Source organism: Cryptomeria japonica, chromosome 6 (genome assembly GCF_030272615.1).
Source record: "Cryptomeria japonica chromosome 6, Sugi_1.0, whole genome shotgun sequence".
NCBI lineage: Eukaryota > Viridiplantae > Streptophyta > Pinopsida > Cupressales > Cupressaceae > Cryptomeria > Cryptomeria japonica.
In genome coordinates this window covers 653,775,577-653,836,524 of record NC_081410.1, presented here as the reverse complement: position 1 = coordinate 653,836,524, position 60,948 = coordinate 653,775,577, and the positions used below count along the sequence as shown (strand labels likewise).

General features: G+C 35.5%; 1 protein-coding gene across 1 annotated transcript; it reads left to right on the top strand.

Moving 5' to 3' along the window:
* Positions 1-5,390: 5,390 nt before the first annotated feature.
* LOC131033205 (U-box domain-containing protein 43) lies at positions 5,391-36,721 on the top strand. Its single transcript, XM_057964365.2, has 3 exons — positions 5,391-6,968; positions 17,301-17,595; positions 34,360-36,721. The coding sequence occupies exons 1-3, from the start codon at positions 5,724-5,726 to the stop codon at positions 35,871-35,873; spliced, it is 3,054 nt and encodes a 1,017-aa protein (XP_057820348.2). The 5' UTR covers positions 5,391-5,723; the 3' UTR covers positions 35,874-36,721.
* The last annotated feature ends 24,227 nt before the right edge of the window (positions 36,722-60,948 follow it).

Here is a 60,948-nt window from a genome sequence, read left to right as displayed (position 1 = left end):
TTTACTCTTGTAAGAAAGAAGTGTAATTCTTTTTAGAGCCCAAATGAAATGTGAAGTTCTTTTTATGTGCATTGAATAACAATGAGGTTCTTTTTTAATTTGCAAAAATGAAAGGTGAATTATTTTTAACCAACTTTTAAAGAAAGTAAGTAAAAAGAATTAACTAGTCTCCTTCAAATCTTACAAAACCACTGTTAAGACCTGCAAGGAAAAATCAGTCAGCAACTTGTAAAATCTCGGTGGGCTAGACATGCCTAAATTTCAAAAACCATGTTACAAATTTCCTGTTCTGTTGAATATGCACCAGAACAGAGAATAAATGTGCTACAAAACAACACTTATGCGTTATAGGACAACACAAAAGCGCTAGAAGAAAGTGTATATGCACTAGAACAGAGTGCGTATGTGGTACATAAGAGTATGAATGCGCTAGAATAGTGTATGTATGTGCTACAAAATATGAGGTATGCACTACATAAGAGTATGCATGTGCTAGAACAGGGTATGTATGCGCTACATAAGAGTATGAATGCGCTAGAACAATGTATGTGTGCGCTACAGAATATGAGGTATGCGCTAAACCAAGGAAATGCATGTTAAAAAATTCCTGTAGATCATCTTGCATAAAAAAAGTTAGACATGTCTAAAAAATGGGGTTGAGCCCCATGATGAATACAAAAAATGTATGCCAAGAAGTGTGGTACCTGCAAGAGAGACACAAAACACTCAAAATTTATGTTATAGATCAAAATCATTAAAACAAGCAAATGAAATAAAGATCTTAAGCTCGTCTCATTGTTTTCTATCTCCAAGGATCCCTTAGATTCAAGGTGACTCTCAGCTTGGAAGAGCACTTGATCTTGGGATGACTACTCAACGAACGAGAGATAGTGTATGATCTAAGATCTAAATGAATGTAACTAAGATCCTAGTGATGATTTTGATAATGAATATGAAACTGTGATATTGATATGGTGCAAGATGATGAGATTGATATGAAGCTAAACTAACATGAAAATGATATTGATATGATATTAAGCTAGCATGGAAATGAAACTAACATGATATATTACTAGCATGATATGCAAAACATGATAAATCTAGGCTATGATGCTACTAAATGATATAATTACTTTTTATCAAAGAGAGGCTAAAATGCTAAATACTATGTGACTATAGTGTAGATGCATAAAACTTGGATATGGATTATGAAGAAAGTGATTCCTATTTATAGAGAAAATAGGGAAATGTATGGCTAAGATTGAATTGGCTTGAGAAGGGTTAGAATTGAAAGTTATCAATCCATGTGGGGTTTTCAACCCAATCTCATGTTGACAAGTGTCACTAGGAGGAGGATTGAGAGGATGTTAAGTAAGCATTAGATGCTTATTAAGTTTGAGGGTTAACCTTAAGAGGATAAACCATTGGATAAAGCTATAAAGTTGGAAACACGTCATAAATTAAATAGTTTAAAATCATCATAGTTGTAAGTAATTTTGTCAATATGATTCCAATATGCCTCAAACATCACCTCTCTCTCAAGCATGTGCTTCATTTGTTGTTGGGGTTTTCTTATTTTATTTTTATGAAATGGTGGGCCCAAAAGAATTTGACAATAAGATTTTTTTTATTTGGTTGGACAAAATGAAATAATTTTGAGTATTTCTATTCTCTAATATTTTGAAATAAAAGAGTGTAACTTTTATGTCATTAACTATATATAAAATATAATTGTATATTAAACATATAGTTGAATTAAATAACTAAATATATTAATAATGAACTTTTTTATTTTTTCATTTCAATTTACTTTATTTTAATCTTTAATAACTCATTTAAAATTAAAATTAAAATTAATTTTTAAATTTAATTTATTTAAGAAATTAGTTATATTTATGTTCATTTTTATAATTTTTTTATTTGTTGATATTGAATTTATCTCCCATTCAATTAATGTTAATGTTATTGGCAATATATTAATTATAGTATTTAATTACATATATTTCAATTTTCATAACTTAAAAAATAAGTTGTATTTTTATTTATTTTTTATTCTTAATTATTATTTTTATTTTATGTTATTTTAATTTTAAATCTACATTTAAACTTTAATTTAATTTCAGCTATTTATCTTGTTAAGATTAATTTGTTTGATGTGTGCAATTTAAATTTACAAATTATAGTTATATTTTATATTAAGTTATAAGAAATATAATATATAATATATAATATATTATAATAATTTAATAAATATAAATATAAAATTATATTATTGAGAAATAATTTATTTTAATATAATACATATCAAATTAACATATACTTATTAGTATTTTACAATAAAAATGATCAATTATAAATATTAAGTTATTGTTGTAATTATTTTTAATGTTCAATTATAGTTGTACATATATACAATTTAAATTATATGCATTGTAAATTTAATAGCTTTATCTCCTATCTATCTTCATTTCCATCTCTCTCTCTCTCTCTCTCTCTCTCTCTCTCTCTCTCTCTCTCTCTCTCTCTCTCTCTCTCTCGCACACACACACACACACTCACACTCCCTATTTATCCATCTCTATCTCTATTTTTATCTTTTTGTCTCTCCTCCCTCTCTTGATCCCTATCTATTACTTGTCCACGCCAACTTCTTTATCTCTCACTCTTGTCCTTTTAGATCTTTATCTTTGCATTTCTTCCAATCCCTCTCCATCTATATGTCATTGACTCAATCTCTCTTATTTACTCCATTTATATCTCATTATCTCTATCTCTCTCTTTCTCTTTTTTCCTCTCTCCATCTCTCCCCATCTACCTATCTCTCTACCTCTCCCCATCTCTCCCTCGCTTGCTCCCTATTTCTTACCCATCTCTCTATGTCTACCTTTTTACCCCTCTCTCTCTCTCTCTCTCTCTCTCTCTCTCTCTCTCTCTCTCTCTCTCTCTCTCTCTCTCTCTCTCTCTCTCTCTCTCTCTCTCTCTCTCTCTCTCTCTCTCTCTCTCTCTCTATTTACATGTCTCTCTATATCTCTCCCTCTATATCTCTTCCTCTCTATTTACATGTCTCTCTATATCTTTATCTTTATCTCTTTCTCTACCTCTTTCTATCTCTCTATCCATTTATCTCCTCTATCTTCTTCTCTAGCTCTATCTTCCTCTTTACATCTTTCTCCTTCTCCTCCATCTCAATCTCCATCTTGATCCCCCAACTCCTTGACCCTCTCTCACTCTCGTGGATACTAATTGTCTTCCTAATTCAAAGATTTTGAATCACTCGTGTTTGGATCCTTGTAAATTGATGCATAGTTCATGTGAAGCTATCACTTCTCCATTAAGATCTATGTTGCACAAACAAAACTTTCTAAATGGCCTACCAATTGATCTCATGTAATTCACAAATGTATTTTTGGTTGGTCCTCGGCCTAATTTTGTTTTCATAATTATATTGGCTATTTATGCACTCTTTCATATAAAATAATAATATTATATTGGATTTGATTATGTCTAGCAAAAGGATAACAATACAAAATTGCATTTAACATTCCCCACAAGTCCACATTTCTATATATAATATATTTTATTACAATATATGCTTAATCTTTAATTATGTTATTAAATTGCATAGATATTATACTTATTTGTATATATTATATTTTGTTAAATATAAATAATAATATATATTTTTTTATCTCTATGCCCTTACTCCTCTCTCTCTCTCACACTCTTCCCTTCCTCTTTTCATCCCTAACTTCCCCCCTCTCTCCCTCTCCCTCTCTCTATCATCCCTATTACAAAATAATATGAATCTTTCAGTCATAAAACCTACTTATCATTTTGATTTGTAGGTTTAGTTTCACTCACGTTCAAATCCTCCTAATTGGAAGTATAATTGATTTGAAGCTATAACTTCTTCATTGAGACTCTTGTTGCATAAATAACATCAATCACTTAATGTCCTGCTAATTGACCTCATGTGATGCAGAAATGTATTTGAAAAATAGACCATTTTTTTTTCCCTAGTGCCTTTCCACACATTTTCAATGTACCCATTGCACACCAAAGTGCAATTGCTAGTTTACTTTATTTGATGTCCCTTCACTTTTTTTTGCATTTCCTACTATTTATGAATTGACAATATTTATAAATATATTTTCAAGGTCTATATATATCACAAAGAGACATATTCTCTTAAGTCAACCTATGTAAATGCACATGACTAATATAAAAACAACAATGTTTGCTTATGCATATGCTCCTATGACATTTTTATAGAATTAGATTCCTTTAATGCACCAATTAAAATATGTAAAGTAAATGGTAATCAAATAATTTATTTCAAATATAAATGCCTAATAGGTGAATTGAATGCCTTTACATACAAAGGCAAAATAATAAATTACACAAAATTGTATTCAATTGGCTCATAGAGAGAAATGTCCAAATTAGATTTTTCAAATTAAAAAATGTGAATGGGTATATAATATGGACATTGATAAGAAGAATGTATAGGGGTGCACAAGCATAGGGTAAAATAAGAGGTAGATGTATAGTAATGTGAATCATACTAATATAGGATGAAGGCAAATCTTAAAATAAACTGAATAAGATAGATGTGTGTGGGATAGTGTAAGATATAATGTATAGATATATATGTATCCAAATGATGGAAGTCTAGGAAAAAGGATCTATAATATGAAATGACACTATCTGTCATTATATATATCTCAATTTTTTGTGAATAATTGTTCATATTATCATATATATATAATAATATTACACATTAAAAAAAAGGTGGGTGGATATAAAATACAATTTCTATGCAGCACTCACGATGTAACTTTAACCATGTTTATTAATTAATTAAAAATAATTTTTTTATTGTATTCTAGTTTTCAATTAGTTAATAAACATAGTCAAAGGTACATCCTTGGTGTGCATAAACAATGGTGATATAACACCATCCAAAAGTCCATACAAAGCTAAGGTTTGGATCATAAAACATTAAAAAGACAAGCCATTAAATGGCAACGACTAAGAGAGTTGGGAGGAGGTGGAGCCAGACCACTCAACTTACCCCATACATGGGAGGAAGTGGAACCCTACCACCCAACTTACCCCATACATTAACGGATTCCAAAAAATCCAGGTAAAGATTCCAACCCTTATCATCTTACTTCCTCTGGATCCCCTATAGGTGACTGCTTAACTGAAAGAGGCTTATAGTTTAGATGTAAATGTTATAATCTACCATATAAAGACCGAGATACAGACATCTATGTTTGCTGACTTGTTTCTATCGAAAATAAACATAAATCAAATAATAAAAATGACCTGCCAAACAGTAAATAAAAAATAACAAAAAAATAACGCGTACTGTTTGACATCTCTTCATCCATCTTCATAGAGCCAAGTCGCATCCACAAGATTTGACGAAAGTAGTCGATATTTTTGATTTAGCATTGAATAATGGGTATTGTGGGGTGCTTGACTCCTATTCACCGCCTGCAGTCAATGCCATCCAAATCAACAGTTAGTAGGAACCTACCCAAATTATTCAATCAACCCATGTTCGTGTCAAGAGCCATTGGCGGATGAGGCACAGACCAGGTTCAAGTGACGACCCCAATGAACAGGAGGCGGCTGGTGGTTAAGAGGTGGTTCTGTTTTTAGTCATACAGTACAGTTTTCCTGAAACTTTGGGAACAATAGTTCTGCCAAATTCCATGGAGGAAACTGCAAATTTTTCGTCTTCTGCCAATACTGTAAAAATGGCAAAGACCATGAATAAAAATCTCTGCAGATTAGCCAAAGTTGCAGAAGAAGTTTGCCCCAAGAAAGAGCATGTTGTAAATCGGATTCTTCTCCAGTTTGCAGGGTTTCTGAGGAGTTTAGCCCAGGTTATGAGGGAGCTTCAGAAAGATTTAGAAACAATGCCCGTTGAGTACACTGCCTTGGAGATGACTCAACTGGAAGCCGAGGTTAAGAATTCCGAAATCCTGCTCCATGACATATTGGGTAGGTCTTCGTTATATCTATTAACTTGTTGCTCAACCCTAATAGATCAAGTAAAAAATTGTGCGGCGATATCTGGGGTTTTTTTAGATAACGTGGTACTGGAAGGCTCTTCAGATGCCTTAAGACTCCATGTTTCGGAGGCTAAAGAATTGTTAGAGAAGGGGATGCCAAAACTGGATCCCAAGGATCGGATTCTCTGCAATTCGTTTGATGACGGGGCTCTTGATTCAATTGTGTCTGATTATTCTCTCAGCAACAAGCTTGCAGAACAAATTGCTGATAGTTTAAGGATTGCATTGGACAGTGATGCTTTTTCCACTGAACTGGCTAAGTTGAAGGTGGAGAGGACCGAGGCAGTAGAATTGAGGGGAAAGGTGCACTCGTTATATTTGGAACAGTTCATTGTTCTTCTAGAGAAGGCGATTGCATCGAAGCGTAAGCCTGTTCGAATTGATTCTTATGAGAAGGTTGATAATATCCATAGAGACATTCCTATGCTTCCTTTACAATCATTTATTTGCCCCATTACCAAGGATGTCATGAGGGATCCAGTGCAGATTGCTTCTGGTCAGACCTATGAACGTTCTGCAATTGAGAGATGGTTTGGAGAGGGTCATACCAGGTGTCCGACAGGGGTCGAGTTGAAGAACTGTAAGATGAAACCAAATTTTGCTCTGAAGCAATCAATTGCAGAATGGAGAGAGAGAAATTACAATATCAGGTTGGAAAATGCAAACGAGCTTCTCAACAATGTGGAGAGTAATGAAGAAGAACAGTTAAAGGCAGTGCAAGACTTGCAAGCCTTGTGTGAAGAGGAATCCTTGAATAAGTATAAAGTAGCCAATAAGAATCTCATACCTAGGCTTGTGAAATTGACAAAATCTTCCAGCATGTTGGCTGTCAAAGCATTCTCTACTCTAGCAGTCCTTGCAAAAGAGAACAGCGAAAGCCAGGTACTTTAATCAAAATGCTTCCGGATCATGTAATTGTTTCTATAGAATAGGAAAGCTAAAGATCTGAAGACAAGTTAGAATAGATTTTGGCTGGAAACTTCACTGCATTAGAAAATCATTGTGAACGTGTATTCAGACATATGATTTGCGGGGAGAGTTGAAAATTTTCATCGAATGATTTGCCTTTTTATCTCTTAGATCACTATTTCTAAACACACATCTTTTCCTTCTTCATTTGTTTCTAGTAGTCACCTTATATTTTGTTAGAAAAGGTACCTTTTTTAACTCAATCATTTGAAAATACTATGGAAAACAATCTTGCATCATCAAGTAGACTATTTTGATATAGATAAAATAATACAGGAGATTCTGATCTCTACTGATATCTGGATTTAAGTGAGCATAACTATAATTCTCTGCTCGTTCCTTGATTTCTTATCTGTTTGAAATTCAGAAACATCGTGGTGTTGATAACCGTTGTTTAGCCATCTCGTATGGAGCTTTCCTTGCAAAGTAACTTAAGGTATGTGGTTTGGCTAAGGCACCAAATGTTAGCTGGTTATTTTCACTTGGTGTCTTTTCTCCAGTAATTATACCCATATTCTGGTCTAATAGTTATTCTTAATATGATTCATGAAGCAATTCTCAAATAATATAAGATCAATTGGTTAACCAATAATATATAAGAGGGATAAAAGCTTTAGATTCTCTGGGGACAGGGGAAAGGTTGCCCACTAGCTCCAATATATTTGGATCCTAAACATATTTATCATACATGGAAATGATAGCCCTGATAGGATTGTTGGAAACACCACATATTTTGGTTCTCAACATGGTTATTTGCATGGAAATGATATCCCTAATAGGATTGTTGGAAACTTGTTGAAGAGCACATTAAAAGGAATTAGCTGGTTCTATGGTTGGTTTGGGTATCTATTAGATTGGAAGGTAGGTGTCTAGTATCCTTGATTGTCCTGGGGAGGTCTGCGTCATTGATTATTTTGGTGATTGTTCTGTTGGAATGGAGGCTTTTGATTACTCTGATATGGGGCCCTTTGAGCATTTTGTTGCCTCCTTAGAACTATTGCCTCATTAGAAATTGTTGAAGCAATCTTTTCATCTCATCAAGCTTCTTAGACGAGTGAGGAGTTGTAAAATGTTATTTTGGGGTAGAGTTATGTGCTGGGGTCATGATTGGATTTACAACAGGAGATTGAAAGACTCTAGGTTGAATAATTAAAGGTTGAACAGGTGCATGTATGTTTGGAAACAGAGGCATAGGTGGCCTAGGGGCTAATCTTTCTATCTGAATGAGATAATTTTCAGTGTCAATGGCTATTCCATAAGCGGCAGTTAGAGAGTTTTATCCCCTAGACTTGATCAACGTGGCAATTTTGGAGTTAAATGCCTTAAAATATTAAATGTATGCTAGACCTGGAGGAGGATGAACTTCAATTGGAAGCTTATGTTGAAACAATCAAGGTTCTCCATGAGTGTCCTTTTGCTGGTTGTTAATTGCTCTAGAATGGATGCACTATCCCCTTCCCCTTAAATTTGTTGAATAAAGTATCTCCCAAATCATGTCAATAATGCATTGAATGAGGAGCATGGCTTCTGTACCAGGCTAGTGCCTTGCCTTTGAATGATGTAGCTGATAGTCTTAAGGCTAAACTTTTCTCTTCGATATTATGCATAGCACAATAGTTGACTATATTATGGAGATGCTCAGTTGATGTGGGCAAATCCTCTCCAGTGAAGTGGGGAAGAGATTTCAATGCTGCATCTAGAATTTGGTCCCATATTATACAGGAGCTAAAGGAAATACCAAAGGACCTCTAGTATTCTAAACTAGGAAATTTCTTGGAGCTCGAGGCATATTTTGCATAGTTGGAATATGCAATGAATGCTGGGGTTTCTTGGAGCAAAGTTTAAAGGTTGGAGTTTTAGGATTTTCAATGAGCTCTCACTAAATCACTTGTAGAGAAAAGAGAAAGGAGATAAAAACATGAAATAAAATCCTAGCTAACTGAGGGTGATGTCCCAAGATTAAGATCTTTTCTCTTATCCATCACTGAAGTATAATAACACATGAATCAATAGTCTGCAGACAACAGATTGAGCACATTACCGGTAATGTTCAAGGTAAATATTCATACATAAAATAATAGTAGTAGGACAGAATAAGATTGTCACGGCTTCATATATTAAACTTCAACTTGATACAAATTTGCAAATACTGAAAAAGGCTTGAAGCCTGAGACACATGAATCAAGGTTTGAGTTCAGATTTAACAAGTAGAGAAAATGCTGAGAAAAGTTTAATAGACAAGACTTGGTATTAACCTCAAGCTTGCAACGTTGGGTCTAACCTAAACAGTGAGCCAGAAGCTCTTATTTATACAACTTTAACAGAAACCTAAAAAATAGAGGCCAATTAGTGCGTTAAAATCACTAAGATTCCATTCCTCTAGTTTGGGCAGTAAGTGGAAGTCAACCATCTGCATTGATTTCTCCAATAAACACATGAAATTGCCACCATTAAGACTGTAGTGGAGTGAGGATTAGATGCCTAATGACATCTTTAATGCTGGCGCATGTTTGTTGATGTTTTAATTCAAAATTACCTGGCAGCTGAATCTGCATTGGATTATTACCATTTTGACCCTAGAATTCTGTGGGCTGTTGACTTAATTTTGGACTCTCTTTTCATAATTGCCATGGTGTCCAATACATCCATTTTCTTATTTACTGTAGATGGATGTGGGCCCTTGATTTGAAACTATGAACAACCATGATAATACTATTGCAATTGTTGATTAGGGTGATTGGACGGGATGTGAGTGCTTTCACCATTTTCTCTTCATGCTTCCCTTTGGCTTCCCCTAGCGATTAGTTTGAATATACAACGGTTGGTTGAGAGTTTCTAAAACAATGCCTCATGTTACTATTGCCTTTTGTGAGCCAATGGTTATGCCATGTGGTCACTTGCTCAACAGCTAAATATTTTGTTAGTATGTGCCTTGCACACCAATACGATTATTGAAGGACCCCAACCCTGAGAAACAGCCAATAGTAGGGGCTGGTTCTTGTTAGGAAAAAGGGTGTTGTAAACCTTGCACAAGAAAATAATTATTTTAAGTATGAAAAATTAATATTCATTTATGGTGCATCTTTAGAGATGTTTAGCAACATTAAATATTTATTTGGGTCCACTTGTAAAGTTGAATGGGACATTGGTTAGATATTTTATGTGGGTTACACATTGAAAAAATATTTAATACTGGAAAGACTTAATACCATAAAGTAATGTTGGGTCAATGGTTTTGTGCTCCTATGGTTTTGAGACATGGTTCAGTCAATATCACTCAGTGATTTTGCATGAGCTTGATTCTATAAAAGTATGGCATGGGATGTGTGATTGCATGGTTATCCATTATGCTTTGACACATGGAGGATGCATTGGAGGAGCTTGATATTTGAAAAGTATTCATGGAGACTTTGTAAGTGTATTTTAATGTTTCATTGTTGAATAATATATTGAGTGTGAATGTTTTGGGAGATTGAATTTTTTCTTCATGAGGGTGATCCCAAGGTATATATTATGTAATCTTGTGGTATGTCTTTGATCTTTGCATTATGGTTATTTTATAAGCTTGTTTACATGCTTTTTTCTCATAGGGTTATATTAAAAAGATCAACTTGGTAATTTCCTAACAAGTGCTTTTAGAGCTATGGTTGTGTTTGAGGAAGGTGAGAGCTCCTTATTTTTGTTTAATCTTTGTTTGAGCAAATTTGGTAAAATTTTGAAGCCATGGTAATGCTGGAGAGATTTTATATATTTCAAAGTGTAAAGCGTGTTGTGTAGGTTTTGAGAGTTGTAGAGTGGTGGTTATTGTTGTAGATTTGAGGGTTTATTTGCTATTGGAAAAATATTTTTTACCAGGTATTCATTGAAGGGGTTTTAAGGAAAAGTTGTAGAAATGACCTTTTGGACCAAAATAGACCTCACTATTGGATTTAGAAGGCTTGAGGCAATAAGGGTTCATATAAAATTTGCAAGATTTTGTCATCAGGAATGATGCAAAAAAATTGCCCCTCCCTTGTATGTGGTCGTACGATTGTATTGTGTAGAAATCTTTTGAAAAAATATAAAAAAATGAAAGATTTCTGCACAATAGAAAAAATATTTTAAAATGGGGGGTGGTATGGGGTCCATAGACCCTTGTACCCTTGGTCCTTGTGGATAACATGATGTTGATAGTTGTGATAGGGTTTTTCAACCAATGGTCGATTCTGCTAGTAGTTAGTAGGCCTATAGGGCCTTAAGCTCCATGTCTCTCCCCTTAGTTAGATTGGCCAACGCATAGCTCCCATAGGCTTTTCACACAATTAAAGTTTGAATTTTTTTTAAATTGTTTTGATAAACTTGTCGGTTTTGCCACTAACCTCAAATTTGTGCATCACCCCTACATGCTACTATTGCTCGATAGTCACCCTTGCATCACTATTGATGTGAGTTGTATAGACATGGCCCAATTTGGCTCTGTACAACACTTAAAGGGTGTTTTACTTCCATGGTGCATACCTTTTAGTCACAGTACTAATCTTTTGACTTCATATAGATGTAATTACCTTTGAACACTACACAATGGTACAGGTTTGGGCATCATATTTTGGTGGTTGAAGCTAACATTTCTCCAAAATGATTAACATGTGATATCTTGAGCATACAAAATTAGATTATGAATTTCGGATAAGCGATGAAGAACATTTGTAGTGCACTACACAATGGATCATTTAGTTTTTCACTTGGATGAACAAAGAGAGGTTAATACTTGTTTGAACATTTGTAGGAGCTTGAGATTTGAGGTGTAATTGCATGAGCATCCAAACAAATTTGTGGGTGAAACTTGAGGGTGTGCATGTTTTTATGAAACCAATAGGATGGTATAGTAAGTTATTAAATTTGATGTTCTTTGATACAAATTTACAATTTTTTTAGAATATGGACTTTGGTGGAGATGTGTGTTTAGATTGTCTTTTGGTTTGAGGACATGGTTGCTATGCATGTGAGACTAGGAGTTAGTTTATTGAGAGTTGAGTACATGTGCAACAATGGTGATGATTATGGGGCCATGTACAATCATGCATTTAGTTGATAGGATTGGATTGTGATATTTGATTGATTCATGATTATAGGTTGTGGCGTGTTCCAATTTTAGGAGGTTGTTCTTATCTTCTGAATGCTTGTTTGTTTTCTTGATTACTTGTTTATGTGGCAAATTGATTCTAAAGTTGATTTGGTGTTTGAGTCACGAGAGGTCTATAGGTTATCATTTTTGTTATTTCAATTCACAAGTTATTGATGTGATGGTGAGTTTGCATGTTGCATTCGTTTGGGATCTATGAGTTATGTCATTTTGTGGGTTGGCCAACCATTGGTTGCAATGATGACTCACATGTGAATTGTCTATATTTATGACTCAGATGTGAATTGTCTATATTCACAGATCCTTTTCAATGTTGATGTAGACTTATTTAGTTGACATTGCCTATGGTCATTTGTACACTGCTATATTGTACGGGAATGGAAGATGAATGATTATAGTGCTTGGATAGCTGGTTATTGGGACTAGTAGTATGGTTGTTTATCACAATGTTTTAGTGTGAGATTTTGAGAAGTGATGTTTTAGTGGTGGTTTATCTTCTTGGCTTGGAGATCTTAGTTCTACTCTATTTTTTGGATCTTTTAGTATTGTTTTTTAGAGTTTCTAGACCATGGGTGAGTTTCATTTAGGAGTTGATCATCATGATGCCATGGATAGCTTGAAATCATAGTTCAATGGAAGCTTTGGCAGTGACATGTTTCATCACTTGGTGATGGACGATCTTTCGCACTCGTTGTTGGTGTCATAGAAAAACTCTTGGATCATGATTCTTGTATATAGTTAGAGTACTTTGACATCTCAAGGTCCACTGCCAAGAGATGGTCATATTCATATGATTGGAGATGTTGACATCTTTGCTAGCGATGGAGGGCTCTTGGAGTCTTTGATTGAGGTGTTAGTTAATGACTTGCTGATTTTGAAAGGGGATCCTTGGTTGAGAGGATATTTGGTATTGTGCCTTGGTGGACTCTTGATTATGTGTTAAGAGTATTGGCATAATACAACTGCTCTTGGGAGCAGAATATGTTCATTGGATTGCAGAGGAAATGATAGATCTTGATGTCATGATGTGTTCTTGGATTGCAGTGGGAGCTTTGACAATGATTTGGTTAGTTATCTTGGTATTGACTACATTGATCTTTTTCTTGGGAGCTTTGTGATAGGGCAGTGTTGCATTTGGGTTTTAGTGCGGGTTGATTAATTGTATGCACTCATGGATACTTGGAGACCAAGGTGAGAATGAAGTTCTCTTGAGTTTAGAGACATTTGTTTAGACAATTACTCTTTGGAGATTTTAGTAGAAAGACCAAGGAGCCTTCACCTGGATATGAATGTAAATTCATGATGGACGCAAGAGAAGATTCTTTGTGGGGAGAGTCATTGTGGCTTGATGTATCTTGGAGGAGCAATCTCATTCCCCACTCTTGGTCTACTTGGGAGATATCTATCTAATAGATATTTCCCACTTTGTTTGAGATGCATTATGTTTTATGCTTTGTCCACTTTGTTTGAGATGCATTATGTTTTATGCTTTGTCTTCTTATGTGTATGGATCTTGAGCTATGTTGGTTAGTTTTGGAGGGTTCATTTTAGGAGTGTTTGACATGTTTATCTCCTTGTGCATATGAGTTTGTTTTATGATGTCATTTATGAGGAGTTTAGGAGATGTTATTGGGCTGATTTTCTAGTTTTGGGATTGGATTTGAGTTTGATCTTCCTTGTTTATAAAGGTTTACATCCTTGTTAGTTATATGAGAAGCATATGCTTTGTTTGATCTATGAGATTGAATGGTTTGGTGTTAAGGCTTTTTAGTAGTGATTTTGTGAAGGAGATCTTACTCGGCACAACTTATCACTTTGATGTGTTAGTAGGACACATTATGTGATATGATTTGTAGGTATTCTTTCTTTGTTTTATGGCTACTTCTTGGAGGTTCATTTTCACATGCTTTGCATGTGGAAAGCTTGAGAGATTATGGTGACTGGTTGTGAGGGAGTATGCAATGGTTTTTCGTTGCATGTGTATATGATTGTGATTGTTCTTTCTTACCACATGGTTTTGATTACTAGCCACACCTTGGTTTGAGTGTTGATTGGTAGGCTTGGTATGCCTTGATCTATTTTTCAGATCTGACATTACCATGCAGTGGGAGTTACTAGATTTGTGTGTGTTTCACTAACATGTTTTATAGAGGGAGCTTTTGATTGCAATTTATAGGTTGGATATGTTGTTGGCATGAGTTTTACTAATGGTTTTGGATACCTTTGGAGGTGAATGATTGAGTGTATTAGCATTTGCAATGGTTGCTATTTCTAGTCATGTGGGTTTTTTCCTTGGTGGCAGCTCGGAGCCTTTGTTATCATTTGGATTTGATGCTTGTGCTCTTTGGATTGATGCATGTTCCCTTTGGCTTGTTCCTCTTCTTCTATATGTGGCATGTTGGAGGATGAGAGGAGTTCTTGCTTGAGATGGTGGTCACCTTGGATGTTATTGTAGGTATCTTGATGGAGCATGAGAGCATGCTAGAGACACATGTGGTTACATGGTTGGCTATGATGATTCATTTAATCGATTGGCCATTATGCAATGTATATAACAAGTGGAAGAATGTTAGGAGAAAGGGTGTTGTGCACCTCGCACAAGAAAATAAACTTTATAGTTATGTAAAATAAATATTTATTTGTGGTGTATCTTTGGAGATGTGTTCAGCCACATTAAATATTTATTTGGGTTCACTTTTAAATTTGTATGGGACATTCCTTAAATATTTCATGTGTGGGTTGTATATTGAAAAAATATTTAATATTGGAAAAACTTAGTATCAAAAAGTAAATGTTGGGGTCGATGGTTTTGTGCTTTAATGGTTTTGAGACACATAGTTTAGCCAATACCAATTAGTGCTTTTGTGTGAGTTTGATTTTATATAAGCAAGCACATGTTTAGTGGTTGGATGGGTTGTCATTTTATTGAGCTCTCTTGAAGAGTGCATATGTGAAGCATAGCATGAGATGTGTGGTTGCACGGTTACCCATTACACTTTAATACATAGAGGATGCACTGGAGGAACTTAATATTTCAAAAGTATTTATTGAGACTTTGTAAGTGTTTTGTAGTTTTCCATTGCTAAATAATACATTGAGTGTGGATACTTTTTAAGGTTGGGTTTTCTCTCATGAGAGTTTTCCTAGGGTGTATCTTGTGGTATATCTTTGACCTTTGCATTATGGTTATTTTGTAAGCTTGTATACAGGTTTTTGTTTCATAAGGTTATTTAGGAAATAGTTTGATCAACCTCCTAATTTCCTAATAGTTTAGTTCCTTATGATTTGGTGTGGACCCTTGGGTGGATGAGATCAGTGGCAAACAAGAACTCTTGAAGCAAAAGAACAAAATAATCTATACTCTCTAGGGCTGTTAGATAAATGAAATTGGTGGTTTGTGGCAGCCAAATTTCATCAAAAGGAAACTTTTACCTTTGGTGGCTTGGAACATGGAAAACAAGGTGTCTTTCACCATAACAAAGTCAAAATTACAAGATTAAAAAATGTAGTGATAAATATCTACAATTCCATTACAGCCTCTTCTGGGAGTCATGATAAAGCCTTGTCATATTCTATGTCACAGTTTTTTACCTTGTCCTGCAACAGAGGGGAGGCACAATTTGATTCCATGGTCCTATGATCTATCAATGTGCTGGCCGCAGGGAAGTGCCGTGAACCAATTCAAGTGAGGCTCCCCTGCTGTTGAAACAAATCTTAGCAACGTTGAAGGCCCAATGCTTCACTTCTAGGAGCATCACCTAGATGCAATGAGTGCTATGTGTACCATTCATTCTCATGAGAGATGGGTTCTCGCGAACCACTACTCATGAAACATTGGTCAATGAGTTTGACTCAAACACTACACAGTTGAATTCTGATAGCAATATCATAATAAAGAAGATTCTAGTTTTTCCTCTTTTTCCATATGTCGTGTCCTAATATTATGATTTGCCAAGAGCACCCTACCACTTGCAGGTACTATGGTTTTTGGGCAAATACAAATATGTTATTGGTCAGATTAACAAGCAATGACCGAAGGATTTCTGAGTATGATTCTGAACTGGATGTTTCATTTGTGAATTTTGCGTTCTCTCAGACAGGCTTTGCATGTTGAGAAGGTGGACTTGGTTCTGGGGTTGGATTCTAATCTTCACGAACTCTCAGTTTTGTGACTTCAACAGAGCCTCTATAATTGTTTCCACTGCTCTGGCTATGGCAAGGCTTCCAGACCATCTCTACTTACTAGAAATATTTCTGAGTAGGGTTCTGTGCTCGATGTTACATTTGTCAAATTTTCATCCTCTTAGACAGGATTTACATGTCAAGAAGGTGGACTTGGTTTTGGGGTTGGAGTCTAATCTTCATGAACTTTCAGGTTTCTGATTTCAACTGAGCCTCTATAGTTGTTTCCAATCCTCGGGATTTGGCAAGGCTTCCAGACCATCTCCTCTACTTACTAGAAGGAAGCCTATACTTACTGGATGAAAAGGTTTTGGAAGAATTTGGGAATTGGCTTACCTGCTATTCAAGCATGGATAAAATCAACAAGGAGGAAGGCCTTTCAACTTTTTCAAGAACCTGCATGGGGCTACATCTGCTCATAGGTCTGTTAAATAAAATGATCCTAATCTTGAACAATCCACTTTCTTGTGCCATAAAATTGTCTTTAATTTCTGTAGTGCAGATGCATTGAGTTGGAATCCATAATTTTTCTTGTTTTATGTGATCAAAATTTGCTTGAAACAACTTTGAACAATTCACAATTCCTCTATCAAAATCTTTAATGTTGTATTGTTGAATTCAGAAAAAATCAATATTAAGATCTTTTTTAACATTTTCCTCTTTTTCGCTCTCTAATAAGTACAAACTTACTTTGTAGGGAGCAACAAAATGAAAAGTTAAGGAGTTGCTTACAAAGTTGACTACTTTCTTAAACTTTCTACTTTGACCTATCTTACATCTGTTTGGTCTTTTAAAAATGTTCCCGTGTAATTTTTTTCTTATGTAAGTTGTTACTTTTCCTTTTTCAACTCAGCTTTTATGATTTTGGAAGGCATATACCTTCATTAATTTCCTATAAAGCGCTTTTCAATGAAATTTCATATGATTTTGGCTATTTACAGGTGATCATGGTGGAAAATGGAATTATTGATTTGATTGTTCATTGCCTTGCACGGCAAAAGGAGGCAGCTCCTCAAGCTGTATACTTGATGAGGTTACTGTCGGAAAATCAAGACACTGCTGAAAAAATCAGTCATGCACGAAATGCAGTTCTCTTTCTTGTGACTCTTATTCAGGAAGAGGAGTTTGCTGAAAATGTCGGTTGTATACTTGAGAATTTGCCAAAGAGCGATAATGATGTCATTACAATGGCAGAAGCCAATATAATGGGGCCACTAGTATCACGATTGATTGAAGGTAAGAAACCATATATGATTTGGACAGTAAAGAGAAAGACAAAATCATTTCAAGTTAATCGGGTAAATTAGATGTTTTTTGTCTTCTTTTAAGAAGAATAATCCATTCAGCTGCTTTTTATTGTTGAAATTTCAATAATGTTTAAATCTGCACAATAATAGATTCATAAAATAAGTGCCTGAATACAAAACAGAAGTAGTCAGCATGAAGGATTCTATTTCTCTGAGCTAGGATGCATCTACTTAATTCTACATTAAATACTTGAACATGAAGCATTACGTTCATTGAATAGGTAGAGATAAACTATTAAAAAAGGATTTTGTACATTTATCATTTTATGGATCCTTAATTTACTACAAACTATGCTTTGTTAATTACAAATCACTACAATATTGTTATGCTCTGTTCTAGAACTGTTTCAATCCTTTGGAAGCTATGAAAATTGGAAATTAAAACTTGGAAAAGCATTCAACACAACACAGCCCCACTATTGGAGAGAAAACCATCTTGGTAGGTGCGAATAGGGTGTCTACATATCTGTATTACTTGAAAATAATACAAAGCGGGGTGTTCAAAACTTCAAGTTGCTTCTTACTGTGTCTGGATCTCTGTTTACTGGATCTGCCTTTTTGTGTGCTTCAATAGTGTCCAAACACTTATTCTGCATTACAAGAAGTTCAAAACTGGCTTCTAAGTTCTAACAATCTTTGGTGTGATCCTCTAATGCATTGGGAGCCTCCAAGACTGAAAGTGATGTGTAAAAAGCTGTGACTGTTCATGTCCCCAACTGCTCCTTGTGCCATGCCATTTTCATAACTTTCTGCAGTATTTCTTTTCCTGTGGCGTTTACTTCACAGGTGTGTTTATGTATTTGCTGGTTCAACTTGACATTTTTGCTGCTTTCTACAGGTGGCAAATTTGTCTGTGAAAAAACAGCAGGTACTTGCACAGTTTCAAATATTGAAAAAAACATAATTTCTTGTTCCTTAGTTCACTTGATCCTGTTTGGATCATACCACAAAAACTAATTTAACACAATAGTTAATGAATGAGATTGCGTTCATTATTATTACCTTTAATATATAGTGTGCCGTATGCTCAGCCTAGACTCACATCGAAAGATCTATATGGATCTCAACATAGAACTCATAATGTATCGTCCCGACAAGTGCATATTAAGAAGAAACATTGTAGGCATTGGTTGGGCACAATGGTCTGTGTAGTCACATAAATCTGTCCACTTAATTAAATGAATACTTAGTATTTATTTGATTATTTAACCATCAATTAATAATTAATTAAATTAATATTTAATTAATTCATCTTAACCCTCTTCTCCTATTAATTAAATAAATTATTCAATTTATTTGATTTAATTCACTTAACCAAATTCATACCATTAATTAAATAAATAAATCATATTTGTTTAATTAAATCTTCTCTCACATTTAAATAAATTAATATTTATTTAAATCCCCCAAAATCCCACCTCTCACATTTAAATAAATTAATATTTATTTAAATCCCCCAAAATCCCACCTCTCACATTTAAATAAATAAATCATTTATTTAAATCACCTTTATCCTCCACCCACTTGTATTTTCCTACAAAAGCAAGTTGCACAACTATTTTAAATAAATTATTTATTTAAAATCCTATTTATCCTCACCCACTTGAAACCTTTAATGGTTTCCCTTAAAGTAGTCAAACTTGATGGCTTTAAAGTCTTCAAACTTGATGGCTTCCTTCTATAATCTTCTTAAGACTTTAATGGTTTTCCTTAAAGTCTTCAAGCCTTTAATGGTTTCCCTCAAAGTCTTCAAGCATTTTAAATGCTTTATCTTCATTTTTCTCATTTAAATAAATTAATATTTATTTAAATATTTATCCAAATTCAACTTACACCATTTAATTGAAATAAATGATTTTATTTTAATTGAAAATACCAAAATTTCTCCCACTTGCATTTTCCTACAAAATCCACTTGTATGCCTAAACCCCTTCTAGATTCTTCTAAACCCTTCCTAATTAGCCTAAATTCATCCCTTAAATATTGTCACATTCCTAAGCAAATTGGAGTCACTTCTCAAAGACTCCAAAGTCTTTGAAAAGCAATTAATGCTTTGTGTGTTCAACAAATTAACCCTAAAAGTCTTGGATAACCTTTGAAAGCTTCCAACCTTCAACCACTAAATGGCTCAAAGTCTTTGATAACCATTGAAGGCTTTCAACCTTCAACCACTTAATCCCCAAAGTCTCCAATAACCATTAATGGTTACCTCAAACCCTCCCACATGGTTAAAACATTTGTTTTGACTCAACCTCTACCCAACCCAAGGGTCTCATCAAGCCTTTAATGCTTTGACCATGATTATCTCTTAATCATTTGCACAAAGGTTTATCCTTGGATTAACTCTTAATCCAATGGGTAATCTTAATTTAGACTTGACCCTTACCTTCTAGATAACCATGAGGTCTTCTCAGGCCTTTAATGCCTCCAACCTCTTCTCTCAACCCAATCCTATGTTGAAACTTGTCACCATTTTATTGGTGCCAATTGTGCACATGGATCCCCAACTTTCAATCCTAACCCTTGTTAAGATTGCTCAATCTTAACCCTTCATTTCCCTATTTCTTCTATAAATAGAACCCTTCTCCTCAAGCAAAAGGAGAAGCATTTAGAGTATTGTTGTTATACTGGTATTAGCATAGAGCTTTCTCATAGCATCACTATCTACACTTGCATAGCATTTGCTTATCATATTCAACCATCTTGAATCTCCATATGGCATCCATGGCTAGTGCTAAAAGCTGAGAGCTACACTCATTTGGGACTTGGAGAGGAGAGGAACAAGGGAGGAGCAACTATGAGCATCTTGATTAGCTATTTCATTCTATGTTTATATGCTTTCTATTTCATGCTTAATATCTCTCTTGATATGCCTGTTTAGGATAATCTTTTGTTGCTAACACTAACGTTTGTTTCTTGTGCTCTTGTGTGTGTTGCCATCAAACAGATTTTCTAATCCTTTTTGCAGAGCATCAGTCTGCACATAAACCATACAATGACCAACAGGTCCAATGCTACTCCAAAAATGAAACATAATTAAGTGACATCTCAAATAATCATTCTTCTATTTAACTAATGATATTTAGTACACCAAATAAATTGGTTGGTGTAGCTGCTGAAGTAAAATTGTAATGTCTAGATGGAGGAGTAGGCTCAGTTGGCACCTAGGATCTGTAATCCCTTCCAACCTCCTATACGTAGTGCATGTCTTTTCTGCAGCCATATTTATTTGTCGTTTTTCAGATCTAATCAGGTTTTGTACAAATTCACTGTGGAATTCAACGAAGGACTTAGTGGACATGGAAATCGCACAGAAAAAGAATCTTAACAATTTAATTGTATGTCATTGAAACATTTGCAAGGTCATGAAAAGCCTATAACTTATTTGATGCATTGTATTCAACTGAATTTCATGTATGCTTTTTTATTGTCCAAAGATGGCTGAAATCCTATCGAAAGGTGATTGTGATTTAACTCCTGATTTATTCTATATGATGAGCTCAGTTAACTAAAACATCTAGATTTACATATCAAAATAATAGAGGTCAATTAAAAAGTACACTAGGACTGACTTTAGTTTAATTAAATGAGGTGTATATTCAATGGATTCTGCACATTAAAATTGCTTCTTGGGATTACATCAAATAATCTAACCCAGGGAAAATAAGCTAGAATAAATAAATCTAACCTATAAAAGATGTATACTTGTTATATATCAATATGCCTCCTTACATTTAACTTAAGTTAGCTGAGGAAATAAGGAGGATTAGAAATGTATCCCCCTTTAAAAATTGCTTCCTTCAACTCAAATATAGATCTTACAGATAGAAAATCCGCCTCAACAAAGCTCTGAGATAAAATATCTTTATAATGGCTTGTACATTGGTCACAACCAGTATCATAGTACAAGAAATGTAGATTTGTGAATCCATTTCTTTCAGTCATCTTTCCTTTGGCATGGCTTAACATCTTTGGAATCGTAAGCCAAGGAGGAAAGTTATTCTGCTGTTAGAAATGATGAATCATTAACTGCCTCAAAATATGTAGTTTGAGTGGCTTGAGCTATGAATGCAATGAGGATTCCATGAAATTGTGTCTTGCAAGCAATTGAAGGTATTGGAGTTGATTGCTCAAATGGTAGAGGAACGTTGAGGTATCTCCCCTCAAACTTATGATCAAATGTGTCTTCATCTTCAAAAGAAGACAAGGGCAAAGAAAATTTTGTGAGGGAAAATGGTAGTGGGCATGTAGGATTGTTCAGTATTGACTGAAGAGAGTGGCGAAAACCCAAAGTTGCCATAGTTTGTATCCACGTAGGGACACAATATTATAATGTATTTATGTGGGTGGAGATTTTAGGAGTATTACATCATTAGGTGTCTTGGTTATGGTTTGTTTGTTTAGGTTTGTTTAGAGTTTTTGCTTATTGCCATGAATATTTTTTGTAGTTTTCCCAAGGGATCTGTTTTACAAAGTTTTCTATACTATAGGATATGCAAACCCTATAAACATATAATTGAATGGAAATAAAGAGGAGGATAGAAGTTTATTATTTGTATAATCTTTTCAGCTTCTATAAATTCTCTCCAAATTGCTAACATTTTATCTAAGTGTTTCCACCTAGTCACGAATCAAGGTTGTAGTGAGTGCACCAGTGGGTGTGAGCATCACCATGAACCCAACAATGCTTTCCTTTGCGAAGTAGAATGAGAAGCTGTTCTACACATTGACGTTCATGACGACAAGTTCGACACTGCCTCTATTTAGTTTTCATTGTGCGACAAAAAATGGGGTTGCACATAGTCACAGGATCAACGATATCAACATTTCAATGTCTTGTAGTCACCAATCTAGTCCCTAAGCGTATGGTGTAGGACCAACACCGTGTATGAAAATTGAAAAGCTTTCGATATTTTAAGTTATATAGGCTTTGTTGTGGATTTGGCATGTTTAAGTTGCCATTGTGTTTCATGATTTGCCCAATTGCCTTTGCAAACATATTCATCAAGAATTTGGACAAAGCGATAGATAGAGGATTGTATGATACATTCTCTACTTTTGGGACCATTCTTTCTTGCAAAGTGGCTACAAATAACAATTGCTAGTCCTAAGGTTATGGTTTGTAGTATGACCAAGAAGAGACAGCACAGAGTGCCATTGAAAAATTGAATGGCATGTTGCTTAATGGAAAGAAAGGTCTTGTTAATTTTAAGCAATCAGATGTTAATCTTAAATAATCAGGTTATAACAGAACAGTAACAGCAATAAAAACACAAAACAAGACATGCCAATACCTTGGGAAAACCTCCCTCTTGGAGGTGAAAAACCCAGCCACAAAGTACAATGTGTATTATCTCAAATGTAGGCAATTACAAGGCAAGTGTGCTTATCTCAGATTGATGTTCAACCAGCAAGATAGCAGATCTGAATTCCTCTTTATATGATAATGGAGATTGCAACCCTTATCATCAGCATCAAATTCGCTCAATGCAAGTCTTCATTAGCTTCACAAGATCTTGATAGCATCACCTAACAGCCAACCTTCACACAATGGATGAGGAGCAAGTTCGCACAAGAGAGAGAGAGAGAGAGAGAGAGAGAGAGAGAGAGAGAGCAGATTACATGTGTTGACAGCCTGAAGAATGATTCACCTTGTATGTGAATTGATTCATTATGCTGTGCAAATGACTTGCTTATATACTTGACTTGTTGTGTGAAGTCTCAAGTCAGCCTGCCTTGTTAATTTAATAATAATATTATGTAGATTGTCCAAATAGGTCTTGACCTATTAAGACGTTATTGCTTGATTGCCTTTACCACACGCTACATGAGTTTGGGCCCAACCCAATTACATAATCGCTCAAAATACACATTGGGCCTACCCTATCTACAAGTTACATTCAATATAGGACCACAAGTTACATCGCCCAATTAGGGTCAGACCAAATTACAAGTTACATTTATAGGGCATGTCCTATTCACAAGTTACATTATATATAGGTCTTGCCCAAGCAAGACATAATTACAAGTTACATGTATTTGGGCCCAGCCCTAAGTTCGATTTACATAAAAGATAATACATGTGTATTTTAATTTGTCATTGACAACATTAAAATACAATAGATAGGTATCCGAGCTAGCTACTATTTCAACAGGTCTCTGTTGGTATGTTTGTGCGACACCAAGAAAGAGAGGTATCAATAGGTATTGCCAAGTTTAGCAATGTTTTTGTGAAAAACATATTTGATACAAATACAGATGATGGAGGTGGAGAGACTTAAGATCGAATGTATGAATGTTTGGATCTCTTAGCAGTTGCTACAGTAGAAAAGCAAGCTGCTGAAATTTTATTTGGCTTGGGTTTTACTAATAAAAATGCAAGCACAAAAGATGCGAGACTTTTCTGGTGAAAAGGATGCTAAATATAAAAAGGAAAGAATTCTGGGTGAGGTTGGTCATCAGATTGAAGCATTCATTTAGCTATGCAAGATGATATCCATTGCAACTGAGGATTTGTTGAATAGTTTTTTTGTGGATACATTTGTTCTAGTGCTTGCAGCTTTATTGAACCATGAGAACAATCTTGACATACTTCTTCTCGCTGCTAAAGATTTAACTTACCTGGCTGAAGTTCTTGTGCATCAAGTTCATTATGGCGCAATACCTTATTTTTGTGCTTGTTTGCTAACTAATGTGTCTGGATTTAGTAGAACAATCCTTGGAAGCACTAGAGAAGATATCCCATGAATTTCCTATTGCTTACCTTTGTGCTGGTTGTGCTGGTGGTCTTATGGCAGTTGTGTCTAATTTAGACTTCGTCTCCACTGGTATTCAGAGAGTAGCATTATCCACTACTGCAACATTGTAGGTGGTTATTATTATTAACTAGTTATTGTCAGTATAGTAAATGACTTATTCACCAACTTGTGTCCTTTGATGGCATCTATCTTCTCAAACAATTTTGCAGTCTTCTTCAAAGTTTCTGCAGAAGTCTCCAAGTCACAGATGTGAAATTTGAAACCTGGAGACATCGAGATGCTAATAAACCCTACGGCTTCATCACATCGATTGAAGAATTTAATCTTTTCAACTTGTTTGGTCAGCTTTGACTCCTTTCTTGTTACATAGAACATACTTTTACTTCTAAGCTGCTCTATAATTGACTCCTATTAATATAACTTTTGTGGAGTTATGCAAGGAACTTTGTTGTCTGATAAGGTGAGAAAGTGGATAATAGAGACAAAAAATGTTGAGACAATACAGGTGTTCTGTTGTGAAAATGAAAGGTAAATCAACACAATTAAACAAATCGAAAACCATTCTGCCTTCATAGTTCTCCTTTGAAGACACAAGAAGTGCTGAAACAATGCAAGTGTTTTGTTGTTGGGAAGATGAAAGGCAAACCGACACAATTGTTAAAGGCATGAAAATATGGTGCCTTTGTTCTCCCCCATAGATATTTTTGTCCCACCTCAGCTTATAATATATTTAGTTCTTACAAATCTTTTAATTTTCTTTTGGTTGGTAACACGCAGCAGCGCCGCAAAGAGATTTCTTTTGATTTCACAAAACAAGTATTACATAGGTTCTGCTAGGTATCCGAGCTTAGCTCAAGAATCCTAGCTCTTGCATCCACAGAACTGCCTTCCCTGATTATCCAGTTAACCCAGCTAGTCCATCCTATTACAGACTATAGAGTCATAGACACAACACCCCTGTTTCTATAGATTCAGGCAAAAGTCCCAAAGGACAAAATTCCTGACAAACCCCAGATGCAGCTACTGCAATGGCCTTCCTTGACTTATATTCCCTGATCCATCAACATTTTAAACTAGTGAATTTAGTTTTACAAATCTTACATCACCCTAAAATTTGAAATTATATGAAGTTGTGAAACAACAAAAATTGCACAAGGTATAATTTTTGCACAATCAATTATTTGTGTAGATCAGAAAATAATAAGTAATCTCATAAAAGAGATCGCTGCAAAACTCCTCTAGATGAAGAAGTCATGGCTCTCCGAAGTTTTGAAAACAGCAATGATGCAGATGTTGCCTGAGAACTGACAGCTTTTTTGTGCTAATTGATTTTTTTCAGAAATAATACTACCACTGCCAAACTCTTCGAGTCAAATTTTTAGGAGTCCATGAATGCCCAACAAGACCTCCATATGACCAAGATATGGCTAAAATATGGACGATTCTCTAAAAAACCTATCAATGGTGAAGACTTGTATATCACTACTAACACTGATTTTAGCATCTTAGAATTACATAATATCCTTTAGAATCTTCAAGGCATATGCTTAGAAAAAGAGAAGTCCCTCAAAAGCTTTTTAATTCCATGTGAATTCAAATAATATTATAAAACTAAGAGTATATTTTCTTCTCAACCATGCAAAAATGCATTCAAGAGATCTATGGCTTGTTTTTTTGCAATTACTTTCCTGTTATTTATCCTTTTTTGGTGAAACAAAAATTGATTTAGGGGTTTCCAACCATTCTGGATGTTATGATGCATCCAAAATCGAAATGCATTTTGTGAAGACTATGAGCCTGAAAATGAGCTTGCGTTTCTCTTGATTTCTTGTAAAAAGGTGGCCATACTCTGATTTGGACGAAATAAAATCCTTTTGAATTTTGTTGACTGCTCTGGATGCATTGGCAAACTCAGATTTGGAGATGGCAGTTCTGAAAAAACCCCATTTATGTGGCTGAAGCAGCAGAAGTGACTTTAACAATGAATCTAATGAGAATCCTTCATTGTTTACTAGTACCATGAGGGCCATGTGAGGTCATGTAGAATTCCATAATGGAACTTAACCAAGGACCTTCTGGACACAAAAATCTTACCAAAAAAGTATCTTTACAATTTAACATTATGACACCAAAATAATTGCTTGAATATGACAACCTTCTTTTGATTCATTACATTAAAATAAACTATATGCATTCCTTTTTATTGGGCAAAGATGGATGAATTTCTCACTGAAGGTGATTTTGAATTGACTCCAAAGTGAGTTCATTGAGACGGAACAACAACAGTGCCAGCAACTCAACTATTTAGTTGTACATTAAACATCTTGAACAATGAACATTCATCACATATGTTTGATAAATTCTTGTACAATAGACATGAATAGTTGTACACAGAAATGAACAAAGAACAATATCAAAATAAATAGAAATGTTTACATGACTCATACTTATAATGTGCATTCTCTTGGACTTACTGAGGTTTAGTTGTATAGAAAGATAAATTCTTGTACAAAAGACATGAATAGTTGTAACAGAAATGAACAAAGAACAATATCATGAATAGAAATGTTTGCATGAATCATACTTATAATGTGCATTATCTTGAACGTACTGAGGTTTAGTTGTATAGAAAGATTTGTACAGGTGTCAGAGTTGAACTGTGTGGAGAACTCAAATGATCAATAGAGTCATGTAGAAAAGGAAATTGAAAGGTAGGCTGGTTGACTGGAATGATGCACGCAAAATATTGCCAAAGCCAAACACTGATCCAAAACATAAAATAGGGGCTCTAGGTATATAACATTTCATACAATCATTTATATCTTAAACTCAATCTTTGCTCATGATTAGGGTTGTGTTTAAAGCCCAAAAACTCTCTCAACAAGATTTAGTATGATTACATACCTTTTCACTTCCCAAACCTGCAAAAACAATTTTGTTTGGAAAGGCACAGTGTATATTACTCTAAATGTTGCTCAAGCAAATCTGGAGATTAGACTGTCCAATTTGATCCTTAGAGGTAGTTAGAATGCAAATTCTCATATTGATATGATTTTGTACTATCTTTTTAGTGTTTTATTGGAATTTTGAATCTAGGTTAAGAAAGTTCACCTCCTAGGCAAAAGCCTCCATTTAGATGCCACGGACTGTTAATGTACTGTAGCAGCAGGAGACATCATTATTTCCTGCGATGGATGTGTATTTGTCTTGTTGATTTCGTGCCTCTCCTTTTAGTTGTTTGACAATCTTTATTCAGCGGGTTTTTTCCAAGCTGGAAGCTTTTCGGTTACCTCGTCTACCGTCACCGACCTCATCCTGGCTGGCAGCGTTTCTTTTTCTTCCGTTGAAGTTCATTGGCTCGTTGTGTATGTCGGTTGTGTAACTGACATCTTCTTTAGTGTTTGGCCTTCTATCTTCTTCTTCGTGAGCTATATCGGGTCATGTCTTGTGCTATTTATACATATGCCGAGGGACACAAAGAAGGTGATCGATATTCTGATTTTTGATGATTATTGGTGAAAAGCTCAAGACGTTGCTGCTGTGATCTTGCATCATCTTCAGTCTTCTGATATAATTAGTTATGTTCAGCTGTGTTCATCGGTGTATGAAGATTTGATCTCTTATCATCTTCTTCAACTTTATTTGTAAGTAGTATTCTGATAGTTTTCTTCTATTTTAAGCATTATCAATCATTGTTAGATGATTGTTTGCTAAGTGTGAGAGTTCTGTACTCATCTTGAGCATTCAATAAAATCTATTTTTTTTGGTGTGGTTGGGTTTTTCACCCTTAGGTGGAGGGTTTTCCCAAGATAAATTGTTGTGTATCTTGTTCTCTTAAGTTTTCTTAGTTACTGTTATCTGAGTTTGTAGCTTTCTGGTTCTATTTTTAACATGGTAGTAGAGTGGGTTTAAAGAAAAGATGTAGAACCAGATTGCTTAGTTTTGAAATTTTCTTTATTTGAAGCTCTAGTCTGTTTATTTCAAGTTTTTCCATCATGGTGAATGGACTCAAAGTTGAAGACAGATTGGATGGTGTAGCCAATTACACTTCATGGAAATTCAGGATTCTTATTGTGCTAGAAGAGAATGATCTTCTTAACTTTGTGAAGTCTGTTGTAGATGAACCTTCAGATGACACCAAGAAAGCTTAATGGAGGAAGAATAATCTCATGGCTAAAAAGATTCTAATTGATTCTGTTAAGGATCATCTAGTACTTGTTATATACAAGTTGAATTCAGCCAAATATATGTTCGAGTGCCTTCAAAGCTTGTATGAATTCAACAGTACTAGTAGAGCTCTAACATTGAGACGTCAACTCCTTCATATCAAAATGGCTAGAGGTGAATCTGTTGTTTCTTTCTTTATGAAGATTACAGATTTGAAGGATCAACTCAATGCTATTGGAGATTCTATTGAGGATAAAGACTTGATTATGTTGGCCATGAATGACCTTCCTCACTCTTGGCAATCTTTCATTCAAGGTATTAGTGGAAGAAATGTGTTACCCAAGTTTGATCGTCTGAGAGCTGATTGCATTCAAGAGGAATGCAGATTGGAGGCAAGAGGAATTGGATGCAAATCTCATCACGAAGAAGATCATGTTCTTGCTGCCCATATGTCTAAAAGAAAAGGAAGGAAAGGAAACTTCAAAAGGAACAGAGAGAGAAATTCTGATTCAGCGCCTGAATCTATGAGAAGAAAGGACCTCTCTAGAGTACAATGCTTCAGATGTGACAAGTTTGGTCACTTTGCTAGAGAATGTCCCTCTAGACCCACATGGCTTATTGAGATAGTGGAGCCTCTCGCCATATTACTGGTTATCGTGAACACCTCTCCAACTTGAAGGAAAAAGATTCTCATCTTCAAGTTATCATTGGCAATGATGCATGGTATTCTGTGAAGGGTGCTAGTACTACTTCCTTTCAGTTGGATTCTTGTATCCCTCTTCTTTTGAGCAATGTTCTCTTTGTTCTTGGTATTAAGAGGAATCTGATTTCTATTTCAGCATTAGAAGACAAGCGTTATCATGTTGCTTTTGTTGAGGGAAAAGTTCTTGCATGGAAGAAGAACACCAACATTCAGTCAGCTCGTAAGATTGGTGTTCAACATGACAGTCTTTACAAGCTTTCAGCCCGTCCTATTCAAGCATTAGCTCATGATTCTACAAGCTCAAGTGAGCTGTGGCATAAAAGATTTGGTCACCTAAATTTCAGAACTTTGTCTTCACTGGAGAAGGTGGTTGTTGGTCTTCCAAAGCTGAATCAAAATCACGAAGGTGTTTGCAAGGGATGTGCTCTAGATAAGAATGTTAAGAGTACTTTTCATAGTAGTGAAAATAGAGCAAAGGATATTCTAGAGTTAATTCACTCTGATTTGTGTGGCCCTATGTCAGTTGCTTCCCTTAGTGGTTTTTGGTATTATGTTACCTTCATTGATGACTTTTCTTGTAAGTGTTGGATTTATTTTCTTAAGTCTAAAGAATCTGATGAAGTGCCGTCCAGATTTTAAGAATTTAAAGCACTTGTTGAAAATTTATCAAACAAGAAGATAAAGGTTCTAAGATTTGATAATGGGGGACAATATGTTTCTGGTTTATTTCATAACTTTTGTGTTGAAGCTGGGATTAAGAGGGAGTTCTGTGTACCTTATAATCCTCAACAAAATGGTGTAGTTGAAAGAAAGAATATGACAATTGTTGAGGCTGCGAAGGCTATGATCCATGATCAGAGTCTTCAAATATTTTTATGGGCAGAGGCTTGTAGGACAACAATTTACATTCAGAATCGTAGTCCTCATCAAATCCTAGACAACATGACTCGAGAAGAAGCTTTTTCAGGTATCAAACCAGACATTAGTTACGTCAGGATTTTTGGATGTCCTGTCTATATTCACGTTCCAAAAGAGAAAAGAACTAAGTTAGAACCTTCAGGAAAGAAAGGCATCTTTGTTGGTTATAGTGAATCTTCAAAAGCATACAAAATCTACATTCCAGGTCATAAGCAAATTGAAATCAGCAAGGATGTGTCTTTTGATGAAGATGTAGCTTGCAAGAAATCCAAAGAGTCTAACATGGAATCTAATAGAGAAGACTTTGAGCCTCCTCAAGACATAGATATGGCTGATCCATATTCACCTTTAGAGATTTAGAGGGAGAATGCAGATTTAGAAGACTCTGCTGACCCTGTTGATCCAATTGATTCTATAGATACTTCTGCAGGTCCCAGTAATATTCCAGCTAATAAGAAAAGACCATTGTGGGCTCAGTACACTATGGAAGAGGCTGAAAAATATGTAGCTCCTCGTGGCACCTTTAGAGAGAGTAAAAGGCCTCATAAGTTTGCAAGATATGTAGCTTTGATGAGTCTCTTTATAGCATCCGAGCCTTCTAATTTTGAAGAAGCCTCAAATCAGCTAGTGTGGAAGAATGCCATGATGGAGGAGTATCAATCCATTATCAAAAATGATGTGTGGGATATTGTTCCTAGGCCCAAAGGTAAATCTGTTGTTTCCTTTAAGTGGCTGTTCAAAATTAAACATGCAGCTGATGGGAGTGTAGAAAAATATAAAGCTAGATTTGTAGCTAGAGGTTTTTCTCAAAAGGAAGGCATAGACTATGAAAAGACTTTTGCACCTATAGCACATTACACTTCTATCAGATCTATTATTGCTATTGCAACTATTAAAGGGTGGAAATTGCATCAGATGGATGTAAAGACAGTATTCTTGAATGGTGTAATTGAAGAAGTCTTTATTGAGCAGCCAGATGGATTTGTGATCCATGAGAAAGAATCACATGTATGCAGATTTAAAAAGGCCTTGTATGGCCTTAAGCAAGCTCCACGTGCTTGGTATGAAAGAATTTATCGATATTTGTTGAGCTTGGGTTTTCTCAAAAATGATGCAGATCCAAATATCTATTTCAAGGTAATTGATGATAAACCCTTAATTTTAGTTCTATATGTTAATGATTTATTTCTTACTAGAGAGGACGATCTCATTGCTAGATGTAAGAAGAGTTAACTTCTGAATTCGAGATGAAAGATCTTGGTTTGATGCATTATTTTCTTGGTTTAGAAGTGTGGCAAAGACCAAATGAAGTCATATCGAGTCAATTGAAATATGCCATTGACATTTTGAAAAAAATTGGTATGTTAGATTGCAAGTCTATGGCAACTCCCATGGAAGCAAATCTGAAAAAGTTACACGAGGTTGCAGCTAGTTCAGATTTAGTTGATCCTACTATGTATAGGCAATTGATTGGATCTTTGATGTATTTAGTCAATACAAGGCCTGACATATGTTATGCTGTTAACACTCTCAGTCAATTTATGAGTGAGCCTAGACAGATTCATTTTGTTGCAGCTAAACATATATTGAGATATGTGTGTGGTATAGTGGGATATGGTTTGAAATATACTTCTTGTGGAGGTCTGAAATTGCAAGGTTTTTCTGATTTTGACTGGGCAGGGTGTGTACCTAACAGGAAGAGCACTTCCGGTTGTTGTTTTAGCTTAGGTTCAGCTATGATTTCCTGGTGCAGCAGGAAGCAATCATGTGTGGCCCAAAGTACAACAAAAGTTGAATATGTTGCAGCTGCTACAACAGCTAGAGAAGCAGTGTGGCTTCGCAAATTGCTTGCAGGATTGTTTGGACAACCTTTGGAACCTACAGTGATTCATTGTGATAACCAAAGCTGTGTGAAGCTTTCGGTTAATTTTGTTTTCCATGATAGAACCAAGCATGTGGAAATAAAATGTCATTACTTGAGAGATATGGTTCAAAGGAAAGTAGTGGAGCTCAAATACATTTGCATAGAAGAGCAAACAACAGACATTCTTACCAAGTCATTTCCTAGAGTGAAGTTTTGTTATTTTTGAGACAACCTTGGTATTGTAGAGAATTATGCTATTGCTGAGAGAGAATCTCAGCTTCAATGAATCTTTTATATGTTGTTAATGAACTTCTGTGAGAGAGAAGTTCGAGATGCAATCCCTTGTAATGCATTTTTCTCTGTGACAGAGAAATTTGAGGTGAAAGCCCTTGAGGCTCTTTTCACTTATGGGAGTAGCCATAGTGAATGTCATGTTCAGAGACTCCATGATGCTATCACGTTGAGAGAATCCGTGATAAAATTTTGGTTTCTTCTTTCACATATTGGTGTAGCCATTGTGTTTGTTACATTGTGAAACTTCATCTTTTGATATCTCCTTTGCTAAGAGGGAGTGTTAATGTACTGTAGCAGCAGGAGACATCATTATTTCCTGCAATGGATGTGTGTTATTCTTGTTGATTTCGTGCCTCTCCTTTTATTTGTTTGACAATCTTTATTCAGCGGGTTCTTTCCAAGCTAGAAGCTTTTCGGTTACCTCGTCTACCGTCATCGACTTCATCCTGGCTGGCAGCGTTTCTTTTTCTTCTGTTGAAGTTCATTGGCTCGTTGTGTATGTCGGTTGTGTAACTGACATCTTCTTTAGTGTTTGGCCTTCCGTCTTTTTCTTCGTGAGCTATATCGAGTCATGTCTTGTGCTATTTATACATATGCCGAGGGACGTAAAGAAGGTGATCGATATTCTGATTTTTGATGATTATTGGTGAAAAGCTCAGGACTTGCTGTGATCTTGCATCATCTTCAGTCTTCTGATATAATTAGTTATGTTCAGCTGTGTTCATCGGTGTATGAAGATTTGATCTCTTATCATCTTCTTCAACTTTATTTGTAATCAGTATTCTGATAGTCTTCTTCTATTTTAAGCATTATAAATCATTGTTACATGATTGTCTACTAAGTGTGAGAGTTCTGTACTCATCTTGAGCATTCAATAAAATCTATTTTTTTGGTGTGGCTGGGTTTTCCACCCTCAGGTGGAGGGTAATTGTTGTGTATCTTGTTCTCTTAAGTTTTCTTAGTTACTGTTATCTGAGTTTGTAGCTTTCTGGTTCTATTTTTAACATGGACCACTATTATAAATATCTTATTTGCTTGCTGCATTTGTTGCCTTGCAAATTAAACAAACTTTCTTGCCAAGATCACTGCCTATGCCTTCCAGCTAAATGCCTAAACACATTTATTATTCACAGGAATTAACTTTCTAGCATCTAGGCAGTTGTGGCAACCTACCAGACCAACGAGTCAATCATTTTCTACTTTCTTAAAAATTTAGGTTTTGGAAAAGGAAAATTATACCATCACTTGTGATCAGTTAAAATTTAAATGGTATATCTTTGTTGGGCATGGTATCTCTGCATCTGTTATAAAGTTTTAACAAGGACTGCTACATATTGTTGATTTGCAAAAGGAAAATAATACCATCCCTTGTGATCAGTTTAAACTTAACAACTTAGTATATCTTTATTGGGCACAGTTTCTCTGCATCCGCTATAAAGTTGCAACAAGGATACTGCTACATGTTCTTGCTGCTTGACATCTTCCTATGCAACAAGCCACAAAAGTTTATAGATTATGTTTTCACAACGATGTTCATTTCCAGAGGTACAAAGAAGTTCATTTCTGACATATTGAGTCTTCTAATATGGCATCCTGTGCTTTCACTAAGGAGCACTGTGACAAGTGCAAAATATCATGGCATCCTGTGCTTTCACTAAGGAGCACTGTGACAAGTGCAAAATATCACATGAAGTGCTTGTTTTAAAAATATAATGGTTCACAGTAGAGTCATTTCCAGCTCTTATACTAAGGAAACATTTTCCAATTACAGACCTACATGTAAATGCTAATCATTTCAATCTATGCAGGCAAAAGTTCTTAATGGCAAATGTAACTTGAATGAGTATATTCCAGTTAAAGCATTTTACTCGAATGATATTATTTGCCAAAATGAGTTGTAAAGTTGAGCTGTTTTATGGAAAAGCCCACATGATAACTTTTGTATTGATATCACTTCATTCTAACCATTTAGTGGCTTATATTTTGCAGGTGAGTATGAGTCTCAGATTTTAATGGCTAAGACTCTTGGCCGCTTGCATATGCCTGATAGGAGCAAGGAATTTGTAGCAAGCACTGAAACAATTTCCACTCTCATAGAGATGATGAACAATGATGACAGTGAAAATCACGAAGGTTGTCTTGCAGCAATAAAAGCCCTTGAAAGTCTCTCATCTGTCCCATCTATAAGCAGAATAGTTGAGAATGTAGGAGGCATCCAAATCCTTGTGAAGCAACTGAATTCAGTAAAGTCTTCCGGAACAATTAAAACAGGTGCTGCACATGTACTTGCCAACATATTTAGTGCCACTGTAGAGGACTATGCAGGGAAGTCTGATCGAGAGGCTGAGCTGGAAGAGCTAATCATCATGTTCTTGTCTCTGATGGGGCCTATCACAGCACCAGATGTTCATTATTACATATTACAAGGGATGATAGGATTAGCAAATGGAAATAAAATTAGCTTAACTGCCAAAACAAAGATGAAAGAGAGAGAGGCATTTAAGTTGCTCATAAATCTGTGGATGACAGCTACCGATCGAAGGGTTAAAGAAAGGGCAGTAGAACTATTTAGTTTTCTGTCAAGATCTTTCGGAGACGATGCTTGTTCTGCACTGAAAGAAAAACAAGGAAGCTTGAACGTCATTTTGGACATGCTTAAAGAAGGATACACTGAGTCAGATCATGCTGTTGCTGCATCCATTTTGGCAGACCTTCCTCCAAAAGATAAACAGATTTTAATATTCTTGCAGCAAGCTAATATTATGCCTCAATTAGTAAAGCTTTTAGAAAATGTAAATGATGTAGTTGTGGAGGCCAGTGTTGGGGCTCTTCTAAGGTTCTGTATGATAAAGGAACACCAGCCTAAGCTTGCAGAAATGAAGGTTATTCAGAAGATGGTTAGCCTTCTATGTGCAGGAAGGTGCCTCACAAAGGAAAGGGCTGCTCTCGCATTATACTATTTTTCAAAAAGCACTCGCAGCTTAATTAAAAAACCAGATACTCCATCATGCTGGAGTTGTTTCTCATCAAGGCCTGATGTATGCAAGTTACATCGTGGATTTTGCAGCATAGAGGGCACTAATTGTCTGCTAGAGGCTAGTGCTGTCAAGCCTCTAGTACAGGCCTTAAAGGAGCAGAATATGTCATGTGTGCATGCGGCACTTCGTGCACTGACTACACTAGTTGGTGATGATGTTGGCGATAAGGAATTTGGGCATCGCTTAATTGCTCAGGAAAATGGTGATGGTATTGTTGCTATAATTGGACTGATCAGCAGTGGTACACCAGAGGTTCAAGAGATATGTGCTAATCTGTGTGAGAAATTCTTCAGCTTGGCAGAATACAGGAACAAATATGGTGTTGTTGCACAGATGCACATAATTGGTCTAGCTCAGAAAGGATCTTCAACACAAAGGCAAATTGCAGGTAGAATCCTTCGACAGTTGGAACTCTTACACAGCCAATCTAATTATTTTGCTGTATCTGCAGCTGGAAATCCCTAAAAATGCTTGTAAACTGTTTACAATAATTTTGATTGTACAACATGCTGGTTTGTATCTAACGTTCTTCATAAGTTTCACGTGCAAACAAAGGAGATCCTATTATTTTGTGTGGGCTTGTAGATTTCAGGAAAGCATGAATGGGCTTTGCTCTGGAGTTAAAAAGTTTTAAAATGGTCAAATATTCCCTATCCTCCTAGGGATAAACATGAATGGGCTTTGCCAATTTGGGATTAACAAGTTTAAAATGTGATGGACATTTCTACTGTATGTAGCTGGTACAGTCCTGGCAGTAGGATGGTGATGGCGCAGTCCTATTGGCATAGACTCGTGGAATATGAAAACCTATTAGGATCTCACTGCATTCTAGATAGAATTTAGGAACAATGCTGAGGGTTTTTTTGTAGTCCATGGTTACCTGTCAAATGGATATTTGAGCTTCCTAGCTCTTAATGATTTGGGTATATTGAGGGTGTAGAACAGTGGATTAAGCAACAATTTTTGGGTTTGTCGCATGAAAGAGTAAGCAAGGAGAAAATCAGCTTCACTGCACTAAATGTATACTATTCAGTTCTTTGCTGGAAGGAATCACTTAGCAAATAGTGTGCAGAAGTGAACAATGACATACACGTGGGGCAGGTTTGTAGCAGTTTTGAATAAAGTTTTATTCTCTGAGGCACAATAATTATCAGTACATCAACTGGTAGGAAACAAATAAAATAACAAAGCAACTGTAGCGAGTTTTGGATGTTCAAATCTTTTGATTCTGCTGATGTGCAATCCATGCCAAAAACTACTCTTTGAAGCCATGCCATAAATATTACATCCAAATGTGCTTTTTTACCAGTTGATCTATAGTAAAGAATGGAGGCAATTTTTCCTTACCAAGTTTTAGGTCTAAGGGGCAAACTCCTCATGTGTTAGTGTCTTCAAGTTATTTCATTTTATTTTATTTACATTATTTGTTTTATTTATATATGAAATTATTTATTTATTATTAAGGAGTTATTTTAATTTGTTTACTTGTTTTAGTTTTAGTGCTTGAGTAAATGTTGAAATAAATAGTGTCTATTCTGTCATGAAACTATATATATATATAACATTTAAAAAATTTAGACATGGTTTTGATGATTTACTGCATTATTACTAAAAAGTAAAATAGTTCACATTTTGTAATGGTGGAGGTGCAGAGTGGAGAGGCTGGGGAAGAAAATGAAGAACATAAAAATCCTGAAGGGAAGTTTGAGGATGAGAATTTTTGTGATGAAGATCATATGGCAGCATTAACCATTGATGTTTCATAGGAGCCACTGATTTATAGAACCTTGTTAGAAGATTTGGTAGTTATTTGTAGATTCATTGGTCCGAAGAGGGACACAGAAGTGATTTGAAAATGGATTAAAAATTCTTGGAAGATGGAGCATATTCTGAAGTTTTTGCCTAAAGGCTTCTTTGCCATGATTTTTTCTATAGAGGATAGAGAAATTTTTTCACAAGGGGGATTATGGGGGATGGAGGATTCTCCTCTGTATATGCAAAAATGGCATACTAATTTTAATCCAATAATTCTACATCCATATAACTCCCCTATATGGATTAGATTATACAATTTACCAATTGAATATTGGTCAGAGGAATATTTGGAAAAGATTGGTAGAACATTAGGAACAATTATAGATATTGATACATAATTGATCAATGGAGACTCTTCCCTATATGCTAGAATCAAAATAGCAGCAGTTAGAAAAGTCCCTAATGAAATTAGAGTTCATGTCCAAAGTAAGCACTAGATGCAAAAAAATAGAAATTGAAGTTTTTTCTTTTTCTTAGATGCCGTTGTAGGGATTATTTGGAAACAAATTGTAATAGGAATGTCAAGAGGTAGAGAAAATGGGCCCCGAAGGGAAATAGAAAACCAAAAATTCTAAAAAACCAATTGAAAAAATGGTTACAAGTAGTTTGGTTTTGCAAGAAAATGACGAATTTCAAGGCCAAAAAGAACATTAGACAATAATTTGCAGAGAAGAATAGATAGGACAAACTCCAATATTAAAATTGATAAAAATAAATTAAGGGAGGAAGGGATTAGAAATTCAAGAAATATCACTATTAGAAATAGATTATTGAGTATTGATTCCCATAGAAATAGTATTGAAAATTTTTTGGACTCAGATAATACTACCGATCTAAGGGCAAGGATATTCAAGTAGAAGTTAACATTCATGATATGGATGTTGCGGAAAAGTAGGATTTATCATGTGAAGAAGGTGAATGCGATTTTGGAAAGGATTTGATTGATATGGATGAACTTGATGCTATTGATTCAAGATGCATTAGCTAGACCATAGCTTTTTATTTGGGTAGGTCAAGGAAGGCGAGAGGAAGGAAGACAAAATTAGCAAAAGAGGGGGGAAGAGGCCATCAAAAAAGGTTTTCCAAGCACTAATTAATTTATAGCAAAATCCAAGTGAGATAAATCCTCCCTTGGACAACCATGAAAATAACTACTTGGAATGTCAAGGGTATTTCCACCCCTGACAAAAGACGTCTAATCAGGCATCAGATGGAGATAAAGGTGGCATATATATTCTTGTTACATGAAACTAAGACCAATGCTTTTGTTGGAGAGGTGTTTGTAAAGTATTGTAAGAAAGGCATTTTTGTTGATGTGAATGGTTCGACAGGGGGTTTAGGGGTTTTACGAAATCGAGTCAAGATTGATTTTTCTCTCATTCAACAATCTTCTCCATGGTTGCTTTGCAAGGTGATCCTCAAAGCAGATAATGAATCCTTCCACATATTCAATACGTATGGTCCGACAAAGGCAAAGGAGAAATTTAACACATGGTAGAAGTTTTTTTGGTGCTTCTAATGGGCTTCACCAAGGAGACCCGATTTCCCCCTTTTTGTTTGTGACAATGGTAGAAGTAATGGGCAGATTTATTAAGAGATTGAGAGAATAGAATATGGAAAGGTATTCAGGTTTCAAAAGACTACATTATCTCTCATTCATAGTTTGCAGATGATACAATTTTGTTTGGTGAAGCCTCGTTGAAAGAAGCAGAGATCATCAAGGGTCCACTAGAAAAATATTCTTCTGTTTTTGGTCAAAGTGTTAATAGGGACAAATCAGAAGTGTATTTCTTTAATACAAATAAAACCATTCAAAAAAAGATTGCTAATCTTTGAAGTTTTACTATTGCTTCTCTCCCATCCAAATATTTTGGGGCACCATTAATTAATGGAGGATGTAGAACATTACATTGGGGGGAAACAATTAGTAATTGCAGAAATAAAATAGTCCTTTGGAAAAATAAATGGTTGATGTTGATTGGAAGGATTTTGATGATAAAAATAGTTTTGGCAGTTGTACTCATTTTTGTGATGTCTCGTTTTAAGATGACCTGTAAGGCAGTTAGTAGTATTGAAGGAATTATGAAGAGAATTATTTGGGAAGGATCAAGAGAGGAGAGAAAGATTCCATTACCGGGGTGGGATTTGGCTTGCCAACCCAAAGAATATGGGGGAGTAGGACTGAGGAAAATGGTTAAACCAAACTTGGCATTAGGGGCTAAGTATATAAGCATTCGAACAAACTGTGGGCTAGAATATTACAAAACAAATACTTGGATCAAGATTCTTTGTTAAGAATCCTTAGACAGGCTAATTCAGTAGGGGGTTCAACGATTTGGCGTTTCCTATGAGAGAGCAAGCAAATTACCACTAGTCACATTTCTTGGAGGATAGACAATGGAAAAATTGCAAAATTCTGGATAGAATTGTGGAATGGAGACAAAGCGTTAATAAACATAGTTGCTTTGATGGATTGGATACTTGGGGATGTCGAGAAAGTTGGAGAAGTGGTAGTTGACTATGTCAGTAGAGAGACAAATTTGATGGGAGTCTTGTGAATGGATTAATTTGGAGGGGTCGGGCATTCCAGATAATGAAATGGAAATGGTTAAGAATGCACTAAAGCAGATAAATTTTTTGACAACCAATGAAGAGGATGAAGTTTTTGGGTGTGCTACTTTGTCAGGGAACTACTTAGTGAAACCAGGTTATTTAATTTAGAATCTGTGCAATAATATCAATTGTGGATAGCCTAGGAAGTTATGTTGGCACTCATTTGTGCTTCCTAAGGCATGAGCCTTCTTGTGGATGGCCCTTCATGGACGCATTTTGACTAGTGATCGATTGCAAAACTTGGGTATACAAGGACCAAACATTTGTTTGCTTTGGTTTGGTAGTTGTGAATCTGCAGATCATATTCTCTTAAATTGTCCTTGTGTAGATGAATGCTAGGACTGGCTCTTTTCTTCCTTGGCATGGATCAGTGTGAGACAACATAGTTTGCTCCATTTTCTACAAGGGTGGCCTTGTAGAGACATGAAAAACACATGGAGCAATGTTTGGATTATAGTGCCCTCCATGGTGGTCTGACACCTTTGGAAGGAGAGGGACAAGCAATTTTTTTAAGAAAAGGCACTTCCGGTGGTAAAGGTTGTTAAAAAGATTGAAGAAGGCACATGTGAGGTGGCAAATTCCAATCAAAGGGCTAAAAATAATTTTTCACGTCATGGGATTCTGAACTTCAAAAGAAATGGACTAGACTTAAGCCCCCAACGTATTTAGCCCCAAATAAAGGTAAGGTTAGAAAAAATGGCAAATGGAAGGCTCTTGCATTGGGAAGATTCAAGATGAATTTTGATGGGGTTGCAAGAGGGAACTCGGGACTAGCGGGGGCTAGATGTATTATTAGAAATGATAAAGGAAAGTGTATTTGGGCCTTGGCGAGGAATGTGGGTATAGCCTCGAGTAATGAAGTTGAATTCGAAGCACTAGCAGGAGGTCTGAAGTTGTGCATTAGCAAGGGGATCAATAATATAGATATTGAAGGGGACTCACTATTATGTATCAATACAGTTACTAAAAATGATATTCAAAATTGGAAGTTAAAAAAATGGATGAAAATCACTCAAGAAGATATAAAGGGATTGGATATTGTATCCATATCCCATGTATATGGAGAAGCTAATTGTATAGCCAATAAACTTGCTAATATGGGTATGAACTAGACATAAGGAAAAGATATGGTCTTCGACAAAGATTTGTAGTGATTTGATTAAAGTTGCTAGTGAAGAATGGTTGGAGCTGATTTAGTACTTGCAAGCATTTGGGCATCTTGAGTTCTTATGTTGCTTAAAAAAATAGTACGTAGAGGATTTGGCGTGGATTGGAGTGGCCATATAGTGTAGTTGAATTCAAAATCTCTACCAAAAACTAGATCCTTGATTTTCGAGGAATAAATTTCTAGAGCACCTTTGGTTTATATAAACCGGATTGGGGTGAAATGCATCAAAAGAATTTATTTTGTTGTGTAGGTTTGGATGAAGGATATGGTGGATAGAGTTAGCTTTGGGGTTGTGTGCAATTGTGCAAAGAAGGACGTGGATGACCAACTGAAGATGCTATTCTTGTTGGATGAAGAATACTTGTTGCCTGTGATCAAAAGTTTGGTTGGAACAAAGTTTCTTTTTGGTGGATGATGGTGAAGTTTTGAATAGGTTCTTCACCATCATTGTGCAAACCATGAGTTTGCAATATAAAGCAGCGAGGTTGGCCCATCACATATTGAAAGAGGAGCTCAAAGGAGTTGTTGTAGCTTTACATTTGGTTTAGGCCAATCCCAAGGAAGGATACATTGCTGACATTTTGATGTGAAGGCAGTTGGAAAGAAAAATAAAGTGGCAGAGGCTCTTGGATTGTATCGGGAGGGGCTTGATAACAATACTATTGTTCCCTTCGCCAACTATGTTGGTCTATATGAAGATTTATTCTTCGCCTCTCAGATGGAGAGGATTAATGTTTTAAGTGAAGGGATCAAAACTATTTTCCACTGAATGTACTAGTTTTTTCAAATTAATATAAAGGATTCTACCCCCATAGGTTTCGCTTATATATAAAAAAAACTTATATAAAAAAAAGTTCACATTTTGTCTATAAATATATAGATAAATAATTCTAATGTATGTGCAGTAAATAAAATAGTTCTAAAATAAAATAAAATAACTCATGTAAATAGTTAATTATTTCTAGCATTAAGAGACCATAAGGTTTTCAATATGTAGTAAATATTATATTTCTGCATAAAAATAAATATTAGACCTAGTTTTTTTAAGTGTAAAATAAATAAAATAATTGTACAATAAAACAAAATAGCTTTGTAAGTGATTTTTTTTATATGTTTTTTCTAAAAAAGTTTAATCTAAAAAATGGGGAGAGATTTAGTCCCAAAGTGTATATCCATCCTAGTTGAAAAATTTAGTATAGTCATCTTATGGATACCTCAAGAAATAGAAATCTCTTAGTAATATTGCAACGACAAAAAAATAGTATTTATCTATACTAGTAATATTTAACCACAAAAGATTAAAATAAATCCAAACAATTTAATAATTAAAATAACTATACTATAGAATCAAAAGCATATTGAGGTGGTGATATGATTGATATTTAATGAAAAGCTCATACACATGGATGCAAAAATAATGTTTAACATCAATATTTATGATGTAACTTTGACTTTAAAACCATTTTTGTTTTTATTTATAAAAGGTAAATACTTTTGATAGGAACTATGATCCAAGATACAAGGAATGCAACATATACAACATAAAATACCTAACAATAAAGAACCACATGGAATAAACAACCCAAATGAAATAATATTACAACAAACCAAAAATGAAAGCGAAACTTCCAACCAACATAATAATAAGCATCACCAAATGAGGTTGCCACTTGGTGAACTCACTTAAGTAGTAAAAAGTCAAAAAGCTTTGACAAAACCAATACTCGAATTTAAGCCATTAACCTAAACTCCTAACTGAAAAGACACTTCTTGGTCTTAAAAGCCATAAACAATTTAGACCGGGTCATTGGGCAAGAGGTCCATAAAACCACAAGACACCTCATCTTTTTTCTTAGGCAAATATAAGGATCCCTTTTATTTACGTTTACCATTTTGTCATTTTCATCTTTCTCATCGATTCTTTCGATTTGAAGGAAATCGAAGGTTCCAAGGTCATTCTACAATTTGCATTTGTTTTGTGTTGTCCTTTATTGGACCTTAATTTCTTGAAAGACACAAGAACCTTGGAACCTACTTTCAAGTTTTGATTGCATCCTATGACCTAAAACCTATGTGACCAAGGTCATTAATGGCCGAGTGTGTGGGTTTGGTAGGGTTTATAATCATTTTTGCCCGTTTTCTCCTCATTTTCAAAATTAAAAGCCTTATTTTTTTTCCCATTTTAGTACTTAAGAATCATTTGTGTAGTCACATAAATCTGTCCACTTAATTAAATGAATACTTAGTATTTATTTGATTATTTAACCATCAATTAATGAATTAATTAAATTAATATTTAATTAATTCATCTGAACCCTCTTCTCCTATTAATTAAATAAATTATTCAATTTATTTGATTTAATTCACTTAACCAAATTTAGACCATTAATTAAATAAATAAATCATATTTGTTTAATTAAATCTTCTCTCACATTTAAATAAATTAATATTTATTTAAAACCCCCAAAATCCCACCTCTCACATTTAAATAAATTAACATTTATTTAAATCACCTTTATCCTCTACCCACTTGTATTTTCCTACAAAAGCAAGTTGCACAATTATTTTAAATAAATAATTTATTTAAATCACCTTTATCCTCCACCCACTTGTATTTTCCTACAAAAGCAAGTTGCACAACTATTTTAAATAAATTTTTTTATTTAAAATCCTATTTATCCTCACCCACTTGAAACCTTTAATGGTTTCCCTTAAAGTCTTCAAACTTGATGGCTTTAAAGTCTTCAAACTTGATGGCTTCCTTCTATAGTCTTCTTAAGACTTTAATGGTTTTCCTTAAAGTCTTCAAGCCTTTAGTGGTTTCCCTCAAAGTCTTCAAGCATTTTAATGCTTTATCTTCATTTTTCTCATTTAAATAAATTAATATTTATTTGAATATTTATCCAAATGCAAATTACACCATTTAATTGAAATAAATGATTTTATTTTAATTGAAAATACCAAAATTTCTCCCACTTGCATTTTCCTACAAAATCCACTTGCATGCCTAAACCCCTTCTAGAATTTTCTAATCACTTCTAAATAACCTAACCCCTTCTCTAAACTTTGTCACATTCCTAAGCAAAAGGGAAGTCATTTTTCAAACCCTCAAAGTCTTTGATAACCATTAAAGGCTTTCAACCTTCAACCACTAAATGGCTCAAAGTCTTTGATAACCATTGAAGGCTTTCAACCTTCAACCACTTAATCCCCAAAGTCTCCAATAACCATTAATGGTTACCTCAAACCCTCCCAAATGGTTAAAAGATTTGTTTTGACTCAACCTCTACCCAACCCAAAGGTCTCATCAGGCCATTAATGCTTTGACCATGATTATCTCTTAAACATTTGCACAAAGGTTTATCCTTGGATTAACTCTTAATCTAGTGGGTAATCTTAATTTGGACTTGACCCTTAGCCTCTAGATAACCATGAGGTCTTCTCAGGCCTTTAATTCCTCCAACCTCTTCTCTCAACCCAATCCTATGTTGACACTTGTCACCATTTTATTGGTGCCAATTGTGCACATGGATCCCCAACTTTCAAACTTGGCCCTTGATTAAACCATTCAATCTTAACCCTTCATTTCCCCATTTCTTCTATAAATAGAACCCTTCTCCTCAAGCAAAAAAGGAGGAAGCATTTTAGAGTATTGTTGTTATACTGGCATTAGCATAGAGCTTTCTCATAGCATCACTATCTACACTTGCATAGCATTTTCTTATCATATTCAACCATCTTGAATCTCCATATGGCATCCATGGCTAGTGCTAAAAGCTGAGAGCTACACTCATTTGGGACTTGGAGAGGAGAGGAACAAGGGAGGAGCAACTATGAGCATCTTGATTAGCTATTTTATTCTATGTTTATATGCTTTTTATTTCATGCTTAATATCTCTCTTGATATGCCTGTTTAGGATAATCTTTTGTTGCTAACACTAACGTTTGTTTCTTGTGCTCTTGTGTGTGTTGCCATCAAGCAGATTTTCTAATCCTTTTTGCAGAGCATCATTTGGTGAACCCGACGTGAATCGAACACGCAACCTTCTGATACACAAGAACATCCGCTTTCAGTGGGATGCCCGATGCCAGCAAGCATTTCAGACGCTTAAAAACTATCTCATGAATCCACCATTATTGATGCCACCAGATCCAAGTAGACCATTGTTACTCTATATCTTGGCAACAAGTACAACATTAGGTGTATTACTGGCACAACATAATGCAGAAGGCAAAGAGTGTGTTGTATACTACATCTCTCGCACACTGGTTGGCTATGAACTCAATTACACCCCTATTGAGCGAGCTCGCCTAGCAGTAATCTTAGCAGCCACTAAACTGAGGCACTATTTGTTAACACACAAAGTACAACTCATTGCAAAGATTGATCCACTCAAGTATTTACTCAACAAAGCAGCATTGACAGGCCGCTTGGCCAAATGGGTGATGATTCTAAGTGAATTTGACATTGAGTATGTGGACCGAAAGGCTATCAAAGGTCAAGTTATTGCAGATCAGTTGGCCGATGCACCCCTCACAGGCGATCATCCTCTTATTTCCAATTTTCCAGATGAAGATATATTCATGATCACAACAACACAACCATGGAAACTATATTTTGATGGGTCATACACTAGGCATGGCTCGGGGGCAGGCATTCTGTTTATCACACCTCAAGGTGACAACATCCCAAAGTCTTACAGGCTCACATTCCCATGCACAAACAACATAGCAGAATATGAGGCCTTGATCATAGGACTCAGGCTAGCCGTACAATGGAAATTACAAGAACTGCAAGTATATGGCGACTCACAACTGGTCATTCGACAAGCAACCGATGAATATCAGACTAAAGATGATAAACTCATGCCATATAAGCAAATGGTGGACACTCTAAAGACATCATTTACTGCTATCACTTTTGAGCAGATACCAAGAGATCAGAATCGAGCTGCTGACGCCATGGCTACCATCGCATCTCTACTAGATCTTCCACAGAATTCAACACGCTACGAGTTCTTGGTCGAACAGCTTTGGATCCCCGCTTATGATATCCCTGAATCCGAAATGATATGTCGCCTTGTCGGTTCTGAATCCCCATGGTATGGTGAGTTCTACACCTATCTCCGCGATCACACCCTTCCTCCCAACTAATCGAATAACCAACGAAAAACCTTCATTCGCCAAACTGCTCGATATACCATTATTGCCGAAACCCTATATCGACGCGGTCTTGATGGTACTCTCCTTCGATGTCTGGAACAAGGTGAGATAACAAAGGCTTTGGAAGAGGTACATGAAGGAATTTGCGGGACTCATTCAAGTGGTCCATCACTTGCCAAGAAACTCCTGCGAACTGGATATTATTGGCCATCTATGGAAAAGGATTCCTACTACTTTGTCAGAAAATGCAAGAAATGCCAAGTTCATGGCGACCTGATACATGCACCAGCCCAGGAACTGCAACCAATCACGACACCATGGCCTTTCTGCCAATGGGGCCTTGACCTTGTGGGTAAGATTCATCCATCTTCATCCAATGGCCACAAATTCATTATTACCGCCACCGAATATTTCACAAAGTGGATCGAAGCTGTTCCACTTACCCAAGTCACCGACAAGCAGATCGCCTCATTCATCCTCAACTACATCATCTGCCGATATGGTGTGCCCATGTCCATCATCACAGATAACGGTCTCCCTTTCAAAAATCAGGATGTCCGTGAACTTTGTGAGAAATTTCATATCCAACACCACTTTTCCACCCCCTATTACCCACAAGGCAATGGTCAGGCCGAAGCATCAAATAAAAACATATTAAGAATCCTCAAGAAGACAGTCAATGATGCCAACCGTGATTGGCATGTTCAACTAAATCTAGCACTATGGGCATATCGAACTAGCATTCGAACCCCTACAGGTGCAACTCCTTATTCATTGGTCTATGGTGCAGAAGCTATCTTACCTATTGAGGTTGAGATACCATCATTACGGATTTCCTTACACAATCTCATCGATGATGAAGCCTACAGAGTATCCCGTCTTCAGGACTTAGAGTTACTTGATGAGAAACGACAAGCTGCATACAATCACCTCAAAGCCTATCAGCAGCGCATGAGCAGAAGCTACAATCACCAAGTTAGACCTTGTACATTTGAGGTAGGTGATCTTGTTCTACGAGAGAATCCTCGTAACCAACCAAACAGAGAACATCAGGGCAAGTTTGAATCAAACTGGCTGGGCCCATATGTTGTCACTGCTGTGTTCGGGTCCAGGGCATATCTATTGGCTACATCAGAAGGAGAACCGCTTGCAGATCCAATCAACAGCATGCACCTAAAACGGTTTTATACCTAAGGTGTATAGAGCATCAGGCTCCCCTGCATACCCGAAAATACCAAAAACATTCAGAAAAATGTCATGAAGAAATACAAAAACATTCAAAAAAAGTAAAGAAAAATCATGCATCCAAACGGTGAACAACCACTCCGGTGGCACCTTGGGTAAGTACGGTGGTGAAAACCTGGCAAACAGGTGCCACTCGTAAAGGCTATGGCTCCATTGTCTTTCAGACTTGTTGCGATCACATCTACTTCATACATACATCCATCCATCCAAAAAACATGGCTTGTTATTCCTCTGCAATTATGATAGTACTCCATACATCTTGCATCCCGCTTTTTCATAGTCATGTCTAAAACTGGGGGCAATGCCTTTAACCTATTGCTGGAAGTGGATTCTACATTGTCTTATGATTCATTAAGTTCTTCATTCAAGCAATCATCAAAATACCAAAAACATTGGAAAATGTCTCAACAAAATGCAAAAACATTAAAAAATGTCTCACAAAATCCAAAAACATTCACAAATGTCTCACAAAATACCAAAAACATTCAAAACAATTCAAAATCCAAAAACATCGACAAAACCATTGAAAAATCACACAAAAACATGGCAACACCTTGTACATACTCATCCGTGCAGATGCAAAACAAACATTGTGATATACTCCACAAAATGACCACTTATCAATCGACCACACAATCAACATCAACACTCAAAACTGTCTTCAACAAGGCCGCATCCTTCCTTACCAAAACAAAGACAAGATGACATTTTCTTTGACAAGAAAATTTTGTTTATGCTATCAAATACTTGGTTGATTTATGGTCTAGTAATTTATATCAGGTTCCTACGACATTGTTTGTGTATCTTCGACACATTATTCCTATGAAGTTCTGGGGCATGTACTAATGGTGTCTACGTGGGAAGTTCACTAAGTTACGTAATCATAGGCAAAAATACAGTCATAGATCACTACGGCTTGCTGACTACAGCGTATACCTCGACCATATGAGCATGAACCATTACCAAGGATCCTTATTCTTTATTCTTTATGTATATACTGTTTGTTTGCAGGTACAATGCTTTTACTTTGGTTCCTCCTACCTCATCCAAACTGGATAAAGGTTTTATCTCTTATTATGGTATGCACTTGTCTCAGGATATGATCAGCCTAAGATCAAGGAGGACGATCCAAGTCATGCATGAAAGGAGATAATCCTTGTCTGTTCCGCAAGCAATACTCTGGTCAACTTGATCCATTATATCAAGTTGCTTGTATTAACTTGCTATATCAAAATCCATGTAAGAAATACTCTGGTCATCTTGAATCTTTATGTCAAGTTGCTTGTATTTTCTTACAACATTTTAAAGCTCAATGATGAAAAATAAAGCACCATGGATCATCATTCCATCTCATTTGTATATATTGCATTCCGTTGCATTCCATCCATCCATACATTCATAAATAGCTGCATATCATTCATACATAGTAATGACAATGGATACTCTATTTTCCTCTTCTTCCATAGGAATGTAATAGGTCCTCCATTTCTTCTATCTAACATTGAACCCCTCCCCACCCTCCCCATCTCGATAATCAGCATCACATACCCTACATCATGTCCCAATCAACCTAATCAAGCCATGTTCATCACCATCCATCTCTAAATAGGAGGGGTTGTGTTTCCTATCCTAAGTCATCCAATAAGTCAAGAAAGTTACTCTATCTGCACAGATACATCGACTCCCACACACCTAGACTATCAACAGATACTCTGATCAAGTATCTTCGGGTCTCAACAGGTAATCGATCATGGTAATCCTAGACTACATCAGACATTTATCATAATGACCTAGTCTCAACGGGGCTGCTATGATTCACCACAATCATCCATTCCACGCACACACTATCAATTGATCAACCAATCAAACACAATCCAATGGACAATTACATCAATTGTCTAAGTCTCAACGAGTATTTTGCTTCATATACCTTGACTTCATCGGGTAATTACATCAATTGTCTAAGTCACATCAAGTCACTTTGCTTCACTTACTCCGACTTTATCCCGTCCAAGCGACCAACTGACATCAACTGTCACGCTTTGACTTGACTGGGGCAATTATACCGATTGCACCAGATTGTCCAACCAATTTTGATCAATTGTATAGCATCAATCCAAACCCCACACTACATCTGCTATGTATCTCTTGCATGACCTCAGGGTACTCGCTGGCTTGTTGTTTCTTCATATTCACTCCATTTTCTCCCATTCTTTCATCATTAATTCTAATTTCTTCTATTCTACATCCCCTCCACTTTTCATTCTTTTTCGAGAGATCGCCCGATTTTTCAAAAAAAAATTCGGCCCATCTCTCGAGGGGGCATACCACCCATTAAATTTACATTTTATGGGGCATTTCTTCACACCTATTTTTCTTTCTTTGAAACGACACGATAAACCGCACCGTCTCAAAGAGGGGCAAATGTAGTCACATAAATCTATCCACTTAGTATTTATTTGATTATTTAACCATCAATTAATGAATTAATTAAATTAATATTTAATTAATTCATCTTAACCCTCTTCTCCTATTAATTAAATAAATTATTCAATTTATTTGATTTAATTCACTTAACCAAATTCAGACCATTAATTAAATAAATAAATCATATTTGTTTAATTAAATCTTCTCTCACATTTAAATAAATTAATATTTATTTAAAACCCCCAAAATCCCACCTCTCACATTTAAATAAATTAACATTTATTTAAATCACCTTTATCCTCTACCCACTTGTATTTTCCTACAAAAGCAAGTTGCACAATTATTTTAAATAAATAATTTATTTAAATCACCTTTATCCTCCACCCACTTGTATTTTCCTACAAAAGCAAGTTGCACAACTATTTTAAATAAATTATTTATTTAAAATCCTATTTATCCTCATCCACTTGAAACCTTTAATGGTTTCCCTTAAAGTATTCAAACTTGATGGCTTTAAAGTCTTCAAACTTGATGGCTTCCTTCTATAGTCTTCTTAAGACTTTAATGGTTTTCCTTAAAGTCTTCAAGCCTTTAATGGTTTCCCTCAAAGTCTTCAAGCATTTTAATGCTTTATCTTCATTTTTCTCATTTAAATAAATTAATATTTATTTGAATATTTATCCAAATGCAAATTACACCATTTAATTGAAATAAATGATTTTATTTTAATTGAAAATACCAAAATTTCTCCCACTTGCATTTTCCTACAAAATCCACTTGCATGCCTAAACCCCTTCTAGAATTTTCTAATCACTTCTAAATAACCTAACCCCTTCTCTAAACTTTGTCACATTCCTAAGCAAAAGGGAAGTCACTTCTCAAACCCTCAAAGTCTTTGATAACCATTAAAGGCTTTCAACCTTCAACCACTAAATGGCTCAAAGTCTTTGATAACCATTGAAGGCTTTCAACCTTCAACCACTTAATCCCCAAAGTGTCCAATAACCATTAATGGTTACCTCAAACCCTCCCACATGGTTAAACATTTGTTTTGACTCAACCTCTACCCAACCTAAAGGTCTCATCAGGCCATTAATGCTTTGACCATGATTATCTCTTAAACATTTGCACAAAGGTTTATCCTTGGATTAACTCTTAATCCAGTGGGTAATCTTAATTTGGACTTGACCCTTAGCCTCTAGATAACCATGAGGTCTTCTCAGGCCTTTAATGCCTCCAACCTCTTCTCTCAACCCAATCCTATGTTGACACTTGTCACCATTTTATTGGTGCCAATTGTGCACATGGATCCCCAACTTTCAAACTTGGCCCTTGATTAAACCATTCAATATTAACCCTTCATTTCCCCATTTCTTCTATAAATAGAACCCTTCTCCTCAAGCAAAAAAGGAGGAAGCATTTTAGAGTATTGTTGTTATACTGGCATTAGCATAGAGCTTTCTCATAACATCACTATCTACACTTGCATAGCATTTTCTTATCATATTCAACCATCTTGAATCTCCATATGGCATCCATGGCTAGTGCTAAAAGCTGAGAGCTACACTCATTTGGGACTTGGAGAGGAGAGGAACAAGGGAGGAGCAACTATGAGCATCTTGATTAGCTATTTTATTCTATGTTTATATGCTTTCTATTTCATGCTTAATATCTCTCTTGATATGCCTGTTTAGGATAATCTTTTGTTGCTAACACTAACGTTTGTTTCTTGTGCTCTTGTGTGTGTTGCCATCAAGCAGATTTTCTAATCCTTTTTGCAGAGCATCAATTTGTTTGTTGTGTTTGAGGTACATTTGAGTTGCTTACTTAGGATTTCGTAGGGATTTTCTTTTTGTGCATAAAGTCATCTAGGGTTTGTGGAGCACATCCATTTTTTGTGTTCTATCTTATCGATTCATTACGAAGTAGGTTTGAAATCTGTGAGGCCCTACCCCTACTCAGTTTGACATTTTCAGTTATTTGCATATTGAGACTATTATGGATGCTTTATTTTATGCTTATCGATTTAGAACCTATATGGTTTCATGATTTGGATCACATTGACATATATTGATGCTTTATTTTATGCATGATGATTATGAAACTTTATATGTTGCTAGAATAGAATTACTTTGAAATGGTGAATGTCATTATTGGAATTGTAGGACTTCATTTGGATGATAGAAAAATGATGCTTATTTTATGAATGGTTCAAATTTGAGAATTATGTTAATTGCTTATGAGGAATCGAATTTGAATGAATGAGATATTGAATTATTGTTGCCAAATGTATGAGTGTCTGATGTGCAATGAAATCCATGTATTTAATTATGTATAATTGTGATTATTTGGAATTACTAATGTGTTAATTGAGATGCGCAGGAAAATTATCCATGTGACCATGGAATTTATATGGAGAACCAAACCTAGACCAATGTACGTTTGTTAAGCCGGGAGTTGTCTATTTGGAGAGACAACACCCCGTTTGTAATATATTTTATTTGTGAAGTGTATGATGCTTGAGTGTTAAAATTGATTTTTATGTATATGTGTAATCCTACAAGAGACAAATTCCATGTGTGATTTTATTATTGTATTTTTATTGTGTCACTTGACACATGTGATGATTAGTGTCATTGATTTTGACTTGTCTCTTGGAGGGAGTTTTGTTTCTACCAAAGCCATTCAAACACATGAGTGTGGTCCCAAATTTGCCTTGGGTAGGGAGTCTTGGGTGTGGTCAACTCAGGTTTGACCCGTAGGTTAACTTCAGTTGGGTTTCTAAGGGGTGAACTAGACTCCTAGGGTCAGTTTTAGGGCTTTTCCAAAGGTCCAAAGGGTATACCTATGGGTTAGGGGTATTTTGAAACATGTGACTACTCCCATGTGACTGTTTAGTCACCTCAAAAAGTGGTTTTTCCAAGGTGAGCGAAAATTCAACTTAGAAGGTTCCTCCTGGGATAGACAACCTTCCCTTTTGATGTCAAACTCTCTTCCGCATCTTCTCTCACCTTTTCCCTTTCCAGTTTTAGTAATGTGTAAGAGTTTGGGAAGAGCAACCAATGAGAACTCTCACCTCACCCAAGGGGTTGGGAAGTGTGTGAGAGGCCTTCTTAGGCAAGGATTAGGGACTTAGTGAGTAATCACCCACTCTCCATTGTTGGAGATTATGCACTTGTTTGAAAAAAAAGAGTTGTAGAATAGAATTTTTGGGGAAGATTGGTGAAAAGTTTGTGTGGATTTGGGCAGCTCATCCCCAACTAAATCTAACATACCTATTGGCAGAATAAGGTTGGTTTTACTTTCTCTTGTTTATGTTGTTTAAATTGTTTGAAAGAAAGAAATGCTTGTTGAATGAGATGTGTATATGTAAATTTTTTGTAGGAGAAAAATGCAAGTTTACATTTCTATGTTTTTTGTTTAAGTGTTCTTGTTTTGGGAGTGTCCAAGACCTCCTACTCTTGGGAGAGTAGGATGGTCTTGGGGTGGAAGAAGCATGACAGCCTTGGGTGAGAGGCTCTCCTTAAGGAGAGTGATCTCAAGGGTGTCCTTTGTGACCCTTGCTGCATAACCTTGTGTATGCATTTGGGGGTCATAAGGGGAGAAAATATGGTCTTTGAGCCTTTGGGGGGGCATAAGGTGTGGAGGTGTATATTTTGTTGTATTTTGTATTGCCATTCGGTGGCTTGAGTTGTAATTTGGCTTGCAATCTCCCCAATGGTACTTGGTCCACTTCCACCCGTGGAAAGATCATCACAAGAAGTGGTGAAAGTGTAGCTTGGGATGGGAAAATGCATGTTGAGTGTTTTGCCCTTTGTTGTTGTGTTGTTTGTTTGGATGTAACCCGTCTAGTGCTTGGTTCTCCAAGCTCGGGGGTGGCTTCTAGTAAGCCTAGGCTGGGAGGTGAGCTCTCCATGGTCAAAGTTGTGTTTTTTATTGTAGGTTGCTTGGGATGGGAAAATAAAGAATAAAGAGCTTTGTTGCTGTTTTGTGTTGCAGAAAAGTTTTAAAGGAGAAAATGTATTCAATATTAGCTTGTAAAAAAAAAAAGGGATGTGAGCTATGTTGTATTTATTTCAAGAAAAGAAGTGTATTTATTTTATTCATATTACCATGTAAAGGAAAATATTTGTTGGGTTTTCAAACCCATTTGTAATCTCATTCACTTGTATTTAAATTTGTTAAAGAAATAGATATTTCCTACTTTGGTTAGTTTGTAAAAAAAAAAAAAAAAAAGAATATGAAATGTATTAGTATGTGATTAAATTCTCATTATATATATATATATATATATATATATGAAGTTGTGCATTCTTGTGTATTCTGCAAATAAATATAGTTTATTACTACACAATTATTTTGGTATTCATGCTGCTGCAACATAAATAAATCAGTCATTTATTTTCCCAATTAGTGCAGAAAATGAAACTTATTTTAGTAGTTTATTTTATCAAAGGAAGAGAGAATAAATTTAGTTTTAGAATCATTTATTCTGTACCAAAAAGTTCATATTTTCAAGTTGTAGTTAGAAGGCATTGTAGATATCAGTTGCAGCATGAATTAGTTTTAAAAGAAAATATATATACATATATATAGCATACACATTAACTTATAAAAGAAAATAGGATAGGTTAGATCTTGCTGTAAATGTTCATTCTTAAATAAAATGGGAATAAATAGAATGCCTTATCAACAAAAAAAAAATATATTGTATATGAATGTTAGCTTACAAAAATAATTAAATAGAGAAACCTTCACTAATAACTCACTGTTCTTATTCTTTTAGTTTCTGCATGTATTTACAGACTTAATAATGCAAAAGATAAAGGAATGAAGGGAAAACTCATAGATTGGTTGAAGTAAGTTATTAAAAGCAATATATATATATATATATATATATATATATATATATATATATATATATATATATATATATATATATATATATATATATATATATATATATATATAAGTTTGAACTTATTGTTCATTTAAATGGTTATTTGAGACCTGCATATTACAAAAAAAAGGATTAGATATACACCTATATATATATATTAAAAAAAAAAAAAAAAAATACATGTTATGCGATTAAAAGAAAGTTAGGAAATTTTTATAAAAAAATATTTTTGTGCATAGTGTGGACCAGGGGAAAGGGCCATGAATCCCTACCCCCGCCGGCCGCCTTCCTCATCCCTGCGTGTGTCGCAGTGAGCAGACGCCGCTCGCTGTGGGCCGCCGCAGTGAGCAGGGCGAAGCCCGCCATTGCGACGACTCACAGCGGCGACGACCGCCACTGCGACGACTCACAGCGGCGGCGACCGCCACTGTGGTAACCCGCAGTGGGCGGCAACCGTCACTATTAGTGAATGATGACCGCTCCCTGCGGGGTACCATAGTGGCCGCCGCTCGGCTCTCTCCCTTCCTCCGCCTTCCTTCCTCCCTCCGCCATGCCAAGAAAAAAAATAAACCCGCTTCGGTTCGGCCCTGCGCGCCGCCTCCCATGGCCGCCGCCCAACCTTCACCTGCACACACACACACAAAATAAAATAGAACATCACACACACACACACATCCCACAAAAGAAAAAAGAAAAACATATGGATGTTAAAACACACACAAGCCCTAACCCTAATTTTCGGGTTAGGGCAAATTCACTTGGTTATATTTTAAAAAGGGATATGTGTGGGAATGTTTAAAAGGGGTTAATAGTTAAAATAATAATAAAAAACTTCCCCCTCCCTCCTCTTTAGAATATACATATAAACATATATTTATCCTCATATATATATATATAAAAGTAAATTAACTTCTATATTTGTTGAAATCAAATTAGTTAGTGGTATAAATTAATTAATGCTCTTTGAATTATTTAATGAATGTTGCAGCATTCAAAAAGAAAATTTCAAAATTCTTGGGTAGAATAGACCCTTGGAAAAAGCATAGCGATATTGGTAGGGTCAAGTGGCCCATTTAAATTTTAAATTATAAGATATTTTAATTTATGGGGATTTTATTTAATGGGGTTGTTAAATTTAATAACTAGGACAATTAAATTTAGACCCTAGGTAGTTAAAGAACTATAAGAGATTATTGATCAATTAAATTAAAGATCATGTATTACGTTTGAGATTAATTGATAAGGGAAAATTAATTATTTAATAATGGAGATTGGTGATAACTTTTTGGGGAAATATTAGCTCGCTTATAATTTAGAAAATTTTATCGCCCAAGTAATTTAATTGTTTGATTCGTTCAAAACATAGTTAAGACCAAACTAGTTGCATTATTTTATTTAAGTTAATCGTACTTAGTTGAGTATTTATAAAAAAAAAAAAAAAATTTATTCCGTTTGTGCCCAAAAGTTTGGGCATGACAAAATCCATGTCTTATTGCATTGGTATTTCATGTTATAGTTTATTAGATTGATATTTTGTTGTAATACTTTCATCTTTTAGGAACTACATTTGCTAGTTAGTGTTTTGTTATTATTTTTATATAAATAATTATAATTAATGATTATGAGTTATTGAAAGCATTGATTTCAGGTTGTTAAGTGTTTAGATAATAATAGGTAGATTCTTATGGTGGTTGGTTTGGGTAGGAGTTTTTGGAGACTTTCAAACTTGTGACCTTTGGGTCCAAGTTCCTTTCATCTTTTTGATCCTAATCACATAATTTGTTTGCCAAATGAAATGTTAAAATTGGACCCCAAACCAAGCTCAAGATCTAATGGAAAATTATAATTCAAAATTCCAAGTTTTGGCTCCTATCCACTCCTTTTGTGATAACTAACAAGAGTTTGGACAATGGGTGTCCATGGGAACTTGATAAAATTAGTTCCTACTCATTTGCTGATCCACTTTGATTTCCACCCTTTGAGTTACAAACACCAATTGTCTTTCAAGTTGTAGTGTTTGGACTTAATCTCAGAATTGGAACTTTGTTCCAAGGTTCTAATTGAACTTGGCATCCATTGTTGGCTTGATGATGATTTTTGTATTTGAGGACTTCCTGTGTTGTCATCGATGGCACATTTGTTTTGATTGTCATAGTTAAGATAAAGTGATATACTATTTATTCATTGTATTGTTAATCGGTATCATATGTATGAAGATGTCTAAACTAGTATATGTTGACAACCGGTATATGCAAATAATACAATCGATTTTGATCAGTTCCACAATTACCAGTTTTGAGATGCTGCAAAGAGAGACGATAAGGCGCGTGGAGACAATCATCCAGTATGAATTCAAGTGAATCGGTCTGTGAGTTTGAAGCGGTCAACACTTAACTGATATCGGTGTTCCAACCGGTTTTCCTAGTTTGTGCGATGAGTTATCACTGGTTGTGATGTGTTACCACCAACCAACACTTTGGTGGCAATTTGTGTCGTGTTAAGGAAGATTGTCTAGATTCATTGAACCTAGGAAATTGTGTCAAGGTTCAGGACCCGACATGAAATCTAATCTCTATAAAAAGACATTGTGATGAGTTATTTGATATAGAAGATACAAGTTATGATATGAGTTGGAGCAGATGCGATTTGTTGAAGGTATTACAGAGTATGTCGGTGATGTAGTAATGTATGCACATAAAAGGATCTAAACCAACAGAAGGTGCTATTCTTAGATCATTCCCACTGTTGTTCTCTAACAAGTACAACAATAAAATCCCTTAATCGGGTAAGCTCTAACAAGCTTCATTGTATAAATCCTCTAACAAGGTGATTCATTAACTTGGATCTAAATCCTCCACTCAGGTTAAATTTAACTATGTATAGCTCCTAACAGGGTTTGATATCTTTAACAGGATCTACTCCTAATAGAGCATTTGTAGACCTTAATCGGTCAGTTATCTATTTCTGCAGATAGGTAACTTGTGAGTTCCATCTCATCATGGTTTTTCCTAGTTGGGTTTTCCATGTTGGTATTTGATTGAATGTGTTGTCGTTGATGTCAAGTGTAACCGGTAATGATGTTGTTTTGCAACCAGTAAGAAAGCAAGTGAAGGAAATTGGTATTACTTTAGAAGCAATAAGATCAACCAGTAACTCTACCTGTTGATGTGCCAAACCCTAACTGATGGAGCTTGGTGAATCGGTTGTATTGATTTATAATCAAATGGTGACCAGTAATGATTATGCCACGTATGCATGTTGTATGTGATGAGTTTAGTGGTTTTTGGCGCGTAGAGATAACATTTTTATCTTGGGAATGAGCGGATACATTGCATGAAGTGGAAGTGGCGTGATGAGTTACAGGAATCGATGAGTGGTGATCAAGGAGCGGTCAAGGTTGTCTTGTACAATGTGCAATGATTGCTATGTAATCTAACAATCACACTTGAACCGATTTTTTTGTAATCTCTATGCAATCTTAGGTTTGTGGTGTGTTATCAACTTATTGTTTTGCTTATAAGGTTGATGAGTTGTTTTGTTATAGTGTTGGCAATTTTGGTTAAGTGTTAGTGTGATTGATTGTTGAACCAGAAGGAGTATCTGCTGTATGTGTGAAGGAAGATAGGAGCATGAAAAGGATTTGATCGAGCAGAGTACTGCTATTTACCAGATCAACAGACCCCTGTTGTTCTCTAACAATTACAACAATTAAATCCCCTAACCAGGTAAGCTTTAACAGGCTTAGTGCTATCTAAATCCTCTAACCAGGTGATCCATTAGCTTGGATTTCAAATCCTCTATCGAGGTTACTCTTAACAGGGTATTGCTTCTAACATGGCATTATAGTCAATACCTTAATTGGGTGGTCCCTAACAGGATCTGTTCCTAACATGATATTTTGTAAAGATTTACCAGGCTTGGCTCCTAACAAGGCGAACTTCAGAAGAGTTCAAAATACTTGTGGGTATTCATCCCCACTATGGTTTTTCCCATTTGGGTTTCCATGTCAAAAATCATTGTGTCAAGTGGTGAATGATTTTTGTGGTTAATTTGCTTAACTGTTAAATCCACTTAGTTATGTTAAGATGATCGAAATTAATCTGAAATGTGCTTTTACTATTGTTAGTAAAGTATTTTGATGTTTTGGTTAAATGGTTTGGGAGTTTCAGAGCCATTTTATTGTAATTTTGATATGCCAGTTAACCGATAAACTGTCAGAGCTATTGCAGTTTATTACTCAGTGTTGAACCAGTTAGTTCAATGATTGACTTGTGAGATTGTTTTGGAGTTTGGTGAAATTTAGGTCAGTTTTCCATCTACTGATTCACCCCCCTCTTAGTAGTTCTCCTTATTGATTCATCATATCATCAATTGGTATCAGATCATTTCAGTTCCTCTAGTTTCTAAGCCTTACAACTTGAGGTAAAGATCTAGAAGAACATGATCAAGAAAGAAGGTCCGCAGTTTAACAGGGAAAACTACAAAATATGGATTGATAGGATGAAAATCTATATCAAGAGACTAGGAAGTCAATACTGGGAACATGTTACAAAATATATTGCACCTAGTGGGATTCTATCTGATGATCAAAAGAAAGAGCAACAAGAGAATAATCAAGCATTAGAGGCCTTTATCAGTTCTTTGTTTGATTCAGAGTACGTCGATGTCCATGGTCTCAAGACTTCTTATGATGTGTGGAAGAAACTTGAGGATATCTACAACGTTGATGAGCACGTGAAGATTGCCAAAGAAGAGAGTCAGAGGTAAATTTGATGACATGCAGATGGCTGAAGGTGAGAATATTCAACAATATAGTTAGAGGATCAAGGAGATGGTCGGTGAGATCAAGAGTGTTGGTGGTAAGGTGGAGGATACCACAGTGGTTAGTAAGGTGTTGAGAACCCTTCTACCGGTCTATGCTATCTGAGTTGCAACCATTCATGAGATAAAGTCTATTGATAAAACTAAGGTAACTCTCGACTCCATCATCGGTAAACTTACTGCATTTGAGTTAAATGATTATGATGGTAGTGCTCAGAAATCCAAATTTGCATTTAGAGCTTCAGTTTCTAATCCACCTGTGAGGAAAAACATAGATGTTAGTCACAATTATGAGTCTAGATCTAGCAGAGAAGTTGATGATGAAGACAGTCTGATCGATCTTGAAGCATTGTTGGGCAAGCGGTTACCCAGAGGTACCAGTAAATACATAGGTAAATTACCTATGAAGTGTTTTGCTTGTAACAAGATTGGACATATTGCAGCTAACTGTCCTAATCGTGACAATGAGCATAAGTGTGATAAGTACAAGAAGTACAAAGGAAAAGGGAAAAGAGATTGCCTCATTGCAACTGATGGTGGAATCACTGATGAGGAATTTGAGGGAGATGCTAATGAAGACATTGTCTTTGTTGCCATTAAAGAGGAGACATATGATCAGAAGGCATTAGTTTCTCGCATGGATAGTTCTGACAATTGGATCATAGATAGTGGTTGTTCACACCACATGACCGGTGACCGGAGTAAATTTCTTATTTTGAAGGAATTTGATGGAGGAGTTGTGAGATTTGGAAATGACTCACCCTGCATGGTAAAAGGAAAGGGAACCATTTCTCTTAATGGAAAGAGCAGTGCAGATGATGTCTATTGGGTTGAAGGATTAAAGCACAACCTGTTGAGTGTAGCTCAACTAAATCACGAAGGTTATCCATTGGAATTTAAAAATGGAATGTGCAAAATCTATGGGAGAAAAGGTGAACTGATTGCAATCAGCAAGCAGACAAAAGGTAACTTGTTTCACCTAAATCGTAAAGTCAACAACTGTTTAATTGCTAAAGTAGATGATAGTTGGCTTTGGCATCAGAGATTTTGCCATATAAATTTTGATAACATTGTCAAAGTCAGTAAGTCCAAGTCAATAAGATGTTTGCCTCAGTTGGACAAACCGGTGAATGCTCTGTGTAAGGAATGTCAGTTACAGAAGATGACATCCTCAACTTTTAAGAGAAAATCTTTCTCAGCAGAACATTTGCTAGATTTGGTTCATACAAACCTCTGTAGACTAATAAGGACTAAAAGTATTCAAGGTGATAGATTATTTATGATCTGCACTGATGATTGCTCAAGAATGATATTTATGATCTTCATTGATGATTGCTCAAGAATGATGTGGGTCACATTCTTGAAGGACAAAAGATAAGCCTTTAGTA

Coding starts and splice junctions, on each gene's coding strand:
- LOC131033205 (XM_057964365.2), top strand. CDS start 5,724: ATGGAGGAAACTGCAAATTTTTCGTCTTCTGCCAATACTGTAAAAATG. Junction 6,969..17,300: donor AAGAGAACAGCGAAAGCCAG/GTACTTTAATCA, acceptor GGCTATTTACAG/GTGATCATGGTGGAAAATGG. Junction 17,596..34,359: donor AGTATCACGATTGATTGAAG/GTAAGAAACCAT, acceptor TATATTTTGCAG/GTGAGTATGAGTCTCAGATT.